The following is a 72,089-nucleotide window of genomic DNA, read 5'->3' on the forward strand; positions in this document are numbered from 1 at the left end:
CATGGGTTCTGAAGTATGTGAGTGTCGGAACTATGTTTGTTCCTCTGTGCGTTTGCACGGGTTCTCTGTTGTCGAGGGCGTTGTACCTTTTGATTGTGCCATTCCTGTGTTGGTGGACTTTCTTATTAAAAACACGCTTCCCAGACATCCCTGCTCTCCTGCGCCTGACTCCTACACCTACCACCGAGACGCACATTGGCACAATAATGAAATACTGATCTATGTGAAACATCATTCTAACTTCAAAGAGAGAAGTTAATAATTAATGTAATGTTCCCTGTTGTTAGTGGTTTTTAGGTCAGTGTGTTGTGAGTGACAATGTCTGCTTTCTGAGTGAGATTTGTGGCCCGTGTTCTGGTCGAACAAGCTTATTTTGAGACATGTATGAAGTGTTTTGGTGGTTTGAGTGAGTTTTGGAGGTGAGATAAACTGTTTGGCCAGGATGCATGTTGGTAATACAGACTGTGTGAAGAATTTTGAAAAAGTGGCTTCAGTATTGAATGATGCTTGTTAGCAATTGAAAAAAAACTGTAAGTCCCTTCATAGGTAGGCTAGACCATAGAAATATAAGTCCTAGAAAAGACATTCCTATTAATTTAATTGTATTTCTATGGACCTAGAAAATAGAAATTCTATTTTATTGTATTTTATTCTGAAAGATTTACTGTTCGATACCTAGTGATGATAACTCCGATAAGGGGACCTCTGCTCTTTTGAGGAACCTTCAAATATTGAGAAACCTTTCCAATGTTCCCAGCTCAGACAGAGACACAATAGAGACCCTCTCTGTGTGAGCGAGAACAATGACTGGGCTAGTGTTGCTCATCACGTTGGTCCGTCTGGAATGTTTGCCGCAACAGCCTGCAACAGAGCTGTTGGTCGGTTACAGCAGATGTCTTATAGCTGGTGTAGCCTGGTGTGTGTGTATTTGTGTCTGTGTCAATATTGGTGTGTGTGTATGTGTGTGTGTGTGTGTGTGTGTGTGTGTGTGTGTGTGTGTGTGTGTGTGTGTGTGTGTGTGTGTGTGTGTGTGTGTGTGTGTGTGTGTGTGTGTGTGTGTGTGTGTGTGTGTGTGTGTGTGTCCGTGTGTGTGTGTGTGTGTGTGTGTGTGTGTGTGTGTGTGTGTGTGTGTGTGTGTGTGTGTGTGTGTGTGTGTGTGTGTGTGTGTGTGTTTGTCCGTGTTGGTGTGTGTCAGTGTCTGTGTGCGAGCATTAGCGGTGTAACAGACCGTAGTTGATCTGCGATCCCCACGGTTCGGCACGCATGTGAACCGCGGATCAATTGCAAAGTTTAATCATAGTGTGAAATGCAGTTCTACTGCCACATTTACTTTTTAAGGTAACAATTCCCTAAATCTGGATGCAGAGTTGCAGTGAAAAGATAAAGACAAACAAATGTCAGCAGTTGTGTGTACTGTTCACGTGAACGGGGCCTGTTGAATCCCAACGAATCAATCCTGGATGCTCACGTAGCAAAAAGCAAAGAAGACTAAAGAGCAGTGACAGACATGGAGCTAGCGGAGGAGCTGAACAACTGGAAAAGCCTCCCGCTTCATTTAAGTCTCTCGTATGGGAGCATGTTGGCTTCCCTGTCAAATATGATGATGGGAGAAGGGTGGTGGACAACAGTATTATGGTGTTTAGGTATGATCATGGAAATACATCGAGCATGGCCACACATTTAAAGCGTCATCACCCTGGTGTGTCAGTGACGGGAGCCAACTCAGTCAAGAGACAACAACTTCTCACCGCGGCATTTAAGCCCTTTGCAGCAGAATCAGACCGGGCTAAAGCCATCACCAAATCTATTGGGATGTTTATCACTGCAGACATGAGGTCGTACTCTGTTGTGGAAAACAAAGGGTTAAAAATATGGTGAAAGTGCTTTAGCCACGCTAGGAAGTCCCCTCGCACACCCACTTCAGTATGGGGTGAAAACAAGGATTCAAGGATTTTACAATCCATGGCCCCAAGTGAGGAAGACAGCACCATCACTAGAGATGTCAAGGCTGCCATTAGAGAGGACCTGAACCCCCAGATACCACCCTAACGGACAGGACTACCTTCATAGATCTACTGCACTGGAACCAAGGTTCAAGTCCCTGTCTCACCTAGACCTTTGCGGGAAAGGACACAGGCAAGCCGTTTGCCAACACCATCAAAGAGGAGGGGGCATCCTACAAGGCAGCAAGGTTGGTGTTCCACTGGAGGGTGATCCACTAACATGGTGGAAAAGCAATGAGTGTAAATACCCTCACATTGCCATGATGACAAGACGCTACCTGGCTGTGCCTGACACTTCAGTTCCTAGTGAGAGGGTGTCCTCCACGGCAGGAGACATAGTGACTGCAAAGAGGTCGACCCTCTCCCCAGACAATGTAGACATCGTCATGTTTTTGAATAATCATTTGAAGTTTCAAGCTCAGGTCTGCTTTGCTTTCTTTTCTTTACTTTTGTTTGATGACGTTGGACACAGGCTATTTGTTCAGAGGAAGAAGGTATCATGCTGCATATTGCACTTTAATTGAACAATTGCGTATTGAATATTTTATTTAAAGATGTTATTTAAACATTGAAAGGTCCTTGCTTTAAGTGTTCTTTACGTAATAAATGGAAGGCAAATTATATTTGTCTCTCTTTTGTTTTGCTGATCCGAGAAATGATCCAATCCGTGACTCGAAACCGTGATCCGAACCGTGAGTTTTGTGATCCGTTGCACCACTAGCGAGTGTGTGTGTGACAGCTGAGGCAGTCTTACCAGATAGCACTGACATGAAATCATCCCGTCACCTGATACAGGCCTGGCCCAGCATGACACACACGACACACGCTCCAAGGCATGTTGTTTTCACCAGTCAACACATCCCCCCCTCCTCCTCCCCCCCTCCGAACGGACTGCTGAACCAACATGGGCCACGGCACTTAACCCTGTCAGGCAGAAGCAAGCAGGGCACAACTGGAAGGTTTCACCCGACCCCCTATTGGAATCATCTTGGAGACTAGAGGATAGATATGAGCTATCAGAGCAGCCTTCTGCTAGCCTTGTTAAACCAGGTGATCTAGTTTAAGGCTAGGATTAATCAGGACAGGAGATAGACATGTACAGCGTTACAGGTACAATCTGGGATTCTGATCATGTCCCGGATTGTAGCTTTAAGTAATTCAGGTCACAGGCCACTTTAGGAGGTGAAGAAGTATGTTGGTTGGTGATTCAGTGTGTGTCGCTACAGGAAGCTGAATGTTGATGTCAAAAGCCCTCTCCAAACCCCAGCGCTGATGGTGGTGTGACCTTGGATGTGACCTTGCTCCTGCTTCCCATGTTGGCTACATGTTGTGAGAAAAGTAGTTGATGATCAATTTCAGGTGTGTGTGCAACGCAGGGGAGAATGGTACATGGTTAGGCATGATTTAGGCACATACACACACTCACTCATGCAACCTCCCCCTTCCACTCATTTATCCTCAAACACACAAATTATAATTTACATACACTACCGGTCAAACGTTTTAGAACACCTACTCATTCAAGGGTTTTTCTTAATTTTAACTATTTTCTACATTGTAGAATAACAGTGAAGACATCAAAACTATGAAATAACACATATGGAATCCTGTAGTAATGTGTTATTGTGTGGGGGTGCTTTGCTGGTGACACTGTCTGTGATTTATTTAGAATTCAAGGCACACTTAACCAGCATGGCTACTACAGCATTCTGCAGTGATACGCTATTCCACCTGGTTTAGTCTTAGTGGGACTATGTTTTTCAACAGGACAATGACCCAACACACCTCCAGACTGTGTAAGGGCTATTTTACCAAGGCCTCCACAATCCCCCGGCCTCAACCAAATTGAGATTGTTTGGGATGAGTCGGGCCACAGAGTGAAGGAAAAGCAGCCAACAAGTGCTCAGCATATGTGGGAACTCCTTCAAGACTGTTGGTAAATCATTCCAGGTGAAGCTGCTTGAGAGAATGCCAAGAGTGTGCAAAGATGTCATCAAGACAAAGGGTGGCTATTTGAAGAATCTCAATTATAAAATATATTTTGATTTATTTAACACTTTTTTGGTTACTACATGATTCCATATATGTTATTTCATAGTTTGATGTCTTCACTATTATTCTACAATGTAGAAAATAGTAAAAATTTATAAAAACCCTTGAATGAGTAGGTGTTCTAAAACTTTTGACTGGTAGTGTAAATGATGATGATTTGTGTTCGCAGACATTCACGATATGGCAATGCCTAATACACTGACTTTAACCACACAACATGAATATGTGACATGAGAAGTCTCAAAATGAACATACGTGTTGATTGTTTACTTCCTGACTCAGTGAATGCATCCGAGAGCTCAAAACACAGAACGAGATTGTGGGCAAAGAGGGAACGTTTTAGCCTAATGTCTTTATGCCGAGGGAGGCAAGGGCATGTGATGTGAACGCTGTCACTGCCTGGCTTAACGAACAAATCACCCATCTAATGTGAGAGAGAGAGAGAGAGAGAGAGAGAGAGAGAGAGAGAGAGAGAGAGAGAGAGAGAGAGAGAGAGAGAGAGAGAGAGAGAGAGAGAGAGAGAGAGAGAGACAGGGGGAGAAAGAGAGACAGGGGGAGAAAGAGAGATCGACCGGGAAGAGAGAGCGAGACCAACCGAGAGAGAGACAGATCTCCAACATAAGGATATTTTATTCAGTGAGACATGGCCTAAGTGATTTCATGTGCAAATGTGATGGGCCTGGACCTGCCACCCTCCCCTGGGGTCTAGCAGAAACCCGTCTCATTAGAAGCTCTAATTGGCAGAGTCCTGAGAAAGGCAAAGCACTGAATGGGGCCATTAAACCCACCATCAAAGAGGTGTGGCTCTCATCCATAATTTTTTTCTCTCCTTCATTTCTTTTTTGTTTTGTTTAATGCTCAACAAAATGTACCTGGGGTTCGTATTAAGAAGGGGGAAATTCTATGAAATATGGTGTAACGCTCAAATATGACATGTGTTGTAAAGTGTTGACAGTTATTATTTTAGGACGTACATTTTAGTAGCCACATGTCTGAGTTCGGTCTTTGCTGAGTCATGTGTTACTGGGTTTGTGGTAACAGATAGGTCCCAATTAAAATTTGAATTGCATTTGTTGCTAATAACAGCAGGTGCGTTGGATTGACTTGGAACAAATTTCCATTTCTAATGGCAACATTTCTACTTTTGCCAAATGTCCACCTGAAGTGAGTTTGTGTTTATACTGTGTGAAACAATATGTCCTCTGCATGAAATGAATTACTGTGGGAAGTTCATTACAATGAACTTGAATGCTTCAGCTCAGTGTTTGAGATCAACATGCTGTATGTAGTAACACTGGTATTACACTAGTAACAACATGCTGTATGTAGTAACACTGGTATTACACTAGTAACAACATGCTGTATGTAGTAACACTGGTATTACACTAGTAACAACATGCTGTATGTACTAACACTGGTATTACACTAGTAACAACATGCTGTATGTAGTAACACTGGTATTACACTAGTAACAACATGCTGTATGTAGTAACACTGGTATTACACTAGTAACAACATGCTGTATGTACTAACACTGTTATTACACTAGTAACAACATGCTGTATGTACTAACACTGGTATTACACTAGTAACAACATGCTGTATGTAGTAACACTGGTATTACACTAGTAACAACATGCTGTATGTACTAACACTGGTATTACACTAGTAACAACATGCTGTATGTAGTAACACTGGTATTACACTAGTAACAACATGCTGCATTGTATGAGTCAATTGCATTTCCAATTGCTTGGGAATAGAGTTGAGTGCTTTTTGCAGTTACACAAGGAATAGGAACTGCTCCCGAATCCTGTTGTGTAGGAATTAGTAATGTGTCAACACGCCACCAGAGGGCAATGTGTCCAATGTATTCAACCTGATGTCACGTACCGAGAGGTTTTTCAGGGTCGTCCATGAAACTCAACCACGCAGGAAAAATGTGTGCGTGTGTGTTCCTTAATAGCGTATTACATCTCCATTACAGTGTTCAAATCCAATATCCAGCCTCATATCCACCGTCATCTAATAGTCTGTTCCTGTAGTTTCATAAGCAGCCCAGAACCACTAATACACGACCACCAGGACCTTCTCTCCATGTCCAAAGGAGAGTATAATGACAGGGTGTCCTAATGTCTTATACTGTATCTCTAGGACCTTCTCTCCGTGTCCAAAGGAGAGTATAATGACAGGGTGTCCTAATGTCTTATACTGTATCTCTAGGACCTTCTCTCCGTGTCCAAAGGAGAGTATAATGACAGGGTGTCCTAATGTCTTATACTGTATCTCTAGGACCTTCTCTCCATGTCCAAAGGAGAGTATAATGACAGGGTGTCCTAATGTCTTATACTGTATCTCTAGGACCTTCTCTCCATGTCCAAAGGAGAGTATAATGACAGGGTGTCCTAATGTCTTATACTGTATCTCTAGGACCTTCTCTCCATGTCCAAAGGAGAGTATAATGACAGGGTGTCCTAATGTCTTATACTGTATCTCTAGGACCTTCTCTCCATGTCCAAAGGAGAGTATAATGACAGGGTGTCCTAATGTCTTATACTGTATCTCTAGGACCTTCTCTCCGTGTCCAAAGGAGAGTATAACGACAGGGTGTCCTAATGTCTTATACTGTATCTCTAGTACCTTCTCTCCGTGTCCAAAGGAGAGTATAACGACAGGGTGTCCTAATGTCTTATACTGTATCTCTAGGACCTTCTCTCCATGTCCAAAGGAGAGTATAATGACAGGGTGTCCTAATGTCTTATACTGTATCTCTAGGACCTTCTCTCCATGTCCAAAGGAGAGTATAATGGTTTAACTATTCACTTCTTCATTTCAACATTGAAGAAGTTTAGCATCCATTTACCCTCACATAGAGGGGAGAGCTTACCTCCTCGTCTCGCTCTCTCTATCTACACTGAACAGAAATATAAACAACATGTAAAGTGTTGGTCCCATGTTTCATGAGATGATATAAAATATCGCTGAAATGTTCCATATGCACAAAAAAAGCGTATTTCTCTCAAGTGATGTGCACAAATTATATGTTTAAATCCCTGTTAGTGAGCATGACTCCCTTGCCAAGACAACTCATCCACCTGACATGTGTGGTATATCAAGAAGCTGACTAAACAGCATGATCATGACAAAGGTGCACCTTGTGCTGGGAAAAATACGATAAAAGGCGATTCTAAAATGTGCAGTTTTGTCCCACAACACAATGCCACAGATGTCTCAAGTTTTGAGGGAGCGTGCAATTGTCATGCTGACTGCATGAATGTCCATGAGAGCTATTGCCAGAGAATTGAATTTTAATTTCTCTACCATAAGCTGTTTTAGAGAATTTGTCAGTACGTCCAACCGGCCTCACAACCACAGACCACATGTAACCACACCCCCAGGACCTCCACATCCGGCTTCTTCACCTGCGGGATCATCTGAGACCAGTCACTCGGACAGCTGATGAAACTGTGGGTTTGCACAACCAAATCATTTCTGCACAAAACAAACTGTCAGAAACGTCTCAGGGAAGCTCATCTGCGTTTCTGTCGTCCTCACCAGGGTCTTCACCTGACTGCAGTTCGGCGTTGTAACCGACTTCAGTTGGCAAATGTTCACCTTCGTTGGCCACTGGCACGCTGTGTGCTCTTCACGGATGAATCCCGGTTTCAACTGTACCTGACAGATGTCAGACAGTGTGTATGGTATCGTGTGGGCAAGCGGTTTTCTGATGTCAACGTTGTGAACAGTGCCCAATGGTTGCGGTGGGGTTGTGGTATGGACAAGCTTAAGCTATGGACAATGAACATAATTGCATCTCATTGATGGTCATTTGAAAACACAGAGATACTGTGACGAGATCCAGAGGCCCATTGTAGTGCCATACATCCGCTGCCATCACCTCATGTTTCAGCATGATAATGCATGGCCCCATGTCGCAAGGATCTGTACACAAAACTGAAAATGGCCCTGTTCTTCCATGGCCTGCATACTCACCCATTGAGCATGTTTGGGATGCTCTTGATCGACGAGTACGACAGTGTATTCCAGTTCCCTCCAAAATATCCAGCAACTTCGCACAGCCGCTGAAGAGGAGTGGGATAACATTCCACGGGCCACAATCAACAGCCTGATCAACTCTATGTGAAGGAGATGTGTCGTGCTGCATGAGTTAAATGGTGGTCACACCTGATACTGACTGGTTTGCTGATCCACGCCCCTACCTTTTCTTAAAGGTATTTGTGACCAACAAACGCATATCTGTATTCCCAGTCATCTGAAATCCGTAGATTAGGTCCTCATTTTTTTATTTCAATTGACTGATTTCCTTACATGAACTGTAACTCAGAAAAACCTTTCAAATTGTTGTGTGTTTCTTTTATATTCTTGTTCAGTATATTTCTCTCTCTGTTTCCCTTCCCCCCTTCTCCCCCCCCCCCCCCTCTCTCCCCCTATCCTATCCCTCCTGTAGGATCATGGGAATTGTGTGCTCTGCCCGCGGCGCTCCGGTAGGAGGCGTGTGGTAATGATCTGCTCCTCGCTTGCCAGCATCGCCCCTCACAATTAATTCCCGCTTCTCCTCGCACCTCTCTCGGCGCTCTCCAAAGAGGGGAAAGGGAGGCCCTCTCATTAGAGAACTGTGACATGCGGCAGTGTGCGTGAGCAGCAAGCAAGTCTCTCCTCCATTTTGCCCATGTTTGTTTTATGGGCTGCCGACATGTCTGCTTCAGAGATGCTTCATCCATCCATGATTTTTAGGGGAGAACTGTGTGTGCATGTGTGTATGTACTATGACAGGGTGGTGTGTGTGTGTGTGTGTGTGTGTGTGTGTGTGTGCGTGTGTGTGTGTGTGTGTGTGTGTGTGTGTGTGTGTGTGTGTGTGTGTGTGTGTGTGTGTGTGTGTGTGTGTGTGTGTGTGTGTGTGTGTGTGTGTGTGTGTGTGTATCATCAACTCTCCTCAATGCAGATGGACTGACTGACACCTCAGAGCCAGAGGTGCAGTTTCCACCCAGCTGGCCTAGTTGAGATGTTTCTACTTAGCTTGTGTTTTTGAACTTTTTGATGCGTGGAGATGATTACTTATTCAATGTTGATAGCTAGCTACCTGTTTGATGTTGTTCTTTACTGCTAGCCCCAGGCCAAAACCCCCAATACACACACCCACACACACACTGGTGTTTTTACAATTAGACTAGGCTTCTACACTTTTGCTACAAACTCCATCCAACAATTAGTGCAAAAAAAAATGATAAGAAATTGTTCTCTTTTAAATAATTTTGACGCTGTCCTCTCTAGTTCTACATGGGATTCTCCATCAACCACAAACCACGAGGAAATGATGTTTGGCTGTGCTCTGGTGTGTAGGCCTACCTGCATTCTCTTCCTAAGTAAAAAATGGGACAATATCACAAAGTCTCCAACCTCAAACTCCCAGATGCATCTGAATCCAAATAAAACGGAAGCTGACAACGTGCAGAGATACACTGCATCTCAGAGAACACTGCTGCTCAGACATGCTATGGAGGTTACAGCGGTGGCAGTAAACTGCGTCTCACGAAGTCCACTCGTTGTAGGAGCGGTGCTTTTAGACTGTTTTCCTCTATTACATCGATTTTCTTTTCTCTCACCATTGTGCTCGGTACCGATTTATACTGAGTCTGCCATTGTCGACTTTGTCTGGCCGAGTCTTCAATACCGGGATCCAGTCAGATAAATAGAAGCTAGTTATGGTTGAACGTTCTGACAGAGAGGAATCAAAAGTTGTGTTCATGTTGCTTGATGTAAGATGATGATTCATTGTATTTGTGTGTGTGTGTGTGTGTGTGTGTGTTTGGGCGTGCAGGTATGCACGTGTCTGTGAAAGTGTGTTCGTGTGCTACATTTTTCAACTGATCCAGAATGTTTGTGGCTCAGCTCCTGCAGCCCGTAGAGCACTCATGACGTTTTATGTGTACATTTCCAACCTTCTCTTTGAACCTCTTCCTGATCTAGCTGGCAGGCTTTTTATGATGATCTGTTTTCTCCATTTTATGGAGGACACCGTTGACCCGCCGTCTAGTGGGGGACAGCATGATGGAATATTGCTAGCCTGTCTATGACATAAAAGGAGGCACAGACACAGATGTACGTCAAATGTGTTGACAGTACTGTCTTTTTACCTAAGATCAGGTTCAAAACATTGCCAGGTTTTGGACAGAATGATATGACCTGCTCTTTTCAATGAACATTTATTTCCCTTTACAGATAGGCCAGTGTTTAGGTAGTGCCTTTCCTGTCTTAAACTACCTATAGCAGACCTTCAGGTTAAATCATCAGATATTACACTACACCACAGCCTCTCCATCACTCCACATCTCTGACAGAGCACAGAAAGACGGTTCTGTACGGATGTGAAACATAACATAGTGGTGGATAGTCAGAAAATACCTTCTAAGAGCAAAAGCACTGTGTGTAAAGACTTCCTGCGAGCAGAAGGTGTGTAAAATATACACGTTTGAAGCTTTGTCCTCCTGAGCCACATTCTGAGTGTGACTGGTTGGCTTAGCATCGCGTCTCCAATGTCTTTGTATTTGCCAAGGCTGCTTTCTCACCTGCTTCCTCAGATGAGCACGACGCCTCAGTGTTTGCTGATATTGGCACGGAGGCAAAGCGAGAGCACTCTCCCATTTTCCTGTGGTGTGTTCACTAGGAACCAAACAGAACCAAATGGAATGAAACGGGGAGGGACCTAGATGAATTTGTCAAATAGAAACTCTCATTTCCATTGCAAAATGTTTCTGACTAATGATTACGCTCCTGTTCTATTGCAAACGGGGACACTTTGGCCGTTACACGTGGCAGTCACTTATTTAATGGTCCGTGCTAGCTAGGATCCTTGGGAGGTCCCTACCACATTGAAGATGAAATGTAAAATGGTACGGTAAGGATTATGTTTAGGGTAAGGGTTTAGGGTAAGGAGGTCCCAAGGAACCCAGATAGCACTGATCCTTGTTTAATGAAGTCAGACGTTGTTGTTTGAGAGAGCGTCTTGGTTTGAGGTGGATGTCTATACAACGCCAAATGCCAACAGCTGGCACTTGTAAGAAAATGATTAGGTAAAATGATAACTCAACTCCAAGAATGATGACATTTTAATACACTGATGTTAGTAAAGGAGACAGGTAAACTGTTGCGTAATACTAGTTTAGTGATAATTACGACATCTCTTGTGAATGTTAAATCATGGTCAGGTTGTATACTGGTTGTAAAAGGATGTTTTTAGATTCATATTTCACTGATTGTATGACCAGATAACAACTAAAATATGACTTTCAACGATGGCTTTATGACATCATCAAGAAATAGGAAGTCTTCACCTGGTTGTAATATGGTTCACGTCTTTACAATCCCAAACCAGCTTTGAACCCGATGATGACGTCATTATGACGTCTCATGCCAAATTCTGCCCGCTGTGTAATGTGCCGTGTAGTTTCCAAACTTGGCATTGGTCTGGACTCTCTCACCCTTCTTCATACAAACACATCCAACCCTTTCTACCACAATAAGCTTCCTGTTTGTTATCTTTGGTCAGGTTAATCACCTTCTGGCGTCTAAGGAAGCTCTTCGTTGTTGCATTGTCCTATTGTTTACATCTGTGTGGCTGGTCATGTTTTGTTCTTTGTTTACACACTAGCCCTCCAACAACGTACTTTCCAACCACTGGCTGCCTTGAGGTTAGATGGAGTCATCGTTTCCATGCAGACTACAGCTGTGTCTCAATACACAAGGATGTTGTCTTTTGAGGCTGTTAACATAGCCCTTTTAAAGTGCCATTTCCAAGGTATCTTAACATGCTGCTTATGGATTGAGACACAGCCTACGTGCCAGGAGTCATAGTTGGTCAGGTCACAGTGTCACTGTCAGCAAAGCTGCATGTTAGATAATTAAGGGTGCTGTACACACTCCAATTAAGCTGGGAAATGGTAGAGCGGTGTGTGTGTGTGTGTGTGTGTGCACTCACTTGTGCTTGTGCGTCCCAGTATATCAGAGAAAGATAGCCAGGGTGAATACAGGTGATCTGCATCATGTTGCCACAGATGGAGGGATAATGTGCGTGAGGTGAGACAGCACCATATATTACCTCAGAGGGGAGGGGGAAATGAGGCAGGTTTCTAAATAAACACCAGCCAAGGTCGCTGGCGTGCTGAGGAGGCGCATCACTGTCGACGCCACTGCCGTGCAGTAATCTCCTCACACTGTTTGTTCCCTTCCCTGCCTGCAGTCAATCACTCTCTCTCTCTCTCTCTCTCACATTCTCTCTTTCTCTCTCACATTCTCTCTTTCTCTCTCACATTCTCTCTTTCTCTCTCTCTCTATCACACTCTCTCTTTTTACTCTATACTTTCTCTGTCTCATCCCTCTTTCTCTCTCTCCCATCTCTTTCTTTTTCCCTTTTCTATCTCTCCCCCTTTCTCTCTCGCTCTACCTCTCTCTCCTCATGCTCTAGGGGGCTCAGGGGGATGCTAGTCTCCATAACAGGCAAACTGGATGAGCTCATCAGATGCACCTCCAGGATGAATAGCACTATAACGTTACTCCTCCTCCCCCTTTCCATCTCTTTTTTTCATCATTCCATTGAGAAACAGCTCCAATGATAAGACTGTGCCATTCTATTTTTATAGAATTCATTAACCAATATTAGGAATAATTTCACATGTATTGTTTAACCTGGAGTGTAATTTATGCCCATACTTTGATGATTTTGTTGAATTGCCATTTATATACTCAGTAATTTAATTCATTTAAAGGGGCCCTGACAACAGATATGAGGACTTGGAGAACAAGAAAGATTATGCTCTTTCTCTCTCTCTCACAGACACACACACACACACACACTCCCAGCCCGCATTGCCAATCCTCCCATGTCCAACCTCCACACGCCCAAGCCGCCTGGCCCAGCCGCCCGTGTCTCACATACCATGACCTTACTCCTCCTGGATCCCATTTCCATCGACTAAACGCTGGCTACACTTAAATCTGGCATCGTCATTATTAATTACTCCTTGGAGTTCACTTAAAATCCAGAGGAGGAGGAGGGTGTGTGCGGTGGTGGTGGTGGGGGGGATTCTGGGGCACACGGCCAGGAACAAAGGCCTGCCACGTGGAGCCCATTCCTCCCACAACTATCCTAGAGACACAGCCGCCCCAGTCGAGACCCTGCTTCCTAATGCCCTGTGTGGCTTAGCGAGACAGAGGTTAGGACCACCTAGGCAGATTTCCCCAGGGGGGTGTGGACGCTGGTAAGATGAAATGATTTTCAGTCGGTGCTGGTTAGGCTACGTAGACACAGATGTGATGTGTAAATGTGCAGCGGCTGATACTGATGGTTTACATGTAATAGAAGGGTTAACCAAGAAACTCTCCCAAAGGACTAAGGGCTCTATTCAACCCGTAGCACTGAAGATACGCTTTATAGTGCGATTGACAGTTAAATGGCAACGTTCCTGCGGTCGCGGAGACTCAATTCGCTCACGGTAAACGCTGCATATGTCGGCTCAATCGGAAATGACCTTTTAATTTGACCTCTTATCTTCCGCGATACTTCGGCAATATGGATTGAATCCAGCCCTAATTAGAGGCAGAAATAAGAGCATACGAGTAATGTTGAGTTATAGCTAACCACCACATGGTTCCCTGTATCCAACGACAAGGACAGCTGTTGTTTCTATTAGTAATTGTTCATGAGGGGGATCTCTGCGTAATGTAAGCTCATAGTAGGATGCATGACTTGGCAATATTAATGTATGCATCATCTAAAGACTATTTTGAGAATAGGTTGCATGGTTTTCTGTATAGGCTAAAGGCAACGGCTACACTGCCATCAATACAATGTTGTCGGTATACTGTAGTTACAGCATTAGCCTACTACACAAATATAATCAACTTTCTACATATAACTACAGAGGTAGGCTGTGTTGAATGAAATGCCAATTTGGCTTGTTCCTTACACTGGCGAGTGCCAACACTATAAATTAAAATGATGGCAAACCATTAGAACCCGTCTCCTTTTATAGAATAGGCCACACTGGCATCCCACTGGCTCAGGCAGACAACTTATTCAGGAGTGCGGATCTAGGATCAGATCCACCCGGTGGATACAATCGTATTCATTATGATCTAAAAGGGAAAACTGATCTTAGATCAGCATTCCTCCTCTGAGACATTTCATGAATTAACCGTTTTTAGGTATGACCGTATATTTTTTATTTGTTTTAACCTTTATTTAACTAGGCAAGTCAGTTAAGAACAAATTCAGATTTACAAGGATGGCCTACACCGGACAAACCCGGATGACGCTGGGACAATTGTGCGCCGCCCTATGGGACTCCCAATCATAGCCGGTAGTGATACAGCCTGGAATCGAACCAGGGTGTCTGTAGTGACACCTCAAGCACTGAGATGCAGTGCCTTAGACCGCTGCGCCACTCGGGAGCCCCAATATGGACACCTGCTCATTGAACATCTCATTCCAAAATCATGGGCATTTATATGGAGTTGGTTGCCCCTTTGCTATAACAGCCTCCACTCTTCTGGGAAGGCTTTCTAGATGTTGGAACATTGCTGCGGCAACTTGCTTCCATTCAGCCACAAGATCATTAGCGAGGTCAGGCACTGATGTTGGGCAATTAGGCTTGGCTCGCAGTCAGCATTACAATTCATCCCAAAGGTGTTTGATGGTATTTGAGGTCAGGGCTCTGCAGGCTAGTCAAGTTCTTCCACACCAATCTCGACAAACCATTTCTGTATGGACCTCGCTTTGTGCAAGGGGACATTGTCATGCTGAAACAGGAAAGAGCCTTCCCCAAACTCTTGCCACAAAGTTGGAAGCACATAATCGTCTAGAATGCCATTGTATGCTTTGGCTTTAAGATTTTCCTTCAATGGTTTGGCCTTAGCCAAACCATGAAAAACAGCCGAGACCATTATTCCTCCTCCACCAAACTTTACAGTTGGCACTATGCATTAGGGCAGGTGGCGTTCAACTGGCATCCGCCAAACCCAGATCCAATGGTGGCGAGCTTTACACCACTCCAGTTGACGCTTGGCATGGCGCATGGTGATCTTAGGCTTGCGTGTGGCTGCTCAGCCATGGAAACCCACCTCATGGAGCTCCCGATGAACAGTTATTGTGCTGATGTTGCTTCCAGAGGCCTAATGGAACTCGGTGTTGATTGTTGCAACCGAGGACAGATGATATTTATGAGCTATGCACTTCAGCACTTGGCGGTCCCGTTCTCTGAGCTTGTGTGGCCTACCACTTTGCGGCTGAGCAGTTGACACGCTTAGATGTTTCCACTTCACAATAATAGCACTTACAGTTGACCGGGCAGCTCTAGCAGGGCCGAAATGTGAAGAACTGGTGTGGCTGAAATAGCTGAATCCACTAATTTGAAGGGGTGTCCACAAACATTTGTATATATAGTGTATAACTGTGAAGGGTAGTCCTTCACAATGGAATAAATTTACATTTTTAGAGTATTTAAACTTGGTTTTACTTTTTAAACTATAGATTTATGAAGCATATGTGTATACAATTATTTAAGTTACCCATTCAATCATTCGCCATAATCAGTGCTTATTATTGCCACAATCTCTGGGAACTCCGGGAAAAAAAATTGCTCTGACTGGGGAAAATCGATTTGAATTGTCATCCAACTCGGAATTCCAGCACCGGAACTCGAGCCTCTTTTTAGAGCTCCGACTTTCCGACCTGAAGATCACTGACGTCATTATTTGACCTCGTATTTTTCGAGTTCCCAGTTGTTGTGAATGTGGCAGATAGCTCCAGACTTTCTGTTAATTGCTCCGCTCATTGTCTTGGCTGATTTGTGGGAGTGGCTAATTGCCGCACAGGTGCCTGTCATTTGTAATCAGGGGTGTGTGTTGCTGTCTGTTTGGGAGAGCCATTGTTTTAGCCGCAAGCAATTTTTACTTTAAAGTTTACCGCTTTAAAATAGCTACTTATTGAAGTTTATTTTCAAGACATTTTAAAGTTGACAAGTGATCTGACAGCTTTGTCACTAATTATAACTAAAGGTAGATTTCGGTCAAATTGGGATGAACTTATATTTGGGCAAATAGCCCAGATCTATTGAAATCGCATTGTGTTGGCACTTTTCATGCATAGTCTATTCATGAAATTAATTATCTTGAGTTTGAGGGATGTTTAATAATTTCAGGCTAGCCTACACCACCAACTGCACATCTATAGGCCTAATTTGTGTTGGTTGAATGATTGGCTCGGTAATTGATTGGCGCCATAATTTCATTATTCATTACATTACCATATTTCACGTGCATTAGCGAGAAATTATATTCCATAATATTGTGAATGGAGTGCACCTCACATGGGCACATAGAATAAATGTGCCGTGCATCCATGTGTTTCTACACGGGAGCCATGCATTTGTGGCCATCGGGAAGGATTTATAGCCTAATCGTGATGAATCCCCGTGGTGGCACGCGCAGGTCTTCGTAATTATGGCAGTCGTTCTAACCGAGAGGGGAGAGAGAAAAAAAACACCCTGATAGGAGGCATTTTATCTTCATCACTGGACCGCTCAATTCCAATTAATTTGACAAGATTTCCCTCACGCGAAGCGCAAATCCCTATTAAAAGACGCATACTGTAAATGACAACCCTCTAAACGCTTCGCGTGTCCGAATGAAATGGAAGAGGAGAGAAAGGGAACGACAAAAGGTTAAGACGCAGCTTCCCGGAGTTATTTCCCGGCAGAGCGCCCTAAGCCACAGTCATTGGCCCTAAGCCAGCCCCCTCCCGAGTGCTCCTAGTGTTTCTATAGTAATTTCTAACCAATGATCAGTAGGTGTCCACATCCTAGCTTCCTCACCTCAGCACCAATCAGCCACACACAGCGACAGGAGACAGCACGGAGCTAACACTAGGCAGCCACACACAAAACACCTCGGACCAAGCAGAGGAAACACCTACAACGCACCGTTATTTCCCCCCTACAGCGCCGTGGTTTTATAATAATAAACCGTTTTTTTTTCTTCTAAAAAGCTCGATAAGCTATCGCTTTAAGTTTGCTATTTTTTGTACTTTTTTTCTCAAGCCAGGAAAATAAGTCTGTAAACATGCTCCTTTTGTTTTGAGCGCTCTTTTTCAGTGTGGCTGTGCTCTTCCCACATCCTCGCGTTATTTTTTATCTCAATCGCGCCTTGCGGTAATGTGCCGCTCTGTGTTGGCAGCAGACTGCTAGGCGTCTGGAATCTCTTCTCGCCAGGAACCTGGTAGGTAGGTGATGCTCTTCCATTTTACCCAGTACAGGCAGCGTCATATGATATTTTGCATGCTTTTCTGAGACTGCTGCCCCCCCTCCCCCGATTTACGTCGGCTAAAGCTGGCGGTAAAGTGATCCAGGCGCTGTCGGATTGATTGTAACGGTTTATTTGTACTGTCCAGAGCCTTCCATGGATTGTTTCTACATGACCTTTGGTCTCCGAGTGTCTCCGACAGACCAGACTAGCGATAATTAATGGAAGCCACAGCAGTCACACAAGGGCTCGTCAGTCGTCATCGGACGTACACTACTGTGGTCCTCTCTCTGTCTCCCTCTCTCGCCCTCCCTCTCTTTCTCTAAGTATCGAACATTTCTGTCTTTCCAAAGTTTGTTTACAGGCGGAGAATCGATAGCCGTGACTTGATTGCCTTTGGGCAGCCTATTTTGCTCCTGGGGTGAATTGATTAAGTAATAATGACTGCGAGCCGGGCCGATCATTGAGGCATGGACGGTTTTGTTTACTGGTGGCGGTGGGGTGCTTTTGGGATGGCACACCATGGCATGTTTTTTGTTTCCACCTACTATTTATCTTATCTATCTATCTATATCTATATTATCCATTTGTATGGATATTTGCTTCATATGATCAGGTAGGCTGTCATTGTGTTCAAACCGTTACTATTACATTTGTTTAATATTGTGATTTTAGAAAAATGATCTATTTTAGCTTTGTCCTCAAGTTGAATATTAATGAAACAGAAACGGTTAATCCATTATTTGGCATGGATTTCATCATTCAGGAATTTCATTTTGTGGTAGAGGAGATGTATGCACAATTACTGATTGCTGGGCAGTTGTATACATGTTCTCTCTCTGTGCTTCCACTGTTCCTGTGTGGATATTTATCATTCATTTTGGGAGCTAGCTGTTGGGTTGTACCATGGAAGACACTCAAAATGCTTCAGTGTTTACCCGCAATGGATTGGCTTTGGCAATTAAACAAAGAATGAAAGAGCCTGCAAAAGTTAATGGAGGGAGGGGGAAAGAGAGAAGTGTCTAATGGGGCTTTTATCAGTGGAAACCAATTCCAGACAGACTGGGGGAGAGAGAGAGGGAGGGAGGGAGCGAAGAGAGGAAATGGACTCTCCCCCCTAAGGCACTTGACACTACGGTTGTCTGTGGAGGTCTGTCTGTGGCTTCACGGGTTGGATTGAAATTCACCAGTGGTGGTCTCTCTCCGCTGTCATTGTAATAGAACCCGGGACCCATGAATGAATAGCAGGTGCTATTAAGAGGCCGAACGGGAGTGGGTTTACATGGGAGAGACCTTATGGCTTTAGAAGAGCATCAGTGATGGTGAAGATAATGTAAAATGTTGTCCCTCGTGAGGTGTTCAATGTGCACAGTGTTTTGGAGACTGTAGAGCATCAGGATAATGTCAGGGATTTTGTGTTGACGTTCCAGAGTAGTTAGTTTCAGTGAGCATGGATGATGCTTTTTGGTTGATTATTGTGCTTATATTGTTAAAGTGACTGGTGTCGTTTATATCCCATCCATATGTATTTGTTTATCCTCTGCCAGAATATACCATAAATACATAATTGATAAGACTTATTTCAATATATCCAGGAATCCTTTGACAACCGTATTAAGAAAAATCTCTTGATATTCTCTCTGACACGAAACTAGTGCTGTCTTCTCCAGCATGCTAATTCCTGTATCCCGTTATGACATGTTGGTGTGTCACAGCTATTATATTATTGTCACCAGATAAGGATCTGCTCGCAATAGTTTGAGATTGGTTTCATTATTAAAATAGTCCGAAAAAAGAAAATGAAGGACATGCCAGCTGATTCGTCAAACGTCTTTTATCAGCTTTTTATCTCATGGATAAACTTGGAGAGAAAATGGAAATTGATTAGGCTGAGGATGTTGTTTTCCTGTTGTGTCTGTAATTGTTTGTTCTTTGTGTTCTAGTGCTGGAGGAGACAGAAGCAGGATGGTAACATATTGTTGGTGGTAACCAGCAGCTTCTAGTTTGACGAAGGCCACCGTTGACGGCGACCCCGGACTCTTCCCCAGTGAACCCTGCTCAACCGCCCCCCAGCCATGTCTAATATAAACAATGCTCTCTGCATTGAGAACGGACAGAACGCAGACGTGTCTCTCTTACAAAAGGATAACCTTCAGAACCTGCAGAACCTGCAGAACTTGCAGAACCTCCAGGATGGTGGATTAAGCCAACTTTTGGATTATAACGCCGAGATGGAACGGTACCGCTCTTTCGCAAACTTTTACAAAACCAACGGCGCGTTCGGCCAGACGGCCAAGATCGCCCGCATCACGACCCCCATTTTCCCCAGTGCCCGGATAGGCATGTCCCCGTGGAACTGCGATAACGCCATGCTCTGGGGGAGGAAATCGGCGACAATAAACCCTAATAGGACCAGCATGCACAGGAATGACTCCCAGAGGCCGGGGAAGCATGGCGTGCCGCCAGAAACGCTACAGCAAATGGCAAATAATAATTTCCTCTCTACCTTATCCCCCGAACACTGCAGACCTTTAGCGGGAGAATGCATGAACAAGCTGAAATGCGGCGCCGGCGAAGCAGAGATAATGAATCTCCAGGAACGTGTCGGAACTTTTTCCGCCATTCCGGCTTTAGGGGGCATCTCATTACCTCCCGGGGTCATCGTCATGACAGCCCTTCACTCCCCCGCAGCCTCGGCAGCCGTTACAGACAGTGCGTTTCAAATTGCCAATCTGGCAGACTGCCCACAGAATAATTCCTCGGCGTCCGGCGGGAACCCGGCGAAGAAGAAAAGGAAGCGGTGCGGGGTGTGTGCGCCCTGCCGGCGGCTAATCAACTGCGGCGTGTGCAGCAGTTGTCGGAACCGTAAGACGGGCCACCAGATCTGCAAGTTCAGGAAATGTGAGGAGCTGAAAAAGAAACCCGGCTCGTCGCTGGAGGTGAGAAAATAGAACCAGGAAACCAGGGGGGGGGGGGGCATTCACTCCCTCCCCCTTTTCCTTTCTTTTGTTATTATCCTTCTCTCCCCTCCTTCACCATCCTCCCTCCCTCCCCGCACTCCAAAGTATTAACCTTTTCATCCAGTCACGTTTTCTAAGCCCTTGAAAATAGTTTCCATGCCCACCCATGCCTGAACATCCCCCCGGCTTCTCCAATCTGCCTACCCGCCTAGCCTAATTGGCAGTAATTAGGGGTGTTTGTGCGGAGCGCAAGCTGAGCTTGGCTCAGACACCCCGTAATTGCTGCCAGTCAGGCTGGGGCTGGAACGCATCCGAACAACCCCGGGCTTGGCTCGGCTCCAAGCCAGAGCTGGGAAATGGTTTTCAGCAGAGAGAGCGAGAGAGGGGGTGAGAGAGTCATCCCTCTCTGCACCCCGGTCATTTTAACCAATTATGGAGACCGTCTCTGGACGGTGAAGATCGATTACCCACAAAGCACCAGGGCCGACCACCGTGAGAGTGATGGCAGGGCCCGCTGATGGCGTCCGTCTCATAACACTCCCCTAGTTTAATACGGAGGGAGGGGTGTAATGAAATAAAATCCCCCCCAGACACATTCTGTTCGCCTGATCCTATAGGAATTGATTGAGGATAGCGGGTTTTTGAGGTGAAATCATTTTCTATTGTATTTGAGGCCATTATGACCGAATGTGGATCAATATTTTAGGGGTGATACTTTTCACATACTTGAATACAGTAATGATGGGCCCTAGAAAACAATTGTGATGCAAAGACGTCTGGAAGGTTTTTGGGTGATGCACTTACAGTAATGGGATAGTGCTGGAAAAACTAGTATGGGTGTTTTTTTGGTTTTTAGACCAAGGAAGGAAAGAGAGAAAATGGACAAACAGAATTGACAGCTAGCGAGAGCATTTAGTTTCAGTGCCCTCTACATTGAGGGCAGGGCTGTTTTTTTTTAAATTGCTGATTTTAATTGATTTATTTGGCGCCTGACATTTTGTTTATAAAGGACTGTGGTGGAATACAGATAGTTGTAAGATTGTGTTCATGGTAATGACTTCCTCTGACACAACACAGGTTTCTATTGTGGTACACCACCACAACACACTATGGCGCGGTAGGCCAGCATGGGCCAGCGATTGGTTCAATAGTTAAGTGGCAGGTAGAGCCGAGTTTTTAAAAAGGGGTCCTAATATAATATCACTTGGTCTAATGTTGAATAACTTACTGTACAGTACGTCTCTTTTCAGCGTTTAATAGTCCTCGTCTACTTTTTTTCCCTCGTACATTTTTCAGAACTTGGTCGTGGTTATGAATGTGTTGAAAGCTCATTGTTCCTTTGGAGATACAGACATACACTGAGTGTACGAAACATTAGGAACACCTGCTGTTTCCATGACGTAGGCCAATCTGGTGAGTCCAGGTGACAAGCTATGATCCCTTATTGATGTCACTTGTTAAATCCACTTCAATCAGTGTAGATGAAAGGGAGGAGACAGGTTTAAGAAAGCATGTTGTTCCTTGTTAGGCTGTTTTCTTATTGCTTCCCTTGATGTTTCTTGCCTACCTTATAGAAAACAATGGAAACATTGATTCATAACTCCTAAATAATGCACAGGATCTGAGTGAATATGCAGATGGATGCATGTTGTTTACCTTTATTGAACTAGGCAAGTCAGTTAAGAACAAATTCTTATTTTCACTGACGGCCTAGGAACAGTGGGTTAACTGCCTGTTCAGGGGCAGAATGACATTTTGAACCTTGTCAGCTCGGGGATTTGCAACCTTTCGGTTACTAGTCCAACACTCTAACCACTAGGCTACCCTGCCGCCCCTTGTTGTGGATCTAGTGAAGTAATAACCCAGGACATATTTTTATTATTTATAAATCATACCGCCAATTTGTTCAGGATTTTGTTTGGTTCCAACAGACTGTGAATAAGAAAGTGAGATTGTTGGCTGGTTCCATGCTTCAGACTGAATGTTATGAGGGAATTAGTAATGATACTGTCCTGAACTGTCTTCTAGGTCCGTCTGAAGGGTTGTGAGTTAATGGTTTCTGTGTTAACTGTACACTATGGAGGTTTAGTTTGTTTACCTCATTTTGGATTCAGTTTAGACTGTATGGAACACGCATATACTACCCTGTGTATTTATTCGGACAGAGAAGCTAAACATTTGGCTCTACACTCCAGTATTTTGGATTTGAGATCAAATATTTTATGAAGGGATAGTACAAAATGTCACCTTTTATTTGCGGGTATTTTCATGCACGTCTGTTTAACTATTTAGAAATTAAAGCACTTTATGTATCTCGTCCCCCATTTGAAGGTGTCACGTTTGGAAGAATTGATAGTGCATTCACTTTAGTCAAGTTAATGATTTGGTCCCATATTTCTAGCGTGCGATGACTACATCAGGTTTGCCTTCAGTGTTGACTGTATGGTGCATGTGGTAAAATATTGATCACTTTGCTGCCTCCATTAAACCACACAATCCTTGTTACCCGTGTTACAGGTAGGTCCGTGTTTTCCTAGACTGGTCCCTGATCTGTTGACAAAGACCTTAGGCGTTGGCTATACAGCCTGGGACCAGGTTAGTGTTATTGATACTTGGCTTGATTACCAGTACATCAACATCAGCTTTACGCCATATAACTCCTTTAATCACAAGAGACACATTCCCTCTGCACCTCCCTCTGAAACCTGCTTGTTGTGGGTTTTAAAGTCCTACTCCAGTCTCCTTTTCACCTCATTTAACACCCAGTTCACTTAACAAAAGGCAGATCTCAGTAGGTGGTCCTGGGGGGGGGGGCTTTCCTTTTTTGTTCTCTATTGTTCCTCAAGCAAGGGGGGTCTGATGACATCACAGTCACTATCAGACTCTTTGAATGCCCTACTCCTTGGAAGTTTGAAGTTGTCTAAAATACACTATTTTGTGCAGCAATTTCTTTTGGTATCCTTTAGCATGTGTGTTTACTTCGTTTTTCAACAGGAAAAGTGAAAAAAATGACTACAGGATGTCGTTAAATGCTGGAGGTTGCAGGTGTCTAATAGAGGCTCATTTGATGTTGACTCCACATCCCAGGTCCTAACAGGTGTTCTCAAACGAGGTGTTCAGGAAGACGCCCTTTCATGCCTGATGGATGGTTTGGCTGGGTTCGGGGAAAAACATCCATTTGCCAACTAAGACCGTTGGAATTACCATGGAAGGAAGGGAGGGTGTGAAAAACAAAAACAAATCCAAACTTGCTTTTAAAAGAGAGATAGGTACTTGAATTGTGAGTTCTGTCATTCAGATTATGGGGTTCCTCTTCTACCGGTAACGGTAATGATTATTTTTGTCTCGGTACCTGTAATTATAGAATCAGGTTGTGCCGAGGAGGCTGTGTGTGTGTGTGTTGGGGTTCAAAGGCATTGTAGAAGGTGTGAAGTTAGTTACACACCCACTTGGGCTGGATGTATTTTTGTATATGTTCAGATTCACTCCTTTTTCACCACATCTCAGTGCTGTAAACAATCCTGCATGGTTCCATGTTGAGACGCAAACGTGGTGAAAATAAGCACTCCAACGAGTTTGTATAGACTTCAGGACAGGTGCACGCAGGCACACACAGTCATGCTGTCTCACGCAGTCGCACGCACGCGGTCGTACACAGTCATGCTGTCGCACGCACGCAGTCGCACGCACGCAGTCACACACAGTCATGCTGCCGCACGCACGCAGTCGCACGCACGCGGTCGCACGCACGCAGTCACGGGGTTGCACGCCCGCATGCAGTCGCACACACACAGTCGCACATACGCAGTCGCACGCACACAGTCTCTCGCACGCAGGCACACTCACACAGTCTCACTCACACAGTCACACTCACAGTCCCCCACTCCACACACACACACGTAAACATTAGCAGCTTGTACCTCTCACCTAGGAAGGGAGGAAGAGACTATAAGCTAGCGGCAGAAGCCAGTTAGATTTGGTTGTCAGTGTTTTCCACATGGGAATCACCCTGAACTAATTATATCTTAAGTAGCGCTGGATAAATGCAAATCAGAATTTTACTCACACCCCTGAAATCGGAGAGCCAATTTAATCTAATACCCCCTTTAATTTAGCGCACTAATGCAGGACCCTGGAGGATTGCCCTGTGTCACCGCTGTGCTGTTCTGTTCTGCAGCAGTCTGTCTGCCTCTCTCGCTCTCTCAATCTGTCATTCCCTCATTCTCTCTTTGTCTCCATATCTCTTTCCCTCTCTCTTACTCCCTCAGTCCCTCCCTCTCTCAATCAATCAATCAATCAATCAATCAAATGTATCTATAAAGCCCTTTTTACATCAGCCGATGTCAAAGTGCTATACAGATACCCAGCAAGCAATGCAATCTCTCATTCTCTCTCACCCCTTCCATTTGTCTCTCTCTCTCCATCCCTTTCATCTCTGTCTCACTCTCCATCCTTTCCATCTCTCTCTCTCTCTCTCTCTCTCTCTCTCTCTCTCTCTCTCTCTCTCTGTCTGACCCCATAATGGATTAGTGTGGCGTAGAGGAGGCATCTCACCCAACCTAACATTTCACCAGCAGCTTACTCTGCCTGGCGTGGCTCCAGGGTTCTAGGTGCAGTCGGTGTTCGTGGGTCTGAGAGAACCTATACTCACTCTTTATTTCAACAGGGAGTCCCATTGAGACCAAAGTCTCCTCCGCAAGGGGGCCCTGCGTCCTACAGTTAAACACAATGTCATTGTAGCCCTGGTACGGTAGGCCAGGTCTCACCAGGGCTGTGACTCAGACAGTTTCTGAGTATATCCCAAATGCTTATGTCCTGCTTCCGAAGGCACCTTCCAACTGAAGTGTTTACTGAACCCACATGTTATTTCTCATCTCTTCCCTTCTTTTACTTCAGTCTTACCACTTAGTGTGTGGAGCGCTATCACACTGTTACACTGTAGTTGATTTTAGGGAAGGACTCAGTTTCCAGGACTAATGTGTATCCATTTCTCTACCAGCCCCATTCAGAGGTTGTGTTCATAAACAGTTTAAAAGTGTGAGAGAGATGCAGCTTAAATGCACCATGAATTATTGAAAGATCGCTAGGGGCTGTCAGAGGGAATGAGATACTCCGTTTCCCTCACGTGGTAAAGCTACTATTGCTCATTGAGCGATCTTCACAAATTCATACTAATAACGATGCGCGAGTTAAGACGACGACGACAAACTGTGATTGTGGATGGTTGGCTTGTTCGTTTTTAAAGATGGCTGCTGTGTTGTGCGCTGAGAAGTAAGGCATTGTGCAGGACTCCCCCCCCCCCCCCCCCCCCCCCCCCCCCCCGAGTGTGTTGGTGTATCATAGTGCTTTGTGATGTCACAGACCAGAGAAATGTTCAACAGCATCTTTTTCTATTCAATACAGGGTGAGGGCCTAAGACTCCCCATTCAGATTGTAGTACTTGGTACAGATCTATAGCGTATCCTTTTCAGTCAAACAAATTCGGGGGCCGACGGTCTGCTACATTTTCCTTTATTCCCAGTCTCTCTGCTAGTTCTTCACTTTACTTGACAAATGGGTGCTCTATTGTACAATCTAACCTCCTTACCATCTTGCCAATAAATAAATATTATCCCATTTAGAATGATTCAATACATCTGAGATTTGTACACAAGATGTTATAAGGCTCACGTTTACTGCAAGATGTCAACAGCAAGAGTATGTCTTCCTAGCCTGCTTGAGAGACAAGGGGACAATTCCTCAGACATTTCAAGTAATATTTTATTGATTGAGTTTCTGAGGCTTCCAATGTATCTTTGTATCTTGTAAACAGAGCCACTGTTCACCGCGACACTATATACTAAAAGGAGATGATTAGCTAGCCTTGGAAAGGTGTTTACAGGCTATCTCTGATACCATGGGTTGTCTTAACATGCAGGAGAGAGAGAGAAATGGAGCACAATCCCATTGAACAGAAAACCGCTTCTCAATTAGCGAATCTGAAAGGCCACCGCCATGGCATCGGCCCCAGGAAAAACAGAGTGCCACGGAAAATGGCGTGCATGCAGCGCTCTCTCTCGTCCTCCTCTCTTTGTGGCGTGTTGTGAAATACATGAAATGGCCAGATGAAACGGTGGCGGTTAGCAGCGGCACAACATCCTCTGGCATAAAAAAAACACATTTTTTTATTGTGATAAGGCACCCTAAAATGGTGGGAGGCAGGACCTTGAAGAAAATTGAGCCAGGGATCCATCTCAAGCCTCTTAATGAGAGAGAGGCCGCGCCAAATAATCGCCGGACGCGTCGCCGGGACTGCGCCCCAAGTCTAATTTGTTTTAGGTGTGCTCAGAATAGATAAGGACCAATCTGTGGCCTTTTCTTCCCTCTCTCTCCCCCAACCTTTGCCTCCCTGGAGATAACGCAGAGTCCCCCCCCCCCCCTCCCAGCCAATCTCTTCAGGCAGAGAGTAGCAAGGTAGAGTGGAGGGTGGCGAGAATTAAATAAAATAACCCTGAGGGACAGACGGCCTTTTAGATCGGCTGATCTTCTGTCTTGTTGGATTTATTTGAGTTTTAAAACCACCGATTTAATTTGACGGAGGTCTGAGTGAGGGAATAAAAGACGGGGGGGGAATGAGACCCTCACGCCTCCTCACACGCGCGTGGTCTCAACCTGAAGGGCAACCTTAAGCTTCTGTCAAGACAATAGGATTTTGCCAACCGAGCTGCCACGCAGACCGCTTAATTATACATACCTAGCCTCTCTTCTCCTTCCTGCTGCATTCCTGCATGCTACCCTCTACCCTGGGCTACTCATGAGAAGCCAGGGTCTCTCGGTCTTTGTTCCCTTCTTGTCTTTTTAACATTTTATTTATTTTATTAAGATTTGCCTTGCTGCAGCGGTGGCTCTGTCAGCTTTCATTTGCAACACCGCTAGGCTATACTCCCAGTCCCGCCAGCAGCTAGCACAAAAGCTCTTAAAGAATTTATAGTTTTGCCACTGCCACCAATTAAGTCTGGGGTGTAATCGGAGGTGCCCTTACAGCCCGCGGCCCGTCTCCTCCCTCTGCCTCCGTTTTGATTTAACATCCCACGGCTCGGTGGAGAGAGGGAACTCGTTGTCATTGGCCTGAATAATACGAGAGGTGGGATGAGGGAGCGGGGGAAGAAGGTGGGATGAGGGAGCGCAACGGAGCGTGGCGGGGTGGACAGCGTGAAAGTGCAGGTGCTGAGGACGTTAATGTGTGGCACCTTTAAATTTTAAACAGATGGTAAATTATGGATGGTCGGCTCTGGCAGAGAACTTAAAGGTATCTCGTCATTACTGGGAACCCGTGTGAAGGGAGAAGAGCGGATGTTAGTAAGTGCAACGAGGCCACTGCGTCAACCATGGCAGTTTAGGTCTTAGCACATTTACAGAAGGATATTCATCTAATTGTAATATAGTGTTTCTCAGCTATCATTGCAGATAGCTAATCATTTAGAATATGGTAGGTGCAATGATGAGGTGTCTATTGTTTTCAGGAAGAATCAGGAGAAAACAACCTGTTTGTCTGGGTCTGAAATGGCTTCCTATTCTCTATGTAGTGCACTATAATTGACCCCTATTCCTTGTTTACCAGTAGGGCACTATATACTGTAGAGGATAGGGGGTCATTTCAAACACAGCCATTGACAAAACCCTTTCCAATATCCCTCTGCCTCTCTTTCTCTCATCCAAGGGAATTGACAAGGAAGTGAGTTTCTGACATCTATTTGTGGTGGATATAGAGATCGGTCAGTGCGGTTAAAGCGTCTCAATTTCTGCAAGTCAGATCCACGCCTATCACCACCACCTCCCTTTACTCCGGCTCTGCTTTCAGATATGAATATTTCATGCCAAGCATCTGATACCGTGTGCAGCGAGACATTTTAAGGCTTTTTGTTGTTGTTGTTGTTGAACCCCTCGGGGTTAGAGAATGTCACTAGAGGATTGAAGTCAATCGCTGCCCCCCCCCGAGCAAAGAGGATAGAATGGATGGTGCCTCTGTTGATGACATCAGGAGGCGTATTTTCCATTCACAAACCAGGAAGGACGTTGTCCATTGAAATATAGAGCCGTTGTCACTTTTGCTGTTTACGTTCAATGACAAATGTATTGTATGGCTATGGTTGTAGAACTAGAATCCACCATAGAACTATATCATTCATTATTCTATGGCTGTAGAACTAGAATCCACTATAGAACTATAGAATGTTGTTTATATTCTAAAAGGAAGTAGTTTTTGTCACCATAGAACTATATCATTCATTATTCTATGGTTGTCACACTGAGAGAGATGGTTGGAGTAGTTCCACTGTGAAGAGCAGTGGGAGGATCTGGAAAGCTTTGAGAGAGATGGTTGGAGTAGTTCCACTGTGAAGAGCAGTGGGAGGATCTGGAAAGCTTTGAGAGAGATGGTTGGAGTAGTTCCACTGTGAAGAGCAGTGGGAGGATCTGGAAAGCTTTGAGAGAGATGGTTGGAGTAGTTCCACTGTGAAGAGCAGTGGGAGGATCTGGAAAGCTTTGAGAGAGATGGTTGGAGTAGTTCCACTGTGAAGAGCAGTGGGAGGATCTGGAAAGCTTTGAGAGAGATGGTTGGAGTAGTTCCACTGTGAAGAGCAGTGGCAGGATCTGGAAAGCTTTGAGAGAGATGGTTGGAGTAGTTCCACTGTGAAGAGCAGTGGGAGGATCTGGAAAGCTTTGAGAGAGATGGTTGGAGTAGTTCCACTGTGAAGAGCAGTGGGAGGATCTGGAAAGCTTTGAGAGAGATGGTTGGAGTAGTTCCACTGTGAAGAGCAGTGGGAGGATCTGGAAAGCTTTGAGAGAGATGGTTGGAGTAGTTCCACTGTGAAGAGCAGTGGGAGGATCTGGAAAGCTTTGAGAGAGATGGTTGGAGTAGTTCCACTGTGAAGAGCAGTGGGGGGATCTGGAAAGCTTTGAGAGAGATGGTTGGAGTAGTTCCACCGTGAAGAGCAGTGGGAGGATCTGGAAAGCTTTGAGAGAGATGGTTGGAGTAGTTCCACCGTGAAGAGCAGTGGGAGGATCTGGAAAGGAGCTGGTTTATTTTGACGCGGTGTGACCACTTTCTGTGTCTGATCAGTGTGGAGCTGGATGACCGAGCAGGTGGTCGTCTGCTTAGATTAGTTCAGTTTTAAACGCTTTGCCTTCAGCGTATCACGTTGCACCGTTGGCTGGCTGTTTTCTGGCTACGCTGTGACTGGGTGTCGGTTTTCTGTTTTAGTAGTTTGTCTATCTTGGTGTCAATCAAATCTGTGTCCGTTTTGAACCTCTTCTCCTATAGCATGACGTTAGTGTGTCACCTTGTTTTGTTGGCTGGTTACACTGTGAATGTGTTGGTTGATTACACTGTGAATGTGTTGGCTGGTTACACTATGAATGTGTTGGCTGGTTACACTATGAATGTGTTGGCTGGTTACACTGTGAATGTGTTGGCTGGTTACACTGTGAATGTGTTGGCTGGTTACACTGAATGTGTATCTATATTAGAGGTCGACCAATTATGATTTTTCAACGCCGATACCGATTTATTGGAGGACCAAAAAAAGCCGATGCCGATTAAAAAAAAAAAAAAACGTATTTTAATTTTATTTGTAATAATGATAATTACAACAATACTGAATTAACACTTATTTTACCTTAATATAATACATCAATAAAATCAATTTAGCCTCAAATAAATAATGACACATGTTCAATTTGGTTGAAATAATGTGTTGGAGAAGTGTTGGAGAAGAAAGTAAAAGTGCAATATGTGCCATGTAAAAACGTTTAAGTTCCTTGCTCAGAACATGAGAACATATGAAAGCTGGTGGTTCCTTTTAACATAAGTCTTCAATATTCCCAGGTAAGAAGTTTTAGGTTGTAGTTATTATAGGAATTATAGGACTATTTCTCTCTTATTATACCATTTGTATTTCATTAACCTTTGACTATTGGATGTTCTTATAGGCACTTTAGTATTGCCAGTGTAACAGTATAGCTTCCGTCCCTCTCCTCGCCCCTACCTGGGCTGGAACCAGGAACACATCGACAACAGCCACCCTCGAAGCATCGTTACCCATCGTTCCACAAAAGCCGCGGCCCTTGCAGAGCAAGGTGAACAACTACTCCAAGTCTCAGAGCAAGTGACGTCACCGATTGAAATGCTATTAGCGCGCACCCCGCTAACTAGCTAGCCATTTCACATCGGTTACACCAGCCTAATCTCGGGAGTTGATAGGCTTGAAGTCATAAACAGCTCAATGCTTGAAGCACAGCGAAGAGCTACTGTCAAACGCACTAAAGTGCTGTTTGAATGAATGGTTACGAGCCTGCTGCTGCCTACCATCGCTCAGTCAGACTGCTCTATCAAATATCAAATCATAGACTTAATTATAACATAATAACACACAGAAGTACGAGCCTTTGGTCATTGATATGGTCGAATCCGGAAACTATAATTTAGAAAACAAAATGTTTATTCTTTCAGTGAAATTCGGAACTGTTCCCTATTTTACCTAACGGATGGCATCCCTAAGTCTAAATATTGCTGTTACATTGCACAACCTTCAATGTTATGTCATAATTATGTACAATTCTGGCAAATTAATTACGGCCTTTGTTAGGAATAAATGGACTTCACACAGTTCACAACGACCCATGCGGCCCAACCTGCTGCATATACCCTGACTGCTTGCACAGAACGCAGAGAAGTGACAATTTCCCTAATTATAAGAAATTCATGTTAGCAGGCAATATTAACTAAATATGCAGGTTTAAAAATATATACTTGTGTATTGATTTTAAAGAAAGGCATTGATGTTTATGGTTAGGTTTGGTGCAACGACAGTGTTAAATCATCACCTGTTTGGCGAAGTAGGCTGTGATTCGATAAGAAATTAACATGCAGCGCATCAACTATATGCAACGCAGGACACGCTAGATAAACTAGTAATATCATCAATCATGTGTAGTTAACTAGTGATTATGTTAAGATTGATTGTTTTTTTATAAGATAAGTTTAATGCTAGCTAGCAACTTACCTTGGCTTCTTGCTGCCCTCGCGTAACAGGTAGTCAGCCTGCCATGCAGTCTCCTCGTGGAGTGAAATGTAAGGCAGGTGGTTAGAGCGTTGGACTAGTAACCGGAAGGTTGCAAAAACGAATCCCCGAGCTGACAAGGTAAAAATCTGTCATTCTGCCCCTGAACAAGGCAGTTAACCCACCATTCCTAGGCCGTCATTGAAAATAAGAATGTTTTCTTAACTGACTTGCCTAGTTAAATAAAGATTAAATAAAGGTGTTAAAAAAAAAATACGTTTTTTTTTTTTTATTATTTTTTTTACAGATTTCCGATTGTTGTGAAAACTTGAAAATCGGCCTTAATTAATCGGCCATTCCGATTAAACCCGTCGACCTCTAATCTATATAGTTCAATGTTTTTTTTATATTTTTAGTCTCTAGTCTCAACTCTGGACCTCGAAGCCAGTTCCACTAAGTTTTTTTCATTGTTCCTCTCTAATCAGGGACTGATTTAGACCTGGGACGCCAGGTGGGTGCAATTAATTATCAGGTAGAACAGAGAACCTGCAGGTTCAGGATCTCGTAGGGTCAGAATTGAGTAACCCTGGTCTATACTGTAATCTACTGTCTAATTGTCTTCTGGTTTCAGTCTTAAATTTGATCATGTATCAATACTATTACTATACTATTAAATAATGAAACAAACTGAATAATTGTGTGTTAATTAGCCATGGGCTATACTAATAGTGACTTAGCGTGTGTTAGACACCTGTTGGGTTACACATGCATGTGAAAGGGAAAGAGGGATACCTAGTCGGTTGTCCAACTGCATGTATTCAACTAAAATATGTCTTCCGCATTTAACCCAAGCCCTCTGAATCAGAGAGGTGCAGGGGGCTGCCATAATCAACATCCACGTCTTTGGCCCCCGGGAATGTGTTAATGCTTGTTAGGTCAAATGTTGTTGCCGCTTTTGTATGGTCATAGTGTCTGCTAACTAGTGCTAATAGTTCATTGACAGGTAATGGATATCACATTTTTTGGCTTTTTCTAATTGTCTAATTTTAATTGGTTAATTTTCCCAGAATATTACTCATCTCTGTGTGGTGCTACAGTACCTGTACAGTATAATTCACATCTCAACTACAGTGAAGAGGCTATTCAGCAGTCCTTTATTGATGACTGTCTGCCCATAGCCTTCATCAGGGTTTTCACAACTAAAACTGTACTGTTTGTGATGCGGTATACTTTATAATATGTAGATTTCTCTATAAATATCCCTGCCTCCTAATTTAGCCCCCCCCCTAGTACAGACCTGTATGTTGGCGCCAGTCCTCCTCTTCTGGATGCTGTTGAGAATCTGTGGAGAGCTGCTCTCACTCAACACACACACACACACACACTCACACACTCAGCTCTCCTACTTTGCATTTTGATTTAACATTTCAGAGGAGCTGGCAATATGTTGCCTCCCTTAGGCCCTCTTTCCACCAGCCACACATGGCTTCTTCTGGCCGCCACGCCAACAGGCGCTCACTGACATCGCTCGTTCAAAAGGCTGGAAGTTTCCTATACTCCAGATCCCTCAGTACCCTGCGCCTGCACACTTGACGTGTGTCCCGTAGTTTGGTTTTCGGTTTCCTTCCCATCTAACCTCCCCCTGTTTGCTTACTCTCTCTCTGTCTGTCTGTTTTTCCCATTTTAGAACGCCACTGACCTCACCCTCTCTCTCTGTCTTCCTTTTGTTTTCTGGAAACCTCTGTCGCTCCAAAGTACCCCAGATAGGGTTTTCTCCCAGTGGAGTGTTGGCTAGCTCTCTGCGGAAAGGCTTGGCCGGACTGCTAGTTTCACAAGTGGAATTAGGTGAGGCTAATTTAAATGGAGTCCTGTAGGGTACAAAGTATTAGAAATGTTTTGGTCTGTGAAACAAACATATTGAGTTCTTATTGGAGAATTCCAGACTAGCACCTCCCCACTTCCAAATGTTTTCTCCCTACTGAACACAGCCAATGTGATCTTATCCGCTGTGGAGCTGCAGACGTAAAGGTCTGACTGACCCCCCCCCCCCCAGCCCCTCTGTAGTAGGTCAGTCCCCTCTGACTCTATGTGTTGGGATTTACCAGCCGTGATAAATGGGGGTGGTTGTCTGAGCAGCGTTCGAGAGCAACAAGGACTTTTTTTCATTTGAACCTAAATATCTTTCTAATATATCACAGACGGTGAGAGACTTTTTTAAACAGTGGGAGCAGTTTGATCCGTTCGTTCTTTGTCAGAGAGGCTGAATAGCGAGTACTTTTTATATTGAATTAGTTTCTTTACAGGGCTCAAAATAATACATTCTTCAGACTAAAAACGGAATCAAATATGTACAAATCCTGCTTTCAAAGGTTTCTGTCCCTTCGTTGAATTGGATTTTGATGACGAGTGGTGTTTCTAGGTTGATACAGCTCAATACATTGGTTTTATTTTACACTAGGCTATTTTCATTCGAAATAATACCTATTTTGATATTACGGACGTTAACACACATTATGGCAGTGAAGTGTGACTGACTATAGCATTGACAGTAGAGCGATACTGTGAAATATATAGCACAAACAATAGGACTACCTTTCCATGTTTAGACCAGGTTTTACTCTTACTTGATAGAAATAGAATCCCTAGAATGGTAAAAACCCCTTTAGACCTTGTCAATTTGACTGGGAATGTCTGTTCTTGTCATTCTAACGCAATGGTTCCACCTCCATCCCATTGCCAGCCCAATGCTAAACTGGATAAAACTGTACATTTCCACTCCACTCGTCCCCCAAGATGACATTAGTCCCAATGGCTATCTCAGTGTAAATCTGCTGCTATAGAGACGCCGTAAAGTACAGCTCCTATAGGAATACTGTAGTGTAATTACGTTCCCCCACATTAGCATACAGTGGCCCAGGAGAGTCAAACTGAGCAGGGCCTCCGGCGGCACTTTGCCATATGGTTGTCTGGGTCTCTCAGGGCGATATTTGGCAAGGCTCTCGCAGAAGGTCAAATATCAAGTCGGAGGACCGCGCCAGTATTGCATCTATGCTAATTGCCCTCCTCCTCTCTCTCTCCCCCGCTCTGTCTCTCCCCTTCCGTTTCCCATACTCTCTTCCTTCTCACAATCTCTTTTTATCTGTTCTCTCGCTCTCTCTCAATCCCTCTCCTGTGACCACTCCCCCCCCACGAGCACCAGCTCTCTTAAGCATGCCAACATACACCCCCGCCCCTCCATTCCGTATCGAGCAGTCAGCAAAAACCTCCCAAATTCCTCATTACTCACGAAACATCCGCAACACACTTAGCGTGATTTGCTCCGAGGATGCATGATCAGTTGGAGCGTGGGACGTGCACGCTCGCCCGGTGCACGCCAGGGCACATTTAACCCACTGTTATACTATTAGAGGAGTGACTTGGGTAACTTAGGTTCTCTGTCTGCTCGTATTAGTGCAGTGTTGCGGATTGAGATGAGGTTTGATTGGTTGGTTGATGTCTTTTTGAGGTGGTGTCTGTCGTGCGTTCTCATTGGAAGACAGATGGTGTGGAAGAAAGATCTGGCTCAGGTGAAAGTAACAGCTTTATTCCAACGTTTTGCTTCCTGTACATGCTGCTTTGGGAAAGGCCTATTCAAGGGCCAATGGAATAGTTTGAGACTTTGCATTCCTGTCATGTATTATTATGTTATTTAATATGTCTCGCTTTGCATTGAAAAAAAAACATGGTAATCGTCTTTATCAGCTGCTTAATAAGAGGCTAAAGTCATTTCAATGACATTTATGAGACACTTCTCTCATAAAGCTTGTTAAAGGTGTCCTATAGCGGTTTGGTTATAGCACTTACAGGATCATTATAGAAGTACAACGTTACTTAACAGTGTGTGTGTTCACCAGCTGTACTGTCTGCAGCCATTTTAAGACCTGGCTGGAGGATTTCCATCTCAACTGCTTCAAGTTCAAGAGCTTTTAATTGTTTAAATATTCATGACCTGTTCATATTTATTTACCATTTTATGAGTATTTAAAAAAAAATTGAAATAAAGATCTTAAAAGGCTTTTGTTACTCGGGTGATATATCTATCTGACTGATCTTTACAGTTGTATTGCTACACTTAGTCATCATGGGTGTTGAGGAAATGTGGGGGTTGATATCCTGATGGCTCTCTGTACTGATAGGCCTAGGACTCATGGCTACTGAAAAGAGAAGGGTTCATCTATAGGATTGGCCCAACTTGTTCATTCCCATAGCTGGGCTGCACTCGACAAGGCTTTTACTGCCCTTATGCCCTTACTAGTAGATGGGTTAGCAGAAACATGCAACTCTTAGAATTAAGACTGTTATTTAAGCAATAAGGCCCAAGGGGGTGTGATATATGGCCAATTTACCACGGCTAAGGACTGTTCTTAGGCACGACGCAACGCTGAGTGCCTGGATACAGACCTTAGCCGTGGTATATTGGTCATGCACCAACAAACCCCCAAGGTGACTTATTGCTATTATAAACTGGTCACTAACATAATTAGAGCAGTAAAAATAAATGTTTTGTCATACCCGTGATATACCATGGCTGTCAGCCAATCAGCATTCAGGGCTCGAACTGCCCAGTTTATAATATAGGATTAGTCATTGTGGTTTTGTTAAATTACATGTTAGAGCATTATTTTGGTATGATTCATAGATTTATGAGTAAAAGCCTAACTGTGTTTGATAAACATGCCAGAATATTGCTGCTGCACTGTGACTATTGCTGCTGCACAGCCGTTCTGGCTAAAACTAGTTCATCTGTTGCACTGTGACTATTGCTGCTGCACAGCCATTCTGGTTAACACTAGTTCATCTGTTGCACTGTGACTATTGCTGCTGCACAGCCGTTCTGGCTAACACTAGTTCATCTGTTGCACTGTGACTATTGCTGCTGCACAGCCATTCTGGTTAACACTAGTTCATCTGTTGCACTGTGACTATTGCTGCTGCACAGCCGTTCTGGCTAACACTAGTTCATCTGTTGCACTGTGACTATTGCTGCTGCACAGCCATTCTGGTTAACACTAGTTCATCTGTTGCACTGTGACTATTGCTGCTGCACAGCCATTCTGGCTAAAACTAGTTCATCTGTTGCACTGTGACTATTGCTGCTGCACAGCCGTTCTGGCTAAAACTAGTTCATCTGTTGCACTGTGACTATTGCTGCTGCACAGCCATTCTGGCTAACACTAGTTCATCTGTTGCACTGTGACTATTGCTGCTGCACAGCCGTTCTGGTTAACACTAGTTCATCTGTTGCACTGTGACTATTGCTGCTGCACAGCCATTCTGGCTAACACTAGTTCATCTGTTGCACTGTGACTATTGCTGCTGCACAGCCATTCTGGCTAACACTAGTTCATCTGTTGCACTGTGACTATTGCTGCTGCACAGCCGTTCTGGTTAACACTAGTTCATCTGTTGCACTGTGACTATTGCTGCTGCACAGCCGTTCTGGCTAAAACTAGTTCATCTGTTGCACTGTGAACGTGTGTATCTAGTGTAGTGTACATTTTTTGATGGTTATCGTTGCGTAGGTAATATTCTCTCTGGTTGAAGATAGATGTAGAAGGGGGGTGTTTGCGTTATGGCTGACGTTTGATGCAGGGAAGGCGGCCGAGGTTGTGTGTGTGTGTGTGTGTGTGTGTTGGGAGTGGAGCAATGGCGTGTAGGTGATTGGTCTGTCCGTGATGGCGTTCTTGGATGGATGAGGAGTAGGGTTATAAGCAGGCGTTGGGTGGCTGGAATATTGGCTAGAAGCGTCGATGAGATCTGAAGCACGCACGTAAACACACACACACACCCCTCAGAGTGCAGGTGGTGATGGATTGCCGTATCTTCCAGGTGTGAGTCTCTGCAACGCCCCAATATTCCCTCAGAAGGACGTGACAGGCAGTATATAACCCATCAGTTAAGGCTGACTGCACCGCTGCTGAAACTTCTTCCAGGCAGGGAGAACTGGGCTGTGTCCCAAATGCACCTTATTCCCTACTTGGTGCGTTACTTTTGACTGGAGGCCAATTGGCCCTGTTCAAAAGCGATGTACTGTATAGAGAATAGGTTGCCATTTGGAACACAGCCGTGGAGAGCGGCCCAGAATCTGTGACTGGCTCTCTCTCCTACCTAGGCTACACTTTGGTTGGTTCTGACAGCTTGAGTTTCTTTTCCCCCACATCCTTCCTCTTTACCTTTGTCTGCCTCCACTTAAGAGCATAAAGAAATTCATCAAGGCGATTTTTATTCTCCTCTTAACCGTTTAATTTCAAGATGTTACGACATGATGAAGGGGCCTATCTAGACAGTAGCAGCCTGCTTTGCCTTGACGTGGCGTTGCTGGGCTTTGTGGCAGCGGGAACTTTGGGGCGGAAAAAAAGAACCAAATAGTTTGACCTTCGCTTGTACTTGAGTTTCAGTTTGGGTTGCAGTTGTTACGGCGTGTGGAATGTGTTTTTAATTACAGTTGAGAGGCAGCGCGTTGGGAGAGACTGCTAGCCTAGTGTCAACGAGCGGGTGCGTGCGTGTGTGTGTCCTCACGTGTGTATCTATAGCTTTGTGTGTGTTGTATTTTATTAGCAGAACACCAGGGCTGTCAGGATTGACTCCTCCAAAGGATTGCAGCAGTTGTTGGAAGGTGGCCTGGTTCCCAGTCAGTCTAGCCGTTAATAAATAATGGCTGTGTCAGGGTAACGTATGGATGGGGGCGGTGTGTTATAATGAGGCGTTCTGGAGCAGAGCACATCAGGCAGTCGAGAAGAACACCACTCTCCCCAGACTGCTATTCACTTCAGTTCAGCCTCCCCTGGTGAGAGTGTGGAGGGGAAGGAGGTCTGCCCAGTGACAATGAACTATGTGTGTCTCCTGAGAAGCTTCTGTCTCTGTCTGTCTCTGTGTGTGTGTGTCTGTCTCTGTGTGTCTGTCTGTCTCTGTGTGTGTGTCTGTCTCTCTCCCTCTGCTCTGATTTTTCAGACACTTCACACATTTTTCCCAGCCTCTTTTTTTTCATCCCTAGCGCAGTTTCTTTTTCTTTGAGCGAGAGGGAGGGAGAGAAAGTAGTAAAGTTCCTTGAATATTCTGTTCAGTCAGAAGCATAAAGAGAGAGTGTGTGGTCGAGCAGGGAGTTAGTACTGCTCAGAAATGGTCTGGCGTAATTACGGCTGAATTAAGTTTCATGACCGTAGCGGTGGGGAAGAGAGTGTGTGTGTGTGTGTGTGTTTGGGGAAGGGAAGGGGAGATTGTAAGAGAAGGTTAGTGCCAGACATGTCTCAAGGGAACCAGGGCACATTTGCAATCACCCCAAGTTCAAAAGGGTAATTTATTCACCGTCTGTGGTTAAAGTAGGGCTGCTCTGAATGCCAGTGGGACTCTTCCTCCTGGAAGCAGCCGTCGCTGCTGAGCCGTGTAGAGAGAGCGGGAGAGACGGAAGAGACAGTATTTTCATTTTCTCTCTCCTTTTTCCCCTCTGTTCGTCTCTCCTAGATGTTGTTGTTTCAAGCCCGGCCCTGGGTGGCGTCTTTTAGCCCACGCCGGTGAGCATATTTCACTTTTACGCTCATTCACATTGACGTGCGGCCGTTGATTGAATTTGAGGTGCTGCGGCGTGGCCCATTATCGTCCTCATCGTCTTGAGTGGTTTATCTCTGGACCCTACCAATGCTACACTCTGCTCTGTGTGACGCCTGCCTGCCGGGGGTGTGTGTGTGTGTGTGTGTGTGTGTGTGCGCATTAGACTGTGAATGTGAGAAAGAGAAAGGGAGGAGGGATGTGTTTGGGTGCTATCTGGTGTGTGTTATCACAACAGCCCTGACAGACTATCAGATCAGGGGGGTTGATTATGAGTCAGCAGCCCTCTACTCCTCATCCCACCTTTCTCCTCCCCCTCTACCTCTCACCCCCCTCCTCCCCTTTTCAACTCTCTTCCTCCCCCTCATCCCTTTTTCAACCCTCCTCCTCTCACCCCTCCTCCCATCCTCCTCAATCAGGACACGCCAGATTCCCACCATTAACTACACTGCCATGGCCAATCAGCATCAGCTGTCGTCAGGACCTCACTGTATCCTTCTAGGAGAGGAAGGCCAGACTAGTGCACATCTATTTTTTTGGGTCGCATACATATATTTAGCTAATTTTATTGCAGGTTTAGCGAAATGCTTGTGTTCCTAGCTCCAACAGTGCAATAATATCTAACAATACAGATATTAAAAAGTAAAATAATGGAATTTAGAAATAAATAAATATTAGGAAGAGTCCGGAGTATACATATATTTATACCACAGCATTGCTGAATACTTGTTTCTGATTGGCTAGAAGGGTATTCTAGTATGGACATTAAAACCAGATAACAGGACACCTTGAAATCAAGATGCAATATGCGCTTACACATTCAGACCATACTCGCTACAAAGTCACAGAAAGCTAAACCAACAACTACACAAAACCACATTGTAAACGCAGGTCCAACGAGGAAAAAAGTTAGCTAGTATTGATTTGTTTTTAGAGACACATTTTTTTGGAGCATCTGATGTCCTAACGTGGTGAGTGATGAACATTAATTCATTTGTCCGGTCCTCTCCGCCACTAAAACTGTCAAATCCTCCCACATGTTTCTATTTTCACCAGCTGTTTTCAGCAACTGATCTTTTTGAATTCGATTGTCATATTGGCAAGTTTGCTACCAACAAATATTTAGCTAGCTTTTACCGTAGTCTTTGATATCCAATCCGTAATTAACAGAGTGTTCTGATGAGAAGGCAAGCTTTTCTAGGTCTACCAGGCAAAATCAGGCATTATCAGCTTATTGTTATGGATGTATCCAAATGAATGTCAATAGAAAACAGCTACTTTGCTGTTATTCTGGCTGCAGATGTTGTGACTGTGTAGCTGGTTAGCAGCAAGCAGGGGATAAGAACGTTGCCACGGAGCATGGCAACGGACCAAAGAAAGAACGACTTGGTCGCGGGTATTGTACAGGGTAATGTACTGGGCGGAGGCCGGCTAGTGTTGACAATTTAACAGTCTGATGGCCTTGAGATGGAAGCTGTTTTTTCCAGTCTCTTTGTCCCAGCTTTAATGAACCTGTATTGACCTTGCCTTCTGGATGGTAGCGGGGTAAACAGGCCGTGACTCGGGTGGCGGAGTTCCTTGATGATCATCTTGGCCTTCCTGTGACACACCGGGTGCTGTAGATGTCCTGGAGGGCAGGCAGTGTGCCCCCGGTGATGCGTTGGGCTGACAACGCCGCTCTCTGTAGAGCCCTGTAGTTGCGGACGGTGCAGTTGCTCTACCACGTGGTGATACAGCCCGACAGAGTGCTCTCAGTGGTGCATCTGTAAAAGTTTGAGGGTCTTAGGGGCCAAGCCAAATGTCTTTAGCCTCGTGAAGTCCATGATCAGCTCCTTCGCTTTGATGAGGGGGAGGCCCTCACCTCCTCCCTGTAGGCTGTCTCGTTGTTGTTGTTAGTAGTCAGACTGTTGTATCCTCTGCAAACTTGATGATTGAGTTGGAGACATGCATGGCCACGCAGTCATGTGTAAACTAGGAGGACAGGAGGGGGCTGAGCACGCACCCTGGGGGTCCCCTGTGTTGAGGATCAGTGGAGTTGTTGTTTACCTTCACCACCTGGGGACGGCCTGTCAGGAAGTCCAGGACCCAGTTGCACAGGGCGGGGTTCAGACCCAGGGACCAAAACGCAATGATGAGCTTGGACGGTACTATGGTGTTGAAGGTTGAGCTGTAGTCAATGAACAGCATTCTTCCATAGGTATTCCTCTTGTCCAAATGGGATAGGGCAGTGTGCAGTGCGATGGTGATTGCGTCATCCATGGATCTATTGGTGCGGTATGCAAATTGCAGTGGGTCTAGGGTGGCCGGTAAGGTCGAGGTGATATGATCCTTGACTAGCCTCTGAAAGCACTTCATGATGACAGAAGTGAGTGCTACGGGGCAATAGTCATTTAGTTCAGTTACCTTTGCTTTCCTGGGTACAGGAACAATGGTGGACATCTTGAAGCAAGTGGGAACAACCGACTGGGATAGGGAGAGATTGAATATGTTCGTGAACACTCCAGCCAGCTGGATGCCGTTTGGGACGGCAGCCTTGCGAGGGTTAACACGCTTAAACGTCTTACTCACATCAGCCTTTGAGATGGAGAGCTCACAATCCTCGGGAGTGGCCGTGACCCGCGTTGGTGGCACTGTTTTCCTTGAAGCGGGTGAAGGTGTTTAGCCTGTCTGGGAGCAAGACGTCGGTGTCTGCGACGTGGCTGCTTTTCCCTTTATAATCAGTGATTGTCTGGAGTCCCTGCCACATACGTCTTGTGTCTGTGCCGTTGAATTGCGACTTCACTTTGTCTCTTTGTCTAAACTTTGACTTCACTTTTTCTTTTGTTTTGCTTGTCTGATTGCCTTATGGAGGGCATAACTGTACTGTTTGTACTTGGCCATCGTCCCAGTCACCTTGACGTGGTTAAATGTGGTGGTTCACGCTTTCAGCTTTGCACGAATCTGTCCACGGTTTCTGGTTAGGGTAGGTTTTAATAGTCACAATGGGAACAACATCCCCTAGACACTTCCTTGTGAACTCAATGTTATTCTGGGGCAACCCGGAACACATCCCAGTCCGTGTGAACTCTGACTTCCTGTCTCCCCCATGTCCCTTTTTAAAGATATTTACCTGAACTCTGTGGCTCTGCTTTAAATGTCAGGGCCTTTCCAGTTTGGGGGTTTGGAGTCATTTGTATTTTTCAGGGGAGTTGTGAATCTCTTCACTCGGTTAAAGTCCAACCCAGTAGTGGCTCACATTGTGTTCCTTACCTGTGTGTTATTGTAGCTGGGTAGTTATGCTCCGCTGGCGGCCTCAGAGTTCCAGTGGTGTTGACGTGAGGCTGAGCCGCTGCGTTACCCTGGCTTGATATGAGGTGAAACCTCAGTGTTACGCCGGGGACAGGGGAGCAACACTATCAGCCCTCCTCACCCTCCTTTTCCCTTTCTCTCTCTCTCTCTGGTCTCTCACATGCTGTGTCATTCTGTTTCGTTTCTCCATCTCTTTCTCTCCCTCCCTCATATTATTTCTCTTCTCCATTTATCTACTCTCCACCACCCCCCCCCCCCCCCCCCCTCTCTCTGCCTCCTTTCTCTCTGGCGGTGGGTTGATGGAGTGATTTCGATGGGATGCTGCGGAGGCAGGCAGGGGAGCGAGGAGACGTGGAGCTGTGCTAATTGAGCTGCCTTTGTGCCTGGTCACTGCAGTGAGCCAAGGCAAGGGACCTGGGAGAACGAGGGAATCTGAGAACACACACACATACTCTGTCTCAGACACACAATGCAAGCAGCACTCAAGAGTCCCCACCGCCAAATAGATCGATAGCGCAGGACTTAACAAAACGGAGACATGGCGAGCGCCCACATCAGGGTCATTATTGTGGAGAGTGGAGCATCTCACTTCCATCCAGGGACTGATCAATGACCGAATGTATGGATCAACATAAACATCCTCCCCTTTACCCTCCTTTCTCTCACTGCCTCAGTCTTCTACCTAACAAACTGTCATGTTTCTGGACTAGGGAAGCTTATACCTTTTTGCACACTCAAAGCAAACTGTGTCGGCTCCATCATTTATTTTAGCAGTGTCCTTTTTTTTTGTTGCATGGTTCAAGCGACTTTGGTGGATGTGTAACCCGGCTAGCTCAGTACAGCATGGTTTGGCATGGCTCTGTCATGTCAAATGCCCTCTGTTAAAGTATCATGTTTTAGGAGTGTGGTGGTGGAGTGAGCTTCAGCACAGGGTTCCATGTTGCTTATTGTTTTTTCTTGCTCTTAGAATGTAGATCCTGGTTATTGGACTAACACATTGCGGCACTCCCATCTATTTCTTTCACATTCTTATTTTGGGGTTTAATTTCAAGGATCTGCTCCTGGTGGAGGTTCTTTCCCATGGCTGGGCCGCTTCTTAATTACGTGTGAACATGGAAATGCGTCTCGTACTGCGGATTACTTTTAGGCTCCTCTCCCACTCCTCTCTCTCTCTATTCCTCTCTCTCTCTCTCTCTCTCACACTCTAGCTGTCTGCTTCAGCTCTGTAGCTCTCTCTCTCTCTCTCTCTCTCTATTCCTCTCTCTCTCTCGCTCACACGCTAGCTGTCTGCTTCAGCTCTGTATCTCTCTCTCTCTCTCTCTCTCTATTCCTCTCTCTCTCTCTCGCTCTCTCTCTCTCTCTCTCTCTCTTCCTCTCTCTTTCTCGCTCACACGCTAGCTGTCTGCTTCAGCTCTGTAGCTCTCTCTGTTGCCAAGAATCTCTGTCTCCCTTTCTCCACGTTTCACTCCAAATTTCACACACATTTTCACTCTTTCAGCTTGTATTAGCCAACATTATTCTGACACTCACCTTCATTCATAGATAGTTTGAGACGTTTGTGGGAACCATGTGTTCGGAACCTTCACAGCCTTGCTATATTCTCTTTCAGTATGTTACTTCAGTATTTGTTAAGGCATGACACGTTATGATGTTGGCTAACTCTCTGTTTTCTGGGTCTCGACCGGGTTCCATTCTCCTGGATTCTGCTGTGTCCCGTCTTCCATTCCCTCCTCTGTTCCAACCAGAGGAGAAGCTTTGAGGACATTCAGTCATTTCCATGTTGTGATCTCCAGTATTTCATTGAGCCTTTTTGTATCGCCAACAGGCGACAGTAGCGTTAGCCTGCCAGTACAGGTGGGAAGTAGATGTGGGGGAATAGGTTCCTGTAAGTGTGGGGTTATCCTGCGTTTTAGCCCACTTGAAATAATGGTAAACAGAGCACTCAACCAAAGAGCAGAGAAATAACCACCTAAAAAAGTGTGTTAATTGAATAAATGAATCCATGGTTGTGTTGAACCTTACTAATTGAATAATGTTGCCATAAGATGTACTTTAAATGCTTTCCTAGTTGGCTGACGGTTACACTGAGGGGAAGGTAGTCTGTAAACTCCATTAACTGGGCCTGTAAATTAACCTACATTACTAAAGTGGTAAAGTGGCATTTTTTCAATTAGCCAGCTAAATACTGTAGGAATTTGTAGGAATGAAAAATGTATTTTCTAATTGTACAACTGCTTACTTTCTCTGTATACTGTAGGAATTCACACTGTAGGAAAGTGGTGTCTCGCGATTTAATGTATGAATGCTTCCCGTCTAATTAGTTGAGACATTACTGTGCTTGTGTGGGTTTTGTAAAGTGGAAAGGGGCAGGTGACATAACGGACCAGAGAGGTTATGATGAAACCATTGTGCATCGTAACCCATTCTGATTGCCTCGGTTGCTCTAGTATTAATCTTTACATGACGTCAACCCTCCTGTTGCTGTGGCCTAACGTACTGTATTTGTGAGCTTCTCTCAGAATATATTAGAAGCTGTTCTACGATGTAGGCGATCCGGGGGGGGTGGGGGGGGGTTGGGGGGGGGGGGGGGGGGGGGGGGGTGTTGTAATTCCATATTTGGATGAGTAGGCCTGTATTCAGTGATGTTAGTGTTTGGCTGTATTGATAGAATTGTAGCCTCCCTCCCTCTGCGTCACTGGTTCACTGACTGACTCGCTGGTACATCAATTAGTTGGTTGTTGTTACACAAGTGCTTAGCAGTATGCTTGGCCGCTAACCCATCACCTGGTTCACTAACACAGTGCTGGATCTCTACCCATGTTCCCTCTTGAGGTCCGATCTGTGTGACTTTCTAGTGAAACACCTGTTTTGTGGTGGGAAAATGTGCATTTGCATCCTTGTTTATTGTTGCAATATGTTGTATTGTTGCAATATAATGTTGCAATATAATGTTGTAATATAAAGTTGTGTACCTGGTATATCTCACATGGCAGTTTTGTTGACAAAATACAGAAGGAAAGTTTAATAAATTGTATGTTGCTGGATCTTTTGTTATATGCATGAACGGGTGATTGAATGAATACATAATTTGCGTACCAATATTTAAGCTCATCCCACGTAGGATTATATGACATACTGTATCATAGCACCAGAATTGGCTAGCTACTTGTTGTTAATGCAGCCCACATCTTGGTTATATCAGAGTACCTAGCCCTAAGACACTCATCCACCTCCTCTGTGAAGAGTCAGTGATTATACTCATATTGAAATATCACATTTCCCCTCCTCTCTCTTCCACTCCTCTCTGCTCAGAGTAAAGTGATTTTTTGTTTCAATCAGACACCACCGTTTCCATCGAGCTGGAGGGGAAAAAAACACACAAAAAACAGCTAATTGGTTATGGGGATTTCCGGGGACTTTTTTTTATGTTGTGAATTAAAAATGGTAGTTGGTTTCCAAAAAGGAAGTGGCTGTCACTCCAGTGTAGTGGGGCTGGCGCGGCCCCAAATTGAAATGACGCGCTGGTTCCCCCTCACTGCGGCTGGAGCTTCCCGTAATTAAACGCCTCATTGTTGCATCATGGGAATTTTGTGGTGAATATTTCATCATGGTGTAGTGATTTATTTGGGTGTGGGTGTTTTTTAGGGAGGTGGGTGGTAGGTACTGGAGGTGTCTTTAACCTTGGGACGCTCTTAGAGGAAATTAGACGTGGGGATAACTAAGGTATGTCTGGGTTGAAGAAGTGAGTGGTTTGACTGCTCAGCTGTTGTGGCCGTTCTACAAACAAAGTATTCTTTGTGAGAGAAAATAAAGATTCTAAGGTGAAATCCGGGCCACCTCAGACAACATGCAGTAGGCCTCCTGGTGTCCCAGTGGCCTTGTATATTGTACTCACATTTTTTCCCCTTGGTTTTAAAATGCTCAAAAGAAGAAAGATACACTTTTCCTTTCGCCTTGGTAACTGTTGCTAACCGTTTGCCTTTGCTCTTTTCGTTTCTCCTACAGAGGACACCAGTCAACAATAGCGAGGCATTCCGGTGGTTCTTTTAGAGCGCCCGACCTTAGTGACATCAACACGCGGTCAGAGGTCCAGTTAGAACTCTGATGACATCACTGCAGGAAGCACTGGGGGTTCAGAGAACCCAAACAACCTCCCAGTTTTTAAACCAGGAGGCAGAAACTCTAAAAAGATGAAACGATAAACATTATGGTGTTGGTTTAACTCTGTAATTTCCTTTCCTGTGTAATTATTGTACCTTTTGACAGTATCATAATGTCTATTTTCGGTGTATATGAATGTGTTTCCGTGTCGTTTGGCTGTAAAGTTTACAGTCAATCTTATGTAAAGGACTCAATGGACAATCATCTCCAATACGTCAACAACAAAGATGGCCGCTGCTGGGATTGATCATGTGATCGTCACACACAACCCCTGAGCAATAATCTTTAAAGTTGATTATTCTGCTTGTGTTTTCCCTTTATTTCCATTTTCAAATTATTATATCGAAGCTGAATTATTTTTTATAAAATGTGTCATTTTTGTTTAATGCTTGCATTCCCTGTTTGTGTGTGCGAGCGCCTCTGACTGAGAGAAACTATAAGGTCCTCCTTGGTAAATGTCATGTATCATATAAGTGACGCACCATGCCAGAGAGAACGGCATTATTATTTAGATGCTTTCATTTGGGCTTTCTTTCAGTTTTTGTCCAGCACGTTACCAAAACAGGGCACATTGTCTTGTGTAGCGGGTTGTACTTTATTGGAAAACAAAAAGGAGCATCGTTGTGTTAGTTACTGCACAAAGGGGTGGTTACGAGCCAGACTGCGTTTCTCTTCGGTTTTGATACGCTTCAAAGATGGTGTTATGATTGGCTATTTCATGTAACTGTCTTGCCACCTCCTGACCATCATCTGGTTTTTGTTTGAAATACAAAGGTCATCTTATAGGTAACACTATACTTAAATCCTGCAGGTATAATGCCTCATTACTTATATCCTGCAGGCATAATGCTTCATTACTTGTTATTAGCAGGTATAATGCTTCATTACTTGTTATTAGCAGGTATAATGCTTTATTGCTTGTTTATAAGCAGGTATAATGCTTTATTGCTTGTTTATAAGCAGGTATAATGCTTTATTGCTTGTTTATAAGCAGGTATAATGCTTTATTGCTTGTTTATAAGCAGGTATAATGCTTTATTGCTTGTTTATAAGCAGGTATAATGCTTTATTGCTTGTTTATAAGCAGGTATAATGCTTTATTGCTTGTTTATAAGCAGGTATAATGCTTTATTGCTTGTTTATAAGCAGGTATAATGCTTCATTACTTGTTATAAGCATGTAATGTCCGTTAGAATGTCTTATGAGGTTTATGATATATACTTGCAGACTAAGTAAAGTGTTACTGGTTATTACACCCACGCTGTCTAAAAGGGACTTATTAATAATACTAGTAAAGGAATTCTGAGGTTAAATTAACATTATTCAAATGGAATATTAAGTCAACAGTACAGTTTACATATCTGACAACAGTTATATACATTGTTCACTGTGAGTATCTGTCTGACTACAGTTATTCTGGAAGTACGGGACTTTCCATACCTTTCTCCTGCAGAGACCACAATAACAACAAATGTCTGTTGAGCTGAAGCAAGAAGTGAACACATTCCAAAAACAACAAAAAATGATTCAATAAATGACTCATCGTCTTCAAAACCCTATTGTTGCATGTGTAAATGTGTTTTGGTTTTAAAGATTAACAAGAATTTGTATATTGTTGTTGTGATGCTTTTATGTGTTAAAATAAAAAAAAAGGACTAAAAACAAATATTTTGAATGTCAACGAATAACGCAACATTTTTATCCTCACATTGTACAATTAAATATTGGATTATGATTCACCTGCAATGTTTTTCCTCTCTCATTTGCTGCTGCTGCGAAGCATCACTCAAACAACAACGAGGAGAGGATATATAAACGGCATTGGTTGCATCCCTAGTCACGTCTCCCCCGGAATACTAAAATGTCGCATGGTGGAAGAGAGTCATTCCCAGAGGCAGCAGGCTTTAAAGAACTAGTGAAATCCCATGTGGTTTGTCACACTGGTAGAAGGAGGAGGGGAGGGGGGCGCCTGAGATGGCTTGTGCAGCCCGAATGATTTCCAGGTCTGGGGGGGGGTTGGCGAGAGTAGTGAGGGGGACAGTGGAGGAGGGGATAGAGGGGTGCATTCGGGTTTGCTGTGAATTACTGGGGTCGCTGAGGAGACGGTGGAAGATGAAATCATCCGGGACCGACTTTTTCCTCCTCGGTAACGAAACCCACGCAGCCGTAACCTGCGTCTTGAGCTGCTGGCGGCAAAAGGCCTGAGAGAGGAGAGCTACATTGGAAATCGTTCTGCGTGCATTCCGCGGCAGATGCGTCTGTGTGGCAAATCCCCGCCACAGCCGGTGATGGGAAGGTGATAAATAACGTGCATCGGGAGCGCCGGCCGCTGAGATTAAACCATATCAGAGATTGGCTTCCTCTAATCCCCCTCTTCTCCTCCTCCCTCTCCTCTCCTGGATCAGTCTGGAAACTGGGATTTAAAGTCCTCAGGCCCCTGTGGTACCGTTTTCCCCCTCCTGCACTGAGAGTGTGTGGGGGGGGGGGGAGAAAAAAGGTAAAGTATACGGGATGAAGATGTATGAGCTGAGTATTCTCCCATGAAATGTGTGCAGCGCTCATCTCAGATGGAGATGGGAATGGAACTAGGGATGGGGACTTGGTGAGACAGGCTGTGCCAGGAGGACTCTATACAGCAGGGGTGGGCAATCATTTTGGCTCGAGGGCCACATGAGGATTTAAAAAATCAGCAGAGGGCCACACATTTTTTCCAGACCGGTTTGTTTGTCAAAAGCAATTTGTGGGCCAGAAAAAGTGCAGGTGTTTAAAAATATGTAGGTTGATTATCATTTCTAAATACTTTCTATCTGGTTTTAGAATGTTCAAAATCATTTCCAGCCCCCCTTCATAGGATTTCATTAGGGTGGTTGGGTCATAGAATGGAAACTCTAACGTCCGTTTTCCCGGATCAAAATGAAACCTAGACCTAGGGCCCAAAAACATGTCCTTAACCGGGTGAGCATCCCTCCCTCCCCTGCATTCAGAAATTATATTCTCCATTGAGTAGGCAATTTAGTCCAGACTATAATCTAAATTTGTGTCTCGGAAAACAGCCCTAAACAACAAACCTACACCACCTAACTGTACACTGTTATAATTAGTGAGTTGCCCATAGGAATATAGAACGGGCTTCTCCATTTAAATCCATGATGGCATAATGAGTGGACGTTGCAAGCCCTTTCTATGGATTCTATTTCTATGGTGATGCCCTTTTATCTTCCAGGGGGAATACATCCAGGAGATTAGATGCTTACCCCCAACCATGCCCTTCACTGAGATTTGGAGTCCTTGTGGTCCTCCTGGTAATCCCTTTAGGGATTTCTGACTGCAGGGGAGGGATGCTCACACCGTTAAGTTATCCCTGGCACACAGGACTAGCACAGGGAAAACGCACAGTCACTTTCTTGGAATGAATGAATACTGGAATGCTGCTCAGGGAATGGGAATGTTGTTGATGGGAAATATGGAGTTTCCAGTTGGGCGGAAGTGATGCGTCTGTATCCTGACGGTGCAGGTTTTTTCCTCCTTTAAACCTGCAATATGTCACTTTTTGGGTGACCTGACCAAATTCACATAGAAATGTGATTTATAGATCATTCATTCTTATTGAAAGCATGTATAAGAAGCAGTGTTCTATATGTGTTATTTCTATGCTTCCCGTTCTTAAGTTTTGTTTTTGCATCTTTTCCTTTGTGTTTTGTACACCAGCCACAAACAGCTGAAAATACTATATTGTTGGTTATAGAAAATATATTTAACAGCAGTTAGATGGTACAATGATTCTCTACACTATACTTATTTTTATTTTTTTACATAAACTGAAATCAGGCAAACTATTACAATTTTAGCAACCAGAAATTGGCATAGTGATTTCTGCATAGTGCATCTTTAACTGCCACCTCATCTAAAATAATGTTTTAGTTTAAGGGCCAGGTGTTTTTCCTCATCACGTGATCTGACCAGACATGCGTTTATCACTACAGGCTGTGGTTTAGGGCCAGGAGTTTTTCCTGATCAGGTCATGTGGTCATTCTAATGTACTGTATGTACACGGATGGGCCTAGCTAGCTATTCATTTCAAAGTATACAGCTGCTGTGTTTTCTATCCGTTTTATGTTCATCCTAATGTGTATTCTAAATGGTCTCTTTCTCCATCAAACCTACACCCTCACATCCAACTCCGTCTGTGAGGCGATAGTTCATGTATGCACAGTGCACACACACGTGCGCGCGCCTTCCCCAGTGCACGACATAACACTTGGCCACTCTGGGTGAGTCACACCACACAGGAGAGGAAAACGAGACAGAGAGAAAAAGAGAGGGAAGCTCGATGTGTCACTCTCCCACCCACCCTCTCTCTCTCTCTCTCTCTCTCTCCCACCCACCCTCCCTCTCTCTCCCACCCACCCTCTCTCTCTCTCTCTCTCCCACCCCCTCTCTCTCTCTCTCCCACCCACCCACCCTCTCTCTCCCACCCCCTCTCTCTCTCTCTCCCACCCACCCACCCTCTCTCTCTCTCCCACCCACCCACCCTCTCTCTCTCTCCCACCCCCCCTCTCTCTCTCCCACCCTCTCTCTCTCTCTCTCTCTCTCTCTCTCTCTCTCTCCTCTTTCATTATTTATTTACTGTCTGCAGTTATTCCGTCGCACGCATATTGATGCGGAGAAAGCAGGGTGTGAGTGCGTGTCAGAATCATTCCCTGACGAGGGAGACAAGGTGGAAGTAATCAGCGGAGCGCTGATGCTATATGACAGGCCTAGAGCCGCCGGTACACATTTAAGAGCAGGTAGGAGGAGAGGAGGAGGGAGAGAGAGAGAGAGAAAACACATCTGCCCTCTGAAAGGAGTTTGTAGTTTAGTCTTCAGGGTGAGAAGTGTTTTTAAGGAACTTCAAAACGTTTTTTGGGGGGAGGAAAAAAAATCACCTGGGCTCATATTGTCTGAGGTTATGAAGTCTCCTCAAGACAAGACTCAGCTACCCGTATGCAGGTGTAACAGGAAGGACCCATAGAAGGTCAAGCCTTTATGTACCAGGTAGGACCTTCGAGGGCCAGTTCATTTCCTGCTTACCATAGTGATTGAAATCAGGCACTTGGAGAGACCTACCCATTTGCCTGAATGTTTGAGCATTTGATTGTAGGCCTCAAAATTCTTGAATGTTTTACAGCCCACACACATAAATGCATTAACATTTTCAATTATTTGTAGCTGTATTGCTGTACAAGACATAGGTGGAGAGAGTTTGGCCGAAACTGACAAAGGGATTCTACAGTGTTGGTGACTACTATATTCAATCAGTACCGATATCCAGATGTTTGCGGGGGGAGACCATTCAGTTCTCTTTCCAAGCTGTGTGATTGATTGATTGAATTAATATTCAGTTCACTATTTGCTGCTCACAATAAACATGATTTTATCAATTCAATTAATCGATGTGTACTCATGCAGGGTCAGAAGAAATGTTGTTGTGTTTTAACCTCTGAAGGCTCCCATTCTGTTTTGATTTAATAGACTCTTTAGAAGCTGAGTGAATCTCAAAAGTCTTGCCTCAATTCCTTGCATTCTCTCTCCTCTCCTTATAACACATTGGAGAAAATTAGGGAGGAAGCGCAGACCTTCTCCAATGTGTTTTGAGAAGGATGCAGAGAATCATATTTTCACCCCCTTCCTGAAGAATGTGCAGGCACCTCCTTGGCTTGCTCTCTGCTCATTGGCTCTCCCTGTTCCTCTCCTGCTCTCTGAGGCAGGTAGATTGATTAGTTATCCTGCAGCCTCCTGAGTGAGCGTACTGAACCCTGCTGTCTCTCGCTCCCGCCCGCGCACACACACACACATACACACCATCTGCTCATCCCTCTGACAGACTCCAGTTTCCAGGGTAATTGATGAATGGGGAAAGTTAATATGTTTAGGGTACGTCCCCCACCATTCCACACACACACACACACACACACACACACACACACACACACACACACACACACACACACACACACACACACACACACACACACACACACACACACACACACACACACACACACACACACACACACACACACCACAGGGGGATCAGGCCAGCCTGATTGATTGATCGGGGTGGTGAGCCTCCTGACGTCCACTGACATTTCTCCACATCATTTAAACCCTCCTTTCCCCCCGGTGGCAGGCCCCAGACTGACCACTGAGGAATTAGCCAATCAAAGTCACTCACTGGAGGTGTATTTCAGGGCGGCAGCACTGAGGCTCGCTATGCAGACGGAGGCTGTGTTCCAATGTCCACTGTTTAGAATGCATCTCTGATATATGGTTTCATGCTCATTTTGTATGTTAGTGTGGCCTGTGGACATTGGAATAGAGACCGGGACTGGACATCATGGAAGACAGGAAAGGAGCCTCAGTTAGTAAAGGAACTGCCTGTAGTTAGTAAAGGAACTGCTCATACAGCATTCATATTGTATCTTATAGACAAGACAAAGTGTTGCCTTGCTTGAGGTTGGACACAGTTTTGATGTTCTGCTTTTAACCACTCAAATCCAATCTGACGTAATAGGAAGGCAGGTGTTAAGTAGATCAGTGTTCCATCTGTGTGTTCTAAAACAATATCATTTCAGACCATTGTGTTGCCTCCAATCTGTTTTAAGCCTCCTAGGGTAATCAAATTGACTTGTGTCAAAAGGACACAGAATGATGTCATCGGGCAACGCTACCAAGGCTCAGAGCTAATGGAGTGATTGGCAGAGTGACAAGTCGCATATCTACACTTATCAAATTAGAAAAATTCCCAGAGTAACGTATTCAATTATTTACAGCAATCTTTTTCAAACGTGGCGATAAAGTTGTTTTAGATGTGGATCCGACTCATTTAAAATAATGAAATCGGCTACCGCATAACTCCCACACACCTCAAACCTCTATGTTTATATGAATGTGTTGACTTGTTGTGGCATGACACAGCTGTGCTTGTGGGGAGACCGTACGCTAGTGTGTGACAGCAGCCTATACTGATAATCTCGCCAGCTGGATCAAATGTAAATTCCCAGTCATCACATTTTTCATTTCCAGAAGCCCATATGCATCATCCTTCATAGAGCGTTGTCACTGTGACTGATCAACCAAGATATACGTCAATCCATCTATATCCACCCATGCATCCATTCATCCACTCGTTTATCATCCATCCATCTATCCGTCCGTCCATATTAGACAACCCTTCTTGGATATTCATAACATTATCAATGTCAGTTAAGGCATGGCCTAGCAGCCATTTTGACTGGATAGAATAAGTTATTAGAATACAATACATTGGATTCAATACATTGGAATTTGAATAACATAATTGTCCACATGTGAAAATGTGCCTTTGGCTTCACAACATGGTTGAGATAAAAACGATGATCAGGAGCAACATAGCCAAAACACTGGTCTCCCTCTTAGAAACATGGTGGTGGGATATAGTAGTGGGGGTGGGGGGCGGGGGTTTATGTGTCACGTCCCATTGAGGTCACGGAATGGCAGATGCATTTAACAAAGCAAACCGCCAGGAGAAGCTCAGTACTTCACCTGTCTCTGTAGATTAGGCCATCACCTCGTCCGCCCAGCCCGTCATATTTAGAGCCACCACTCACGATTCAAAATTCATAAAACCACCAGAAACTAGGGTGGTATGAAATGTTAAAGTGCTGAAGATGGCATGTTTTAGTACACTTACAGGAAGCATGGGGTCGCTCCATGTGAAAACATTACATATGACGACTTTAAGGATTTTCCCAATGTCCATAAAAGTGTTGCTGACATTAAATGAAACTGACATTTAAGTACTTCAGTAGCTGGGTTTCCATCTGATTGGCGACAAATGTTCAGATTCTAGAATCTGCGTAAAGAAAATATGCGCATTTTCTACACGGACGTGTTGCGGTTTAAAATCCGTGTGCGATGTAGTGCACACAAAATGTGTTTTATCGCTTCAGTTTTCATGTACCGAGTAATAATCTAAAGTTGAATATGTTTCCATCACATTTTCAACTCTACTTTTGTCACAGAAACTGTTGCGTTAAATAGCAAATGTACCTACTCTGGTCACGTGCGCTCTCACCGACAGCTGGCAGATACAGTACAGGTAGGCTGTGCTGAAAGGCTGGTCTACATTTTTATTTATTTTACTAGGCAAGTCAGTTAAGAACAAATTCTTATTTTCAATGACGGCCTAGGAACAGTGGGTCAACTGCCTGTTCAAGGGCAGAACGACAGATTTGTACCTTGTCAGCTCAGGGATTTGAACTTCCGGTTACTAGTCCAACGCTCTAACCACTAGGCTACCCTGCCGCCCCATGATGAGATTATTATGGATAAGTCATAGCATCTATCAAGCATCTATCATCACGTTATCAGAATCAGACAATCAATATTTATTGGAAAGGACCATCAAGTTCATCACTGTGCACTTTCACCACCCTGTGAAGTTCATCATAAATGATCTCATCTGTAGACTAATAAACTACATGGTTTCCCTAGGAGAAGACCACACACCACATCATCGGGTGACTCCAAGTTGACTTCCATACGACGGCTCTCATATCAATATTTGGGCATAAAGGCATTTCCACCACCACTTCTCACATAATTAATTTTACCGACACTAAAAGATCCCACCATGTCGAACTAACAAATTATCTGTCGGCGTTTATACAATTGTACCGAAACTTCCTGTTTCCATCACAGCCGTCATGATTTTCTTTTAATACGGTATCACTTTACTCGCATAAAACTGTGGATGGAAACGTGGATAATAGTGAAATAAACCAGGCATTTCTAGGCCTTATATCAAACACAGTGGTTAGGCACATAGACCAAGGCTCAGGAGTTACAGTAGAGACTATACCCTAGGTAGAGAGCCACCCCTATAGAGGAGCACAGTGGGCCTCTCGCTCTCCTCACCAGCATGATTAATAACCCAGGTGCCCTGTAATCGCTCCATCATCTATCTATGTAAATGCCCCCAGACCCACCGTGCCGCTTTGACTGATGGCAGCTCCACTGGGCTGTGTGTGTGTGTGTGTGTGTGTGTGTGTGTGTGTGTGTGTGTGTGTGTGTGTGTGTGTGTGTGTGTGTGTGTGTGTGTGTGTGTGTCTCTGTATGTGTGTGTGGGAAAGACTCATCTGACCCAGATACCCTCTTCTGGAAAAGGATATCGGCATCCCATTAAAATGTGATTGGAGGTGGAAGGCTGCTGAATTCCTGATATGTGGGAAGGAGAGGAGGAGAAGAGGGGAGGAAGGGAAGTGGAGGGGGAGAAGAGGGGAGGAAGAGTAGGGGAGAAGAGGAGGGGGAGGGAAGTGGAGGGAGAGAAGAGGGGAGGAAGGGAAGTGGAGGGGGAGAAGAGGGGAGGAAGGGAAGTGGAGGGGGAGAAGAGGGGAGGAAGAGTAGGGGAGAAGAGGAGGGGGAGGGAAGTGGAGGGAGAGAAGAGGGGAGGAAGGGAAGTGGAGGGGGAGAAGAGGGGAGGAAGGGAAATGGAGGGGGAGAAGAGGGGAGGAAGAGTAGGGGAGAAGAGGAGGGGGAGGGAAGTGGAGGGAGAGAAGAGGGGAGGAAGGGAAGTGGAGGGGGAGAAGAGGGGAGGAAGGGAAGTGGAGGGGGAGAAGAGGGGAGGAAGAGTAGGGGAGAAGAGGAGGGGGAGGGAAGTGGAGGGAGAGAAGAGGGGAGGAAGGGAAGTGGAGGGGGAGAAGAGGGGAGGAAGGGAAGTGGAGGGGGAGAAGAGAAGAGGAAGAGTAGGGGAGAAGAGGAGGGGGAGGGAAGTGGAGGGAGAGAAGAGGGGAGGAAGGGAAGTGGAGGGGGAGAAGAGGGGAGGAAGGGAAGTGGAGGGGGAGAAGAGAAGAGGAAGAGTAGGGGAGAAGAGGAGGGGGAGGGAAGTGGAGGGAGAGAAGAGGGGCGGGGGGGAGAGGGGGAGGGGAGAAGAGGGGGAGAAGAGGGGAGAGGGGGAGAAGAGGGGAGAAGAGGAGAGGAGAGGAAGAGTAGGGGAGAAGAGGAGGGGGGAGGGAAGGAAGGAAGAGAAGAAGAGGGAGAGGGGGAGGATAATAAGGAGGTGGGGCGAACAGAAGTAAAGAGTGATGATCCAGAAGAGATGCTTTACGCCGGTGAACCGTAGGCTCCCCAGGGGCATGAGGGCAAGAAAAAGAGTGAGAAAGAAGAGGGGGAATAAAAAAAGGAGGGGGGGGTGTAAAGGTCACAGAGTCTCATTGTCTTAAAACGTGATAATTGGCTGGATGACAGCATATTAAAAGAAGCAAAATAACACGGAGAAGGAAGGAACATCCCAACGTTGGATCAAATATAACGCCAATAATATTTAGTAGATGTCCTTATTTATAGTGACTCAGTTAATGCATTTAGGCCGGTATTTCATCCCGTATCCCCCTTTTCAGCTATGCACCTTTTACAGGCAATGTTCGTGGAGACCACATTCATGGTAAACACTGCATATGTCGGCTCAATCTGAAATTACCTGTAAATGTCAAGCGCACTAATTCCCGGATCAAATAGAATTGGCCTTATTCCACATTCAGTTGAGGCATCTTGAGGGGTGTGTGGATAGGGAAGTGCCTCTCACACCCTCCTTAGCCACTGTTTGGGAGAAGTGGGATGTAGCCACTATTTGGGAGAATTGGGACGTAGCCAGGGGTGTGGTTTTCTGGTGAATTAATCATCTTATTGACTGCAGATGTGGAGCCCTGACACCTGGCTGCAATCAAGGGTTGCCAACACAAGAGTGGAACTGCTAGTAAAAGCTCTAGTGGGTGCTATTGCTGTGAGCTACGTTTAGTAGACTCCTGGCACAGCAGCCACAAACAGCTTTACAGGGGTTAGGGGTTAGTATAATGGATGTCACGGTGCTTAGCGGGTACCACTTCCTCCTGATTGGGCTCACACCGAGGCTCGGAACCAGGACCTCTGCTTTACTAGCACATGTGACCTCCCTCCCGAAGTGTCTTGCCAGTTGCTACATGCGAAAAGCTAGTTATTCGGCGGCGCAAGTAGGGACACTTCAGGCTGGGGACACTTCAGGTTGGGGACACTTCAGTCTGGGGCTTCACACATCCCCATGTGCTACATTAGCTCCCCTGCATAAGAGAAGACTGTGTGGGGTAAGAGGCAACTCCATTGCATAGGAGAAGACTGTGTGGGCTAAGAGGCAACTCCATTGCATAGGAGAAGACAGCGTGGGCTAAGAAGCAGCTCCATTGCATAGGAGAAGACTGCGTGGGGTAAGAGGCAACTCCATTGCATAGGAGAAGACTGCGTGGGGTAAGAGGCAACTCCATTGCATAAGAGAAGACTGTGTGGGGTAAGAGGCAACTCCATTGCATAGGAGAAGACTGCGTGGGGTAAGAGGCAACTCCATTGCATAGGAGAAGACTGCGTGGGGTAAGAGGCAACTCCATTGCATAGGAGAAGACAGCGTGGGCTAAGAAGCAGCTCCATTGCATAGGAGAAGACTGTGTGGGGTAAGAGGCAACTCCATTGCATAGGAGAAGACTGCGTGGGCTAAGAGGCAGCTCCATTGCATAGGAGAAGACTGCGTGGGCTAAGAGGCAGCTCCATTGCATAGGAGAAGACTGCGTGGGGTAAGAGGCAACTCCATTGCATAGGAGAAGACTGTGTGGGGTAAGAGGCAGCTCCATTGCATAGGAGAAGACTGCGTGGGGTAAGAGGCAACTCCATTGCATAGGAGAAGACTGCGTGGGGTAAGAGGCAACTCCATTGCATAGGAGAAGACTGCGTGGGGTAAGAGGCAACTCCATTGCATAGGAGAAGACTGCGTGGGGTAAGAGGCAACTCCATTGCATAGGAGAAGACTGCGTGGGCTAAGAGGCAACTCCCCTGCATAGGAGAAGACTGCGTGGGCTAAGAGGCAGCTCTCCTAGTTTCCCCCAAAGTTGTCATTCCGAGATGCATTTTCCCGTTTGAGTTACTCCTTGTTTCAAAAAACGAATAAAGCACAACGCCTCTCCTCCATGTGACCGACTTGTTGTGTGTACATACGGACATGTATGTGGAACTGATCGATGCACACAAACACTTCATGTTTTTAAATATATGTCAATTGTAAAGTATTTTGTCTGTAATATCTTTTCTTTACGTGTCCGACCCCAGTAAGACGAGCGGTCGTCATTGGCGTCGGCTAAAGGGGATCCTAATAAATCACATTTAAATAGTTTATGAAAGTAAAATGTTTCTTGCTTAAACCCCTGTCTCTCATGCTGTTGGACTACCACACACACATGTGACAAGCCCCTGCACCTGCGGGCATGCCACACAGTAAGACTTGTGCTGTCACAGGAGGTGTCTACCCTAAGATCAGTGGTGGAAAAAGTACCCAATGTTTCATACTACCACACACACATGTGACAAGCCCCTCCACCTGCGGGCATGCCACACAGTAAGCCTTGTGCTGTCACAGGAGGTGTCTACCCTAAGATCAGTGGTGGAAAAAGTACCCAATGTTTCATACTACCACACACATGTGACAAGCCCCTGCACCTGCTGGCATGCCACACAGTAAGCCTTGTGCTGTCACAGGAGGTGTCTACCCTAAGATCAGTGGTGGAAAAAGTACCCAATGTTTCATACTACCACACACATGTGACAAGCCCCTGCACCTGCGGGCATGCCACACAGTAAGACTTGTGCTGTCACAGGAGGTGTCTACCCTAAGATCAGTGGTGGAAAAAGTACCCAATGTTTCATACTAGTGTAAAAATACCTTAAAAGAGAATTACTCCAGTGAAAGTCACTCCGTAAAATACTACTTGAGTAAAAGTCTAAAAGTATTTTGTTTTAAATGTACTTAAGTATCAAAAGTATAAATCATTTAAAATGTCTTATATTAAGCAAACCAGATGACACGATTTTCTTGTTTTTTAAATTTACGGATAGCCAGGGGCACAGTTCAATAATCAGACATAATTTACAAATGAAGCACTTGTGTTTAGTGAGTCTGCCAGATCAGAGGCACTAGGGATGACCAGGGATGTTCCCTTGATAAGTGTGTGAATTAGACAATTTTCCTCTCCTGCTAAGCATTCAAAATGTAACAAGTACTTTTAGGTGTCAGGGTAAATGTAAGGAGTAAAAACAGTAAAGTACAGATACATGAAAAAACAACTTAAGTAGTAGTTAAAAGTATTTTTACTTGAGTACTTCACACCACTGCCTAAGATGGATGCCATGGTAAAGACTACACGGCCCATAACCACCTGCTCTAAAGGTCACCTGGCCTGAGTGGCCTCATTATGGTTTAAATTAACAGCATCTGCGCTGCATTGGTGGTTTTCCACACGGAGAGCAGCTGAAGACTATCCAAGTTCCATGGAACTTTGTTTAAAAACAGAGGTGCAGAAATATGGACCCAGAGGTGCAGAAATATGGACCCAGAGGTGCAGAAATATGGACCCAGGGGTGCAGAAATATGGACCCAGAAGTGCAGAAATATGGACCCAGAGGTGCAGAAATATGGACCCAGAGGTGCAGAAATATGGACCCAGAGGTGCAGAAATATGGACCCAGAGGTGCAGAAATATGGACCCAGGGGTGCAGAAATATGGACCCAGAAGTGCAGAAATATGGACCCAGAGGTGCAGAAATATGGACCCAGAGGTGCAGAAATATGGACCCAGAGGTGCAGAAATATGGACCCAGAGGTACAGAAATATGGACCCAGAGGTGCAGAATATGGACCCACAAATGGCTGGTAGACGTGGACAATATGCAGTTTCTATTCTACAGAGGAAGTTGGAGGTAATATGAAACTTGTATTATTGAAAATGCAGCCACGTTCACTCCACAGCTCCACCAATTTGTCTCCCATCACGTCGGTCCGCACTGTGAGTGTTGCTGTTTCTTTGCCATAAATGTTTTGGTATCACACCTGAGTGCTTATTGGCTATTGGTGGTAGTCCTTGCCCAATCACGTTGTAACACTGCTCACTACAAGATGTATGACCAAAATGTCTGTCAGAAAATGATCAGGACATCCGCCAGGGATCTGGAGAACGGAACAGCCATCATCGGTGCGTTCTTGACCCGCTCAAACTACGCCAGTCCTGACATAGTGATCCTAGCCCAAGTTCATAGGATTTCACCCGATCATGAACATTTGTCTGGGATGGCAAAAACGTGGCGAGTTCTTGGTGAAATCGTGTAGCCAAAAAGATCATCAAGGACATCAACCACCTGAGCCACTGCCTGTTCACCCCGTTATCATCCAGAAGACAAGGTCAGTCAGTATTGGTGCATCAAAGCTGGGACCGAGAGACTGAAAAACAGCTTTTATCTCAAGGCCATCAGACTGTTAAACAGCCATCACTAGCACATTAGAGGCTGCTGCCTATAGGCATAGACTAGAAATCCCTGGCCACTTTAAGGAATGGAACACTAGTCACTTTAATAATGTCTACATATCTGGCATTACTCATTTCATGTGTATATACTGTTTTCTATACTATTCTACTGTATCTTAGTCTGTTCAGCTCTGACATTGCTTGTCCATATGTATATAGTCTTAATTCCTTCCTACTTAGATTTGTGTGTATTGGGTATATGCTGTGTAATTAGATATTACTGCACTGTCGGAGCTAGAAGCACCCGCAACCACGGAAATGGTGTAGGTTGCTTCTAAAATGGTGTATAAATCACGTCTATGTGACCAATAATTAAAAATATATGCCCTGATAGAGTTAAAACAAAAGACCTACAGTTTGACTTTGCATTTGTAAGTTTGTCATTAAAACCCTTTATTTTGCATTGCCCCCCCCCCCCCCCCCCCCCCCGCTGCTATTGTCTTTTTATTATCTACGAATAGCCACTAACTATCTACATATACATATTATCTCAATTACCTCAACTCATCTGTACCCCCGCACATTGACTCTGTACCTGTACCCCTTGTATACAGCCTCCACATTGACTCTGTACCTGTACCCCTTGTATACAGCCTCCACATTGACTCTGTACCTGTACCCCTTGTATACAGCCTCCACATTGACTCTGTACCTGTACCCCTTGTATACAGCCTCCACATTGACTCTGTACCTGTACCCCTTGTATACAGCCTCCACATTGACTCTGTACCTGTACCCCTTGTATATAGCCTCCACATTGACTCTGTACCTGTACCCCTTGTATACAGCCTCCACATTGACTCTGTACCTGTACCCCTTGTATACAGCCTCCACATTGACTCTGTACCTGTACCCCTTGTATACAGCCTCCACATTGACTCTGTACCTGTACCCCTTGTATATAGCCTCCACATTGACTCTGTACCTGTACCCCTTGTATACAGCCTCCACATTGACTCTGTACCTGTACCCCTTGTATATAGCCTCCACATTGACTCTGTACCTGTACCCCTTGTATATAGCCTCCACATTGACTCTGTACCTGTACCCCTTGTATACAGCCTCCACATTGACTCTGTACCTGTACCCCTTGTATACAGCCTCCACATTGACTCTGTACCTGTACCCCTTGTATATAGCCTCCACATTGACTCTGTACCTGTACCCCTTGTATACAGCCTCCACATTGACTCTGTACCTGTACCCCTTGTATACAGCCTCCACATTGACTCTGTACCTGTACCCCTTGTATACAGCCTCCACATTGACTCTGTACCTGTACCCCTTGTATACAGCCTCCACATTGACTCTGTACCTGTACCCCTTGTATATAGCCTCCACATTGACTCTGTACCTGTACCCCTTGTATACAGCCTCCACATTGACTCTGTACCTGTACCCCTTGTATATAGCCTCCACATTGACTCTGTACCTGTACCCCTTGTATACAGCCTCCACATTGACTCTGTACCTGTACCCCTTGTATATAGCCTCCACATTGACTCTGTACCTGTACCCCTTGTATATAGCCTCCACATTGACTCTGTACCTGTACCCCTTGTATACAGCCTCCACATTGACTCTGTACCTGTACCCCTTGTATACAGCCTCCACATTGACTCTGTACCTGTACCCCTTGTATATAGCCTCCACATTGACTCTGTACCTGTACCCCTTGTATACAGCCTCCACATTGACTCTGTACCTGTACCCCTTGTATATAGCCTCCACATTGACTCTGTACCTGTACCCCCTGTATATCGCCTCCACATTGACTCTGTACCAGTACCCCCTGTATACAGCCTCCACATTGACTCTGTACCAGTACCCCCTGTATATAGCCTCCACATTGACTCTGTACCTGTACCCCTTGTATACAGCCTCCACATTGACTCTGTACCTGTACCCCTTGTATACAGCCTCCACATTGACTCTGTACCAGTACCCCTTGTATATAGCCTCCACATTGACTCTGTACCTGTACCCCTTGTATACAGCCTCCACATTGACTCTGTACCTGTACCCCTTGTATATAGCCTCCACATTGACTCTGTACCTGTACCCCTTGTATACAGCCTCCACATTGACTCTGTACCTGTACCCCTTGTATATAGCCTCCACATTGACTCTGTACCTGTACCCCTTGTATACAGCCTCCCTATTGTTATTTTACTGCTGCTCTAATTATTTGTTACTTTTTTATCATTTTTTACGTAACTTTTTTTTAACTTAACACGTATTTTTCTTAAAACTGCATTGTTGTTTAAGGGCTTGTAAGTAAAGCATTTCACAAGTAAGGTCTACACTTATTGTATTCGGCACGTGACAAATGATTTTGCCTGAACCCTGCCGTCTGAGTCTATGTATTGTAGTCTCTGCCTACTCGTGGTCCGTGTGTCTGTGTGTGTTCATCGTTCGGCTAGGCCACAGCTTATATGTGGCTCTTAAAATCAAAGCCACATCCCTGATGTAGCAGGCAGCACACTGAGTTATCCATTTCTTTGGAACATCAACTCTCCTTCAGTCATTCATTTTATATTTTTGATTTGACATTTCTACGATATTGACTCTAAACAATATTTTGGGAAAGGGTCGGAATGAATACACTGAGTGAATCTCAACTGTATTTCCTTGATTCCTCACATCGTCCCACCTCGTCTCCTTCTCAAAGGACATTGGAGCAGAATATAAGGTTCCTAGCCTTGGATCTTCTCCTTCAATTTGTTTTGAGGCAAGTAGAGAGGACAAGGGATACAATTGAGATTTCTCCATTGACTAGACATCCTAGTCCAGGATGTTAGCTAATATTCTGCAGCCCCACTACAGTGGAAGGATGGTTTGGGTGTTGACGGTGAGAATTGCTTTCTAGGGAAAGGCAACAGAAATAGACCTTATTTGAGAAACCTGTGACCAGTGCTTGGCCCACTGTGCCAGCAGTGGACCAAGCACGACTACCACAGTAGTTGTTTCACATATTTAAAGCTGTTCAGTCAGAAAGTTAATAGATTACAAATGTAATTAGTTTAGAATGTTTGGTCAGGTTGAAAAACAAATTGCAATTGGGATTCAAACTCGCAACCCCCATCTATCTCCAACCTACCACCCATAAGGCTTTTTTTGTTTGCTTGACTCATCTGTAAAGTCCACCCACTGACATGTAAGCTCTGCCCACTGAACATTTATCTAACCAATCACATTAGTTCTGCCCTTAGACACGGAACTTCCCTCAGAACAAGACTGAGGCCGCGATTCAATCCAAGGTGCTTTTATAAGGCACATTGTAAGCGGTCTGTGCTCAGCTGCTCTATAATGCACATTGGACTGCATCCCGGCCTGAATGAGACATTAGGAAAACACATACTATCACAGATGAATAGAGCTCCACAGTGGAGGTGTCATAATACCAACAAAAAAAACAGCTGTCAAACAGGGAAATGGTTCCAATAATTTTTCCCGTAGGCTGTGTTTTGTGTAGGCTTACGTAGGCTGTGTTTTGTGTAGGCTTACGTAGGCTGTGTTTTGTGTAGGCTTACGTAGGCTGTGTTTTGTGTAGGCTTACGTAGGCTGTGTTTTGTGTAGGCTTACGTAGGCTGTGTTTTGATAACCGTGTAATTCTCTCTCGGACAAGGGGACTTTTTGTCAATATATTCAGCTCTATTTACGCTCAGATTCGGAAATGCTAATTAGCAACACAATAGACAGCATGCAAAACCACAAATTCCTGCAAGTTCCAGCACGTCATCTCTAGCTGATACCTTTGCTAACAGTATTGTGTCAATTTAAAATATGCACAAGACAGGTCACATTTGTCCACTTAAAAAAATGTAGCCTATTTATTAATTACTACATTCAGCTAACATTAGAAGGCTATTCCAGAGATTTTTACCTTTGCCTCAATTCAGCAGTCTCATCCAGATCACCATGGTATTTGTAGTTCTTTATCATAGGAACATTAGCAGCTAATTAACATTTCATTTTTGGTGGTTATTTACAGGCTTATATACTGATAAGTCACCTTGTCCGAAAGAGATTTACATGGTAAGGGTAAGCCTACACAAAACACAGCCCTTATTTTAAAGTGTTTCTAAAATCCCCTATGGAAAAAATGTATGTTGGCAAAACGATTGGAACCATTTCCCTGTTTGACCGGTAGTTTTATGGTTATTATGTCTCATACTGCGGTACTCTAAAATTATACACACTACCACTGATGAATAACTACACACGCTTCCACTGATGAATAACTACACACACTACCACTGATGAATAACTACACGTGCTTCCACTGATGAATAACTACACGTGCTTCCACTGATGAATAACTACACACACTACCACTGATGAATAACTACACACACTACCACTGATGAATAACTACACACACTACCACTGATGCATAACTACACACACTACCACTGATTAATAACTACATACACTACCACTGATGAATAACTACACACACTACCACTGATGAATAACTACACACACTACCACTGATGAATAACTACACACACTACCACTGATTAATAACAACATACACTACCACTGATGAATAACTACACATGCTACCACTGATGAATAACTACACATGCTACCACTGATGAATAACTACACACACTACCACTGATGAATAACTACACACACTACCACTGATGAATAACTACACACACTACCACTGATGAATAACTACACACACTACCACTGATTAATAACAACATACACTACCACTGATGAATAACTACACATGCTACCACTGATGAATAACTACACGTGCTACCACTGATGAATAACTACACACACTACCACTGATGAATAACTACACACACTACCACTGATTAATAACAACATACACTACCACTGATGAATAACTACACATGCTACCACTGATTAATAACTACACACACTACCACTGATGAATAACTACACACACTACCACTGATTAATAATAACATACACTACCACTGATGAATAACTACACACGCTACCACTGATGAATAACTACACATGCTACCACTGATGAATAACTACACACGCTACCACTGATGAATAACTACACACACTACCACTGATGAATAACTACACACACTACCACTGATGAATAACTACACACAATACCACTGATGAATAACTACACACACTACCACTGATGAATAACTACACACACTACCACTGATGAATAACTACACACACTACCACTGATTAATAACAACATACACTACCACTGATGAATAACTACACACGCTACCACTGATGAATAACTACACATGCTACCACTGATGAATAACTACACACACTACCACTGATGAATAACTACACACGCTACCACTGATGAATAACTACACACACTACCACTGATGAATAACTACACACACTACCACTGATGAATAACTACACACGCTACCACTGATGAATAACTACACACGCTACCACTGATGAATAACTACACACGCTACCACTGATGAATAACTACACACACTACCACTGATGAATAACTACACACACTACCACTGATGAATAACTACACACACTACCACTGATGAATAACTACACACACTACCACTGATGAATAACTACACACACTACCACTGATGAATAACTACACACACTACCACTGATTAATAACTACACACATTACCACTGATGAATAACTACACATGCTACCACTGATGAATAACTACACACACTACCACTGATGAATAACTACACACACTACCACTGATGAATAACTACACACACTACCACTGATGAATAACTACACACACTACCACTGATGAATAACTACACACACTACCACTGATGAATAACTACACACACTACCACTGATGAATAACTACACACACTACCACTGATGAATAACTACACACACTACCACTGATGAATAACTACACACACTACCACTGATGAATAACTACACACACTACCACTGATGAATAACTACACACACTACCACTGATGAATAACTACACACGCTACCACTGATGAATAACTACACACACTACCACTGATGAATAACTACACACACTACCACTGATGAATAACTACACACACTACCACTGATGAATAACTACACACACTACCACTGATGAATAACTACACACACTACCACTGATGAATAACTACACACACTACCACTGATGAATAACTACACACACTACCACTGATTAATAACTACACACACTACCACTGATTAATAACTACACACACTACCACTGATGAATAACTACACACACTACCACTGATGAATAACTACACACGCTACCACTGATGAATAACTACACACACTACCACTGATGAATAACTACACACGCTACCACTGATGAATAACTACACACACTACCACTGATGAATAACTACACACACTACCACTGATGAATAACTACACATGCTACCACTGATTAATAACTACACATGCTACCACACTACCACTGGACTATATAACACCATTATCTGTTGTTGACACATCACTACTGTATCTAGTTCAACATACAACCATTCTATGTGAACCTGCAGATGGAATCTACATGCAATATGCTGCTACAGTATGAAAGTTTCACAACATGTAGTGTTTTGAGATGTTATAAACTTGGTAGCGATAATACAGTTACAGCTATCACAAAGAGCATACAGATTGCTGTAGCAAATCTTATTTTTTATCTAAACACCATTATTAGCATCATTATAAAAATGTCTTCCCAAATGTAAGGTTGCTCCTAAATCTATTTAAGCTAGTGTGAAAAACAAAATCTACACCGGATTGGGCCACATGGACCATGAACACCGAGAGAGACAAGGATGGAAATCTTGATCAAGCAAAGGTACACAGTTACCATCTCTATCGTGGCTGTAGTTTCCTTCTGGCTCCCACACCTTTACTGAGTGGGTTCAATTAAAGGCTACACTGCTAATAAATCAGGAACATCACCTTTCAAATCACATTTTATTAGTCACATGCTATGAATACAACAGGTGTAGACCTTACAGTGAAATGCTTACTTACGAGCCACTAACCAACAATGCAGTTTCAAACAATACAGATAAGAAAAAGAGATAAAAGTAACAAGTAATTAAAGAGCAGCAATTAAATAACAACAGTGAGACTATATACAGGGGGGTACCGATACAGAGTCAATGTTTTATCTTTTATTTATTGAATATTCGAAACATGCAATATACTTGCAGTGAAGCCGCTCAACAACCACATCATACCAGTCATCCAACAGACTCCCATTCAGAGCAACACACAGAAGCATCCAGGGTCAATGCCCTGCTCAAGGGCACCTTGACCGATCTACCACCAGGCCAAAAAGCGTGAACCCAATCCCTCCAAGATCCCCCCACAGTTCCCCAATAGCTGTCCCTCAACCATTCGAGACCCCTCCCACAGTCCCCCCAGGAAGAAAAATAAAGAAAACAATTAATTCCATTCCCCCAAGAACCCCCCCAATGCACCAACAACCAAGACAATGAACTAAAGAGAAAAAAGGAAGGCAGAAGAAAACAGAAAACAACAATGCAACAAAAATTATAAAACAAAATAATACATTTAAAACAAAGGACATCAAGGACAACTAAAATCATAACATGCCAACTGTATATGTTTGTGTGCATGTCTGGCACTATTACATGTGTGTGTGTTCTTGTATGTGTTTATTTGAATGAGTGTGTGTGTATATGCATGTGTACAAACACCTGCACGGCATCAGCCTCAGGCAAACCGGTATTAGTTGTAAAATCACTGCCACTTAGTGTCATTCAAATGTACTTTTTATTATGTTTTATTTAGACTTTAAAAACAAACTTTTATCTTAGAATGATGGTCAATCTCCCACACAGCAACTCCACTCCAACTATATAATTATTAATATGCGCCTACTGTATGATAGCTGGCAAATGAATTAGCTAACTAACATTAGCTTGCCTAGCAGGAACTTCTGAAGGACACATTTTTATTTAAACCATTTCCAAAAGCTAATCAAACAAAAACATAATTACTTTTACAATGTGTGTTTGTGCCGTCATGTGCAATAGTAGCATAATTTCTACAATTTTTACATTCATTTTTACTTACACTGGTATGTTGACTTATCTATATTGACGTTTTGGCAGACTTTTCTTAGCGGATGTACAATCATCGCGAATTTAATTATGGGGCGTTTCAGGCCCCGAAGTGAACATAATTGTACACTCGCAAACTCAATCAAAAATAAGGGTTTATGGGCTTACGTTGCGAACTTCCCTTGTTTGGCTAATCGTTTGGTCCGACGTCCAAGATGGTGACTGGGATTCCCACAAGGGCATAAGGCGAGGGTAAGTGGAGGGTGTGTCTTTTATGAGTTTGAAACGCAGCTAATGTACCGATGCTCATTTCAAAGAAATATTATCACGTGATCAATGATGTGAAGCTTCATCTGATTATTTGGTTTTTCAAACAGTGGGTTGAAAAATGCGAGATCCCATTGCTTTCACAGTGCTTCTGGAGCTTTCTTGGATTCCAAGTTGCTTTCAAGTTGCCTCAAACACTGACGAATGTACTTAGGATTTTTTCATGTAGCAATATTTATGAATATTGTGGAAATCAAATATTCAATCGTTTCTTTTTATTGTTAACCATCCGATATCACTAATGTGCATTGTGTTGACTTCTTTATCTTGGCTGTATGTCCATGGGACGATCTCAATTAGGTACTCCTCAGGTCCTCGTCTCCTTTTCAAAACCCATTGGGGGAGAAGGTCAGAGGGGCGGGACCTCTGGCTTTCTCATCAAATAGATTTTAAGAAGAAGACGAGGAGAGAGGACGCGAGAAGTATGCAATTGAGGTCTTCCCCATCTCTGGTTGTGTGGATATTACACCTGTATCGAATCTTCCTGATTGTAGAGCCACACACTCAATCAGCAATGCCTTATGGGGATTGGAGTTATTTGGGTTAGTGTTTAGGAGGTGACGGCTATAGACACGCCAAACTAAAGTCCCTGATGATGAAACAGAAGTCTACTAACAATGACTTAATACATTATGCCAAAATTAAAGTCAACATAAAACTAAGGCCTCAATAATCAGATTATTTCTAAACTGTAGTAGTTTTATTGGTTTCTTGCAGTCATAGACTGAATTATACACAAATGTACAATCATAACAACAATCATAAATCATTATCAAATAGTAAAATCCTAAACCAGCAAAACACTTTAAATATAATATGATGTTAATTAAAATATGCAATATATACAAAACCACAATACAAGGTTTGGAGTGGCAGCTTTAGAAAATATATCTTTAGAGTTGAGAGAAAGGTATTTCTACAGCCTCTGGGCTATATGGCGTGTGCATTGATCCGTTTGGGAAGTATGGAATGGGAGGGTTCTGATAGTGGCCTGTGCGTGTCAAGGGAGTGTTCAGTTTGTAGCTGCTGTTGTTGCCCGTCCAGTAATCTGCTGTCTGCTTGGGGGGAACCAGTCTGCAAACTGGGACTTCTGCAGGGAGCTTTAGCTGTTTCTCCTTTTGTTTCAGTTCAACATGTATCTCTAATCATTGTACGTTAGTCACTTCTGTGAAAAGTTTAAAGAAGGCAATTTCTTCACTAATTCTTCAAAAAAAAATCTAACATTTGAACAACAAGCACTTACTCATGTTTCACGTCTTTGAATGAAAGGTACGTCCTTGATGAACTCTATTTGATGCGAATGAGAAGACTCTCCATTTGGAATTCTCTTTAAAAGGGCAGCTGTCTGCTTTGAATCACAATCAATTACTCCCTTGTGAGTTTCCCATTGTAGTATATGTACGATAATGATCCAAATAGATTCTGCTATGTTAGTGTCGAGGAACTAAGAAACCTTGACCCAAATCTCGCTTTACAGCCACAGTCCTGAGTCTGTTTAGTAAGCAGTCCAACGGCAGCCCGGTCACTTGGTTCATATCATTAATTGAGATAACCATTGCAGGAAATCATCACGATATACCAGATTGTGCCTTTAACGCCAAGGGGTAGACTTGATCCCATTGGCTAATTATCACTGTAACTCAATCTTGTAATTGATAATTATGGTGGACAGACTGTCAGATAATTACAATGCAACTGAAATGAAAACAGACATGTATTGATTACATGCCAAAGTCTATTTAGCACCCCCATTCTATTAGATAGCTGTTGATGCTACAACACGACTAGGCTTATAGTTTTGACAATAACATGGTGGAACACAAGTTACTTCCTGGAGGAAGATTTTTGACTGAAAACCTATACTAGGAACAAATGGGCCCTGTCCAGAAACAGTAGCTTATATAGAATTCCCCTAGGCACTTCCTGTTGGTCTGAAATCATTCGATAGGTATGGTAATAGCAGAAACGGAAATGGACATGAGACATGATCCCACTACCTCATTTTTTCTAGTTCATATACAGTAAATGAACTAAGCAGGCCAGACCCACCTGCTAATGCATTGGTGACTATAGGAGAGCCATTTAAGCAGACCGAACTGACCATTGTTTCAATGGTAAACGGCCTCAGTGGGACATCTTCATTTATCCACCATCTTTGGTAATAGTTCCATCTTGTCTTCTGATAGGCTGGGTGAAGATTTTGCCATATTCTTTCCATTTATCTAATTATTTTAGATCTAGTGACTAGGTGAGTATAGGGTCTAGCTTTGTTTCTGGACAGGGCCATGGCTACCCGGAGACAGCTTCATTACAGTGTACCACAAGGGCAGGAAGATCACGACTTCTTGTTTCCTCTTAGAGAAAGATCCACTCAATGCTACCATGTTGATTAGGGAGCTCAATCTCTAGCCCCCCCATTAGGTAAATGTTGATAGAAATTCTAGAATTTTCTCAAAGCGAGATTTTCTCTCCAAAAACAGAAAATGTCAGTAACATCAGCTGACAGCTGAATAGATGGTGATAATTGCCCTACACGTGAGTAAAGCAAACGACATCGAATCACGTGGTCTCGTCAAGTTGTCGCTGTGTGTTTACAAGCAGGGCGGGGGGGTGTGGGGGGGGCAATTACCAAGCCAGCCAGAAGTTCATCTTGGGGAGAGCGAGAAAACAACACAACAGAAACACAGTTTCACAACCCTTTCCTTTCCTCCATCCATTTACTGGGTGTCTCTGTACTCTGTACAAAATGAGAGAATGTACCCTCTCTCATTTTGTTCCCTCGCTCCCCTCGCTTGTTCTCCACAGAGCTTTTTCAGAGAGCCGCCTGCCCGTCCCTCGCTGCCTCCTGAACCGCTTCAGAGGAAGCCATGTTGTTAATAATTAACGCCATGGCTGGAGGCACGGCGAGGCTAA

The 72,089-nt window shown here is 44.2% G+C and overlaps 1 protein-coding gene across 4 annotated transcripts; it reads left to right on the forward strand.

The window, feature by feature from the left end:
- Positions 1–16,882: 16,882 nt before the first annotated feature.
- Positions 16,883–48,147, forward strand: LOC110498626 (CXXC-type zinc finger protein 4). 4 transcript variants are annotated; one of them, XM_090187826.1, is made up of 3 exons: positions 16,883–17,349; positions 19,313–20,308; positions 46,246–48,147. In XM_090187826.1, the coding sequence occupies exons 2-3, from the start codon at positions 19,445–19,447 to the stop codon at positions 46,288–46,290; spliced, it is 909 nt and encodes a 302-aa protein (XP_090043952.1). In that variant the 5' UTR covers positions 16,883–17,349; positions 19,313–19,444; the 3' UTR covers positions 46,291–48,147. The 4 variants fall into 4 exon arrangements, with proteins under 4 accessions (XP_090043952.1, XP_090043949.1, XP_090043953.1 ...); XM_090187823.1 differs by lacking the exon at positions 46,246–48,147 and adding an exon at positions 22,847–24,688 and having other exon boundaries at positions 16,910–17,349; XM_090187827.1 differs by having other exon boundaries at positions 16,941–17,345.
- Positions 48,148–72,089: the final 23,942 nt, after the last annotated feature.

Source organism: Oncorhynchus mykiss, chromosome 10 (assembly GCF_057628025.1).
Source record: "Oncorhynchus mykiss isolate SJ-2025 chromosome 10, ASM5762802v1, whole genome shotgun sequence".
In the NCBI taxonomy this organism is placed as follows: domain Eukaryota; kingdom Metazoa; phylum Chordata; class Actinopteri; order Salmoniformes; family Salmonidae; genus Oncorhynchus; species Oncorhynchus mykiss.

Bases quoted from the DNA above. Each gene is read 5' to 3' on its own strand.
- LOC110498626 (XM_090187823.1), top strand. From the start codon at position 19,445: ATGTCTAATATAAACAATGCTCTCTGCATTGAGAACGGACAGAACGCA. The intron at 20,309-22,846 runs GTGAGAAAATAG...CCCGTGTTACAG, and splicing joins AACCCGGCTCGTCGCTGGAG to GTAGGTCCGTGTTTTCCTAG.